This window comes from Mesocricetus auratus, unplaced genomic scaffold (genome assembly GCF_017639785.1).
Source record: "Mesocricetus auratus isolate SY011 unplaced genomic scaffold, BCM_Maur_2.0 Super-Scaffold_100011, whole genome shotgun sequence".
NCBI lineage: Eukaryota > Metazoa > Chordata > Mammalia > Rodentia > Cricetidae > Mesocricetus > Mesocricetus auratus.
The window spans coordinates 5,838,555-5,910,643 of NW_024429195.1; the positions used below are offsets into that span (position 1 = coordinate 5,838,555).

Sequence of the window (72,089 nt, forward strand, 5' to 3'; positions counted from 1 at the left end):
ATGAACGTCTGAGGGTTAAGTGCTGACAAAGAGAATGTTACTATTATGTTAGGATTCCAAAAGTTCATAGTCTTAACTGTAATTGATAGAGTTCTGATGAGCTATTAACCCAACTATGAGGGAGTACAAAACACTGTACCATACCACTACACAGTCATAACTTCAAGATCAAGATCTAAAATTCTCTCTGGTTGTTTTCTAACTATAGACTTCAAAGGTGCTTTTCATTGTGCTAAAAAAATATCCATCACAGTTTTCTGGATGGAGGAAAGACTTTTAATGCTTTCAACCAAAGTCATTTCTGGCATGGGTATACTGCTGTTTCTACAGTGTGGATTTCAGTACAGATTGCAAACAGTGGAAATGCTAATGTGTCTGAAACTTACGTTTTCACAAGCTCAAAGAATTCTTGTAATCTCAGGGAGTCAACTCAGATTTACCTGAACAGGTCAGATCACTCCGGGTAAGTACCATCCTACTCTTCCCTGGTTTTGCAATCTACCTGTCTCAATTACCAGGACCTAAGGAATTTTTCCCCCAAACTTAACCTTGTCCTCTGCTCTGTCAGAGACACAGGATGATTCTACACAGTCTGGACACAGTGAAACAACTGGCTAACCCCGGATATGGCCAGCTCCCCCAAAGATGGTCAATGCCCCAGGGTCAGCAGGAAGTAGTCTTGAGAAAGGAGGGATGTTAGCATCCAGGCATGCCTTGGCCACACCCCTTGGGGCACATGGAAAGCAGTACCCTGACTCTGTGTGCAGGGAGAAAAGGTTCCTTTGAGAGACAAGCTCTGCCCACTCCCTGTCTCTTCCTGCTCTTCCTCTGAAGAGGCAGCTCTTTTCCTGTTTCTTCTTCTTCTTCTTCTTCTTCTTCTTCTTCTTCTTCTTCTTCTTCTTCTTCTTCTTCTTCTTCTTCTTCTTCTTCTTCTTCTTCTTCTTCTTCTTCTTCTCTCTCTCTCTCTCTCTCTCTCTCTCTCTCTCTCTGTGTGTGTGTGTGTGTGTGTGTGTGTGTGCGTCTCCTCTCTCCCTTCCTTTCCTCCCATAAAACTTCAAGGCTCTGTCTTTGTCCCTCAACATCCATGGGATCTGCCAAGGTCCCCCTCACATCAGTGGTGTGTGTGTGTGTGTGTGTGTGTGTGTGTGTGTGTGTGTGTGATATGTGCATGGTGTATCACAACACAGAAGTCAGAGGAAGAGGAACATATCTGAGGTTGCTTCTCTCCTTCCACCATGGGATCCAGGAGCTGAACTTAAGGCCACCAGAGCTTCTACAACAAGTAGAACCATATTGCTGGCTCATTACACCATGCTTTGTTAAGTCTCCCCCCCACCCCACTCCCAACAAAAGGCTGAGGGGTGCTTATTTAAACCATCAAAGCAGACCTGGCCTTCAGGTTCTTCCAGCATCCCTCAGTCCCTACCTGTTATAAGGTAGGGCTGCTATACCCCACCCTCTACCCCAAACTTTCTAGCCCAGGGGCTGGGCTGCCCTTCCCCCAGGGGATTTTCACTCTATAACCCAGGCATTTTGGTTGTCTGTCCCTTTTTCACTCTTGGCTGCTGCATCTGGTTCCTTCCCCCCTCCCCCTATCCCTATCAGGGTCAGGGACATGTCCACCCTGGATTCTCCCAAACGTCCCTGCCTGGGACTATGCTTTCCCTTCTATCTGTCCACAGTAAACCTTCTCTTCCACACAATAATACCTAGGAACTGTTATGCCCTTCCTTTTTATTCCTTCTTCTTTTCATTTAAGATGTTCAAGAAGAAGATGGTTTTTTTTTGTTTGTTTTTTAAGAGATGTCAAGGGGCACATTAGAAAATTTCAGGAAATTGTCAGAGCAACTGTACACGACTGCAAGTCCAGATTAACTGTTCATTACAGAAGCACTAGACTTGGATGGCATAGAATAATCTTGTGTGTGTGTGTGTGTGTGTGTGTGTCTGTGTGCATATATATACAAGTATATATATGCATATGTGCTAATAGAAACACACTTTTATATTTTGTCTAGGTAAAATGGAAAGAAATAACATTAGGAGAAAGTAAGGCAGTAGATGGGCGTGGAGATGGAGCTGATGTGTACGGTTTTATGGGAAAAGTCTAGAGTGGCACCCTGAACCAGGAAAAGAAAGGGTCTCCATGACTCTGGTGCCCAGTGTATTAGAACAGAGATTAACTGATGTTTGGGCCCATAGAAGCCCCATGACAATGTAGAAACTGCTTTGTAGGCAGGGTCCACTCATCCATCCCTGTTCTGAGTCTTCCAGAGGCAAAGGCAAACATACACCACCCTCACTTTCATGCTGGGGGAAGCGGCTGCCTTTTACAGCGCTAGCTGCCCACAGAATGGGTGGGCAACCAGAGGCAGGCCCTGTTCCATCAAGAAGAAAAGCTAGTAAGTAACAAATATTTTTAAAATCTGCAAATCCACTCAGCTAATGCAAAAGCCTACACTGGAAATGTGTATCCTTGAGTTTACTTTCTCTTTTAACATATTATCTGAATTCTCCCACAATCCTAAATATGCTTTTCATATTCAAAAGCACAGATTTATTTCTTGTATCAATCTATTTCTTCCCCATGGAGCAATCCGAGATTTAATGAATGTTCTTGTTTAAAATGCAGACATTCCTGGAGGGCACTGTGAGAAGGTGTCTGTGGGTTATAAAATGTGGCTGAGGAAAATGAATTACTGTGACACCGGCGAACGTGAAGGTGACGTCAAAATGTAAGGAGGGCGCAGGAGGACAACCCGCTTGACAACACTGAGGTCCTCTGTAGCAGATGTGTTGAGGGAAATTTTAAGCCTGTTCCTGGGTTGTGTTTCTTTTGGGTCTTAACCAGGAAAAGTGTTAAGTCCTGTGACCGTCTGGATAATGCTAGTTCTTCTGGAGAATTCTATGCTCCTAAACTACCACAGAATACTTTATTAATTCCATGGGAAATGTATGATTGCCTCTTTTCTGTTCCTTTGTCTGAGTCAGAGAAGAGGGATTAGATGCTCAGAAACGACCCTTTTCGGGGGGGGGGGAGGCAGGGGTGGTTGCTGCTCCCCTGCCACACTGACTCAGAAGGACAAAAGTCACAGTGAGAGATGAACGAGGTGTCGCCTGGCATCGAAGTCCTTTCATGGATTGAGGAGCGCCGTAAACCCAGAAAGAGACACAACCAGAGTCCGACATCTGAAGATGGTTTCTGGATTCAGAGGTATCTGAAGCATTTCTGAAAAAGCATGAAGGACACATACTCCATCCCAAGAGAGACTGTATATGATTATAACATTACTGCCAACACCTTACCCCTACCTATATTGAAGTAGAATCAGCCCCTGGTGAAAAATTGGCTACCAACTGCATTTAACCAGTTTAGTAAGCTCAAGGAAAACATCACCTATGTTCCATACTAAGTCTAAGGAGACCGGTTAATAAACTAGTCAGTCCAACGGACATATTTTTCAACCATCTGTTGTGGTTAGAGACTGGAATTTGATGCTTGGGTGGAGTGGTTTCACTATCTAATTTTAACCACGCATGTGGGAAAACTTGCCTCAATCCTACTGCCTGTAATATGGGTCGAGCGGTTCATTAGAATGAAATCAGGTAGTTGTAAGATTATGGGAAAATGGGTTTAAAATTAAACATACACACATATGCCTGGAAATGTACTCATATCCATTATAACGAAAGTATTTGCATTGTGTTCAATTATCTGTCTCTGTATATGTGTATCACCTTCTGGTATCTTTTATGACCAAATGATTTTGAAAACAATCATGCAGATAAAGGATCACTGAAAAAAGCATTTCTCACTGCACTGCAAGTTTCAGACTTTCCAAGCCCAAGCACACATTTCGTAAGCTCAGCACTAATTTCACTATTAACCATTTCTTTTCGTGGGTAGGTGTATATGCATGTATCTGTGTGTGTGTGTGTGTGTGTGTGTGTGTGTGTTCACATGGATGCACATGAACGTGGAGGCTATAGGTCAACATGGGGTGCTGTCTTAGGGTTCCTATTCCTATGGAAACAGACCGTGGTGTGGCTTTACATTTTCGGAGGTTTAGTTCATGATCATAACAGTGTGTGACTTTGTTGTGTGCAGGCAGACATGGCACTGGAGAAGGAGCTGAGACAGAGTTCTTCATTTTGACCCAAAGGCAACAGATCTGAGTGTCACACTGAGTGAAGCTTGCACAAAGGACCTCAAAGCCCACCCTGCTCTCTCCAGCAAGTCCACGCCCACTTCAACCAAGCCACACCTCCTAATAATTCGATTCCCTGTGAGCTTATGAGGGCTAATTACATTCGAGCTACCACAGGTGCCTTCTGTACTTACTCCAGGAGCTCACTGATTCAACTGGACTGGCTCACTAGAAAAATCTTGGAGATCCCGCTGTTGGTGTCTCTCCAGACTGTGGTTATAGGTAGAAGCCGTGAGGTTCCATTTTTACATCGGTACTAGAGATCTGAACCCAGATTCTTCTGCTTGCCTGACAAGGACTTCACCCTCTGGGCCTTCCCCCAACCATCTTAGGCCCTCGTCCCTGGCCTCTTGCCATTTCTTCTACAAGAGCATTACTTTCTAATATGACAAAGAGACACCAGTGTTCCAAAAAAAATCATAAGAGAGTAGCAAGTCGATTTTAAGGAACAAAGATGAAATCATGAGAGATCACACATACACAGGCTTAATCATTAAGAGCTTGAAATCTCAGAACTTCTCAATGTCAACATGGATGACTTCAAGGAGAATGCAGCTACCCACCAGGTTTTCGCATTTGTGTCTGTTGTCCGAAAGATGTGTAGGGCTTTTCACATCCTGTGCCAAGAAAGACCATTTTTAGGAGTTTTTCTCTTAAAAGATTTACACCTGCCACAGACCACATATGTTTCTATAATGAAGGTAGTTAAAGTTTAAATTTTAAAGAAGTGGCATGAGCTTACCTGAGTCTTAAAGACTTCCCCTTCTACTGCATCTAAGTCTTAGGTTTCTCGGAAGAAATCAATGAAAATTTATGCTGAATTCAAAATATCTTCTCTCCCGAAGGTACGTGTTTAGCTAAATGTTGCCTGCCATATGTACCTGCAGCTGTTTTTGTATAGAATTTGAAAAGCCTCCTTGAACCAAGAACCCGGGTTGTTAAAAATTCTTTGTACCCTTTCCATACAGACATACAGCTTCTTACATAAACACATTTTTTCCTCATCTTGGAATGATTCATAAAGCCTCTAATCCCATGGTGTAATAGGACACTGCTCACTTATGCATCCCAGGCATGAGTAATTCCACAATCCAGGAGGGAAAGAGATAAATGTATTAAAGTGATTCTGCCAAACAAATTTCAAGGAGAGAGAGAGGATAAAAATGGAAGTGAATTCAGCAGTTGAAGACTTTTGTCATTGTGAAGCAAGGTGTATTAGCTCTGCCTGTCAGAGCCCTTAATACATAAGTCTGCACAAGTCGTTCCGGCAACCACCCTGCTGAAATCCTTCCTTGTGTGCATGTAGGAGGAGTCTTCAACTGCATTTCCACTAACTATGAAGTGAGAATTGCATACTAATCGGTTCACAGTGACCGATGGGCCAGAGAAGCTGTGAGGAATCCCGTTTATCCTTTAACTCAGGGTCGGTTCTTTTCAGGGGCACAGTGGTCGGCAGCTCCTAAGATTTGAAGGTTGTCATTTGTAGCTGTTTGTTGAACCCCTGCTGTCTGGGAGGCAGACTGTAGCCAGGTGTATGCTGGGCTGGGACACCACATGAGACAGATATTATTTTTTTAGAAGCAGAACTACGTAGTTAAGGAATGTCCTTTGTCCTGAATGAGAAAAGCTAAAGACAGACAGAGGTTGGCAGAGGCAGACTGAATAATTACATGAGGCTTCCAGGGTAAACAAAGGAATTGAGCCCTAAAAGGCAGTCTAGATAAAAACAGAGATGGAAAAGGATAATGAGATTTAGACATGATCTCATGAAGGAGGAACAATATCTTAGATGGCCAAAGACTGCAGTACTTAGGGCCAGTTTGCAGAACAATAGGGCTGGGTCTAGTTAATAAAGGCAGTGGGAGTGTCATGACAAGATACTTAGACTGAAGCATTTCCTTCCAAACCTTCTCAAAATAAGACATATATCATACTAACTCAATGCTATGTTCGTAGACTTCTGTCTCATGTTGCTTTGTTTTGGGCATTTTTGGGCTTACTTGTCTTTTACCAGTAGATTACCGTTTCCTATTCTGTATTTCTATGCTAGTTTGTGTGCGTGTGTGTGTGTGTGTGTGTGTATTTAACATTTATGCAAAGACTATTGCTATAAACAAGATATAAATAGCCTCATTCTCGTACTCACTGTAAGTGGATATGAGGAGGAAGTATAGGATGATCAGCCTACAATCCACAGCCCCAGAGAGGCTAGATAACGAGGAGGGCCCAAAGAGGAATGCATGTTTATCTATGGGAAGGGGAAACACATCTTCTGGGTAAAATGAGTACAGGAGATGGGTTAGAGGTGGGATGGAGGTGGGGGGGTAATGAGAGAGATGTCTTGATGGGAGGATCATTTTGGGCTTAGGGAGAAGCCTGTTGCCAGGGAAACCCTCAGGAATCCACAACGATGACCTCAGCCAAGACTCCTAGCAATAGTGGAAAAGGTGCCTGAACTAACCATCTACTGTCATCAGATTTGTAGCTACCTTAATTGTCATCAAAGATACTCCATAAGGAACTGATCTGTGAGTATAGCAGTATATCATTGGGGGTCATTTTATTAACACTTTTCTTTCTGTAGACCACTAGTGTTTGGTTTTTACCCTAGGTCTCTGGGCTGTCTAGTCTCTGGTTCTTGGTTACCCAAACAGTGCTGTGCATGGTTCTCTCTCATGGAGTGGTCCTTAAATCAAATCAGACATTGATTCCTACAAGTTTTGTGCCACCATTGCCCTAGCATACATTGCAGGCAGGGAAGACTGTAGGTGAGAGGTTCAGTGGCTGGATTTGTGTCTAAGTGTCTCTCTCAGTAGACATCAGAGTACCATTCTGCAGCAAAGAGACTAGACAATGTGGGTGAAGGAAGACTCCATGTAGGCACCAGCTTGGCTTCCCTGTGTTCAATGAGTTGTGTGGTCATTGTCCTTGGCAATGGGGCCTCTCTGTCAGTTTGCAGAGAGCATCCTTTTGTCTTAGCAACAGACTTTGGTGTTTGGGAATTCTCGTGGAACCCTGCTGGCCCATATCTTAATTAAATGCAAACCAGCCCCTCCACTGGAAGCCTTGGCTGGTGGCAAGAGATAGCCAGACTTTCAAAGAAGAATTAACACCAATGCTCCTCAAATTATTCCACAAAATAGAAACAGAAGGAGCATTTCCCAGTTCAGTTTATGAGGCCACAGTTACCCTGACACCCTAATCACATACAGCTCAGCCAAGAAAAATAATTACAAGCCAATTTCCCTTATGAACACAGATGCAAAAATAACTCACTAAATCTAAGAACACATCAGAGTGATCATCCAACATGATCATATAGGCTTCATTCCAGAGATGTAGAGATGGTCCAATATATGAAAATCAAACAATGTAACCCAGCATATAAACAAACTGAAATTAAGGAAAGCCACACAATAATCTCATTAGATGAAGAAAAGGCCTTTAACAAAATCTACACCCCTCATTATAAAAGTCCTGCAGAGACTGCAGATACAAGAGACAAACATAAACATAATAAAGGCAATGTGTAGCAATCCTATATCCAACATCAAGTTAAATGGAGACTCAAAGCAACTCCTTTTTTCTATCTTAAACTCAAGTTCCACACCACCTTGTTGGTTTCCTCCAGACAAGATCTAATTTGTGAAAAGTTCTATAAAAGTTCAAATTAAATACCACATAAATGATACCTAGAAAATTTTAAACTAATATATATTTTAAGCTTTCAATTTATAATATAATTATATTCACTCTCCTGTAATATTCCTGGGCTCTATATTGCTACCTGCATGTTTATCATTTCAGGATTGGATAATCCTCAGCACTGGATAATCAATCTGGAGCAAAAATTCACAGCCAATCAAAATGCAGAAAATAAGAGATCATGTGATTCCCAGTTTCAACTAACACATGTTCAACACAAATGATGCATCTAAGGCTCATGGATCATTGTGAAAAGGGGCGGTAAAGTTGTAAGGGTAGAGGAATATGAAGTTTTCTATGAGACTGTGTTTCTTTAGAAATTCCATCTGGATTTTGTATGGCGATTCCTTCCCTCCTTAGGGAAAGATATTCCAATTAACATGTGATAATATAATCAAATCTTGGCAGCTTCTATTCTAAGAGGAATCATATTGAATAAGGCCAGATAACTCCCAACACTGATGTTGTATTAGGTTGTGAAGTTATGAGACCCAAAAGAATGGTTTGTTTTCCACAGTAAGGACTTTCTATTTAGTTCTTATAAAGTGATATTTGGATGTAACTAGGCTCTTGTTTAATTGTTGAGATAACTATTATTTCAGTCAATATATTATCCATTGATGTCAATTTTTATCTGTTGCACATTTGATTGGTGTATAACCTGTAGTCCTTAATAAAACTGTTGGTTGAGGTAAGACTCAGAAGTATACCCGCACAAAACTTTTTATCCAAACTTTCATGTTAAGGAAAGCCTTTATAAGTTACCCACAATGTACATATTAAGCAAAATCATCCTCAGTAAACACATAGTGCAATTGTGAACATAAAAATAAAACACAGGAAAATTCATTCTTGAAGGAAAATTAGTCTGAAATTCTATGGAGTTCATATAGTATCTCCCTTCAGTATAAAGTTGTAGATTATAACAACTGTTCACAGAAAGAAAGCTAAGTAAATCAATCAAAAAATCTACCATATTAAATACATGTATGCATTACATACACACATGCAGGTAAAATACTCAAACACACACTGAACTCTCTTCATTTGGCTCTTACAATCTTTCCAATCCTCTTCTACATTATTCCCTGAGACACCGCTCTAGCTACATCTTTTGGGACTGAGTTCCAATTCTACATTTTGATTCCTTGTGGTATATTCTGTAATAGTCTCTTCCTTTTGCAAATTTTCTTGATGAAGGTTGTTTAGATGAAGTTAGGGATTATGCTGGTTTAGTAAAGTGGTTTGTACATTTCCACCTAACATCCATGAAGATCCATGATTTCACTAGTCCTGGGTAGTTGTCTAGATTTCCGGTAAAAGACATGGTTTCCTTCTTGTTGGAGAACTATTGGTTACAGCCAACTCATGCCACTACTGCACCCTTAGAGTGATCCTGCTGGAAAGTCAGAAGCTATACCAGTAAAGTCCCACCGGTATGACTGTCTAAACATGAGCTGAACAAGGACAACAACAATATAAATGCTAATGCTGACGGGGAAAGCTGAGGAGGCCTCAAACCTACACAGAGAATTACAGGAGCATTGACAACCAGAGAAAATCTTCCCCAGGGAAGAGCACACAAGTTGGTTACTCAATACCGAACATTCAGGCCCCGAAAACACATCCGAGAAGCGTACATATCGAGCAGGTTGCATCTAGGAACAACAATTAATGAAAACAGATGCCATGGATTTGAAATAGAGCAAGGAAGGAGTGTATGGGAAGAATTTGAGGGAGAAAAAGAAAGTTGGAAATGATGTAATATTATTACAAACTAGCAAAAAAGAAAAGGAATAATTAAGAACTCTAAACAAATTTAAAACTACGTAAATAATCATATTTTAGAAGAACTTTAGAATCACAGAATTATGGCAAATGCTTTAGTTCCCTGAATTCATTTTCAAAATTTAGCCACTCGTTTGGCTATGCCGCCTTTGAGTTCAAGAACTGTTTGTGTACTTTAGGCAGAGATATTTTATCAGACACGTGGTCTGTGGACATTTTTGTCAGAGCTGTAACTTATCTTTACTCTTTAGAGCTGTGTTTGTCATCTTCCCTGGGATCCAGGACCCATTCAGAATACAAATTGCACATGAAAGTCATGATTCCTCAGGCACCTCTGGTTTTAAGTTTCTTAGACCTTCTGTGTTCTAGATAACCTTACAGGACTGCACGCTGATGGCCACAATAAGTGTGTTGGTAATTTTTTAGGAGTAACCTGAGTCAAAAGCCATTCTCACGCACATTTTAAAGCACATGTACTATTAATAACAACATGACTTGTTCTTGATGCTAGGTTTCATCAATGGGCTTGAGGACTACCATGTTTTCCTACTATGTCATCACTCCGTAAAAATCCCTGTACATTACCTAGCTCCACCATTCTTCTCCCAACACCAACTGAAATCCTGACAAGCACTAATCCGCTTTTTGTATAGTTTCCCTATTATCAGACTTTCCTGTGATTGGAATAATAATATGTAGCCTCTTTAGATTTTCCTATGAGTAATATGTATAGACAGAAATTCCTCTGAAACCATGAGCTACAATAAATATTTCATCAACTAAGATTCTTCCCTTTTGATGCATGTATCAAAATTAACTCATTTTATGAATGAACAATATTCCATTATATTTGCAATATATACACATATACTCATGTATCATACATAATATCACACACATACATATACATATGTATGTATATAATATATAGACATATATTGCATATGCCTATGACTGGAAGATTTTATTTCTTCACTCTCCTGTTGAGTGACATTGGGTTGCTCTTCTGTTTCAGCTGCTTGAGTGATGCTACTGTGAGCATAGCATGCACGCCTTAAATCATTTCTAGTCTTCAATTCCTTCTGCTGTCTTCGTAAAATGGTTTCCACAGTGAACCTCTTGTGTACTCTCTTCTGATCTCCAGCGATTCACAAAGTGTACAGTTTCCAAAATTCTCGTCAAAGAACAGCTACTGTTTAGTTGTTTTCTCCTAGTGGGTATATTAGCAACTTGTAGTTTTGATTGACACTTTCCTAAAGGCTCTGCACATCTATTTAAACATTTGCTGTGCTTTTGTATATTTCCTTTTCAAAATATACTATTTGAGTCTTTTGACTGGCATTTTTGTTGTTGTTGCTGAGTTTTAGGAGTTCTTTATACCTTCTGGATATTAATGTCATATATAATATACTATATAATTGGCAAATACTTATTGCAAAATCATTGCTATATTTAATAATCCTTAATCCTTTGGCAAATTCATAGAGGCAGATGTGTCTTAATACTTTACTTGAAGAACTGCAGAATTTTAGATCTTAAATTTTATGTTCTAGCTAAATTGCTTCCTTAAAAGGCATTTGCATTCAATAGTTTATGAGTGTTCATTTTCTCTCCAGTGTTACTAATACATCCTCACAAATATTTTGCTTATTCAATAAAGGGTCATGAAAATTCACATTTTTATGTATACTTTTATAACAGAGGTTAAACATCTTTTCATATATTTATTGGACATTTTTCTTTTTTTCATTTTTAAATTTCAATTAGAAACAAGCTTCTTTTACATGTCAATCCCAGTTCCCTCTCCCTCCCCCTCCTCCCTTGGCCCCCACTGATCCCCTATCCCAACCTCTTTCTCTTCCGCAGGGAGGGTGAGGCCTTCAAAGACAATCATATCATTTGGAGCAAAGCCTAGACCCGCCCCTCCCTGTATGTGGAGTGGGCTCCCAAAGTTCAATAGTGTACTAGGGATAAACACTGATCCACTACCAGAGGCCCCATAGATTAGCCAGACATCCTTCAGGTGGTCTGGACATTTTTCTTGTTCATTTGTTTATTTCCATTTGTGTTTCTAAAAATTGGTTCTTAAGACCTTCATCTCCGATTTATAAAATTTTAGTTATACTTATTAGTTATGTTACTGTTCAATTTATAATTTACATTTCCTTTTGAGGAACATTTTTCCAAAAGAGACATTTAATACTTTATAATGATTTCATGCTGAATATTTGTGATGACTGTGGGAATTTATATTCTCCTTAGGAATGCTTTCCTGAATCATAGTTTTGTAGTTATATGTTCCTGCTGTTCATTTGATATTTTTGTAGCTGTTGGTATATGGTTCTTAGTTTCTTCTAACTTTTAGGTTTCACCCAGTTGAAAAAATATATATATTGTGTGTGGCACTTATTGTTTTTTTACAAACTACTCATGATATTTGGCCATTATGTTTACACAGAAAACATTTTCATGGTCTTCTGCTATAATATATTTGGGTTCCAGACGAGACAAATTTATTGAATTTACAGACAAACCTGAACCTTTGGGGTTTACATTAAAGTCTCTGTCTCTGTCTCTGTCTCTGTCTCTCTCTCAGTTAAGGACTGAACCCAGGGTCCATGCTTGCTACGAAAGTACTCTGACAATGAACTAAATTACTAACCCCTCCACTAAATTATCTTAATTACTCACCTTATGATATTTTGTTTGCCAGTGGTTTTAACATTGTAATAATGCTACAAATGGGTTCTATATTGCCCTTGTGGGGAACATTAGCATGACTGATGAGCACGGCTTTTCAGTGGAAACTTGTATGATAGCAGTAGTTTTAATTTCCATCTGTCAATAGATGCTAAATTTGATGCCAAGAGTTTTCATCAGCAACATTTTCCACGTTTTTAAAAATTATTTAAAAAATTGAGAGTAAAATAAATTCAATGTTAGAATGGCTTTAATAATTGCTCCACCAGCATGCTAGTGGAAGGGTTAATAGTTTCCACACCGAGTCACGTGGGCTCATAATTGTGTGGTAAGCGAATCCATGGGAGGAGCAGCCTGCCCCAGGGAAATTCTGCCACTTCCAAAAAAAATACCAGATTTTCTCATGCTGGCACCAGTGCAGGTTAAATTGAGTCAGGTTTTCTGTGGTAAAGAACATTATGTAGCCTTCTTTATGTTCAAAAGATCTGTTGTATTTTTAATACAACGATATTATTTAATTTTCCTTAGAAATCCAGGAAGAATGAGTTTTGCGGATGGTGAGGTGAAGGAGACTATTTTAAAACAATTAGAAAATGTAATCAGCTATCACCCCAATATGCATGTTCTTCAGATTACACTGAACAGAACCCCAGGGAATCCGATGACAGATTCTTCTGAAATCTATTTTAGCTTGTTAGAGATTGCCAATAGATTCCCCTGCAGGGAAACTAGAGTGTGGTTTGCCTATCTGGAAACTGGAAGATGGTGTATTTTATTTTCTCCAGGGAAGACTTGCTTGCATGTTTTTCTCTAGAGTTGAGAACACAGATTTATGTTTTGAACACTTCCGGATTTATGCCAGCCTGTCTGCCTCATGCAAACTCTGAGTTACTTTACGGTTGAAAGTATCTGATTGAAACATCATGTGATGCACACAAAACCCAAACAGAAAGTGAATTAATATTTTAACAGATATTTTTAAAACAACTGATATTGGGAATGTTATTTAGATAGCTTTAACTGTGTGAGATTCTGAACAACTTTAAAGACACAGGCATCTCTTATCTCTATATAAAAATTTTAGATTTTACTTTTATTTTGGTGTGTGTGTGTATGTGTGTGTGTGTGTGTGTGTGAGTGTGTGTGTGTGGTGTGTCTGTGTATATATGTGAACATGAGTTTAATTGCTCATGGAGGACAGAAGGTGTCAGATCTCCTGGCGCTGGAGCTGTTGGAGGTTGTAAGCTCACTGACATGAATGCTGGAAACTGAATGGTCTTGGCTCCTCTGGGAGGAGCATGGAACCCAATCTCTCCAGCTCTTGAAATTTAGGAATATGAATAAAAATGTGATGGCTTCCTTATGATATTCACACATGTGCACTGGATTTCTCTGTCGGCCTTTTCATTTTTTTCTGGTTAGCCTTGTGTGTAGAATAATTTTCCAGCCTTTTTATTGCAGAAACTGTAATAACTTTTATGAATTGAATGTGTTGTCTTTAGGATTAGTTAATCGATAACCTGTCATTGTGCTTGGCAGTTAATGTTGAGTTTCTTTGACAGTAGTCACATATTTTTTTAAAAGTTGCTGATCTGTCTCCTTGATAGCACAGGACACACACAGGGCTTCACAGGGTAGAATTTCTCCTGTGATTCATGTGCGGATGTTCTATATCACATTGTACAGGCCAGGCTCCCCAGTTAGATAAAAGAAAAGCACTGTGTAAACTCATGCCTGTGTCCATTTACACTTTTGAATGAAGGCAACCAAGTTACCAGTAATTGTGTTGCCTCCAGGAACTTCATTTCTGAAAATTAGTCCCATAACCATCTAATATGACCAGTGAAGTTCTGGAGATGTCTCAGATTTGGCTTCAGCATCAGAGTCCTTCCTGTGTTTTAAGAATTTTCCAAATAGTTTCACATTTTCATACCCATTTTCTTATCCTAAAATGGGACTGTACACTGTTAATGGCACGAGAAAATTATCTGATGGCCCTCAGCACAGTCCTAACCTCTTCCGTCTAGACAATCTATTCCCTTGCCAGATTTTCTTACGGGATTTTGCAATGCTGGAGAATATGGTACATTACCAAACTTTATTGACGTCAGGTTTAGGGCAAAGCATGCTGGGGATCCGGGGTGCCTCTGCATGGGATGCAGAAGGGAGCAGAAAGACTAGCTCACTGCAGAGAGACAAGAGTTTGAGAAATTTTTAGACAGAAACCTTCACGAATTGGCAAGAGTCTTGAATAATTGCTGGGGCGTGTGCAAAACATGTAACCTGGCAGCAGAAGACTGAAAATTAGGCCCCATCTCTAGGCTAGTGCTTAACAAAATAACTTCATCAATTGGATTTGTGTTTTGCTTTTTTAATTCTGTAGGCTCGTGGCAAGAATAATTCACATTCTTTATACTTCACATGGTCATCTAAGGAGTCATACGTGTTAGTGTTTGAGGTAAGGCTGAAAGTTGATGGTTCCCCAATTGTCCATGGTTGTATTGTCTTGGCTTGAATCATTTAAGAATATGTCATATGCCAGAGGAGATAAAAGATAAAGACTGAAGTATTAAGAGTGATGTATAGTTTTCATGGGGAAAACCCTCAAGAAGTTATATAGATATTTTCAAGATGTAAAACCAGCTTGTATAGGTCATAGAAAATAGTTTCATAGTTTTTTATATAACACACAAAATAATTGTTAAGAAGAACCTTATTGGAGAACAAGAAAACAAACAGTAACCTGTAGCTTTATTATTGCTATTTCATGCTTACTATTATCTTAAATACAAAGCTAACTCTTAAACACAATTTCAAATTGTTTCAGAAACTTAAATAAAATTGGATTCTTTTTTTAGGTCTTTCAATCAAAGTCCTAATAAGGGCACAGACTCCAGAAGCTTTGGCTGTCCTGTGATTCCTCAGAAAATAAGCAAGCAGCTTCCCAGGACTTTATAGACTAATTTGGCCACTAGAAACCGAAAAGGCTTCATGGAGTTGAATGTGAAAAAGATGCCCCAACTAATACGGCAGCATGGGGAGCATGGGGTGGACACTCGTGTAGCTGCTCAGAGACGCTCTCCCTCTTTGAAGTACCGAATGACCAGAACCTAAAGCAATTGCTAAAGACTCTGAACGAAGAACAACGTCGGCACCTGGACAGGTCTGTGGAAGGAATGAGGTGCTTGCTTCAGGGGGAGGGTGCTGAGGAAGCCAGAGTACAGAAGTCAATACTCGAGGAAGGCCTGTGGAGCTTTCCAGAAAGCACTCACGTAAAAGCAGTTGGCTCTGGTTCTGTTTGCAGAGTGGCGATCGGCTCTTTCCGTTTTCAGTATGACCGGAATTCTAATCTTGCTATTGCATAATCCAAGTTCGAGTATTTTAATATACCCACGTAAAATTCATCTTTATTAGGCTTTAAGCTCTATCTGTGACACTGCCATGTGAAAGTACACTGCATTTGGGGTAGCAAGAAAACAAGAAAGACAATCTGAAATCTGCTGTGTGGTCCTAATATTGTTGACTCATTGATGTTTTGAGCATCGGCACACATCCGTATGAAATTTCACGTAAAGGCTGCCGTGGAAGCGTAATGTGCCACAGTGTGTTCGGACTTTTGTGCGATGGATGGAGTGGTTTACTATGACCAAACTTGAATTTTAGGCAAAAGGGGGAGCTTTATAGAGGAGACATTCGTGTCAAGGAAAATTCTTTCTGTAAATTGTTTCAGTTCTTCTGAGTATAAGCTTAGGTATCTCTCTATAAAAAATATGTCCACTGTTATTTTTTTCCATTTCACTAAAACAGAAATTTGTGTATCAGTTATTTGTCAATGATCATATTAGTTTGAAAGAAGAGAAGGTAATAGGCGTAAAACTAACCTGTCCTAATTAAAATTCAACATGTTGACACCAGATCAGAAAGCTGAAGATTCCATGGAGCAAAAAAAAATCACAAGCTTGTGGAATCATTGTTAATCCTGTCTTCTTGGGGCGTTTTCTGGACTCTGCTCTTCAGAACTCAGGTTAGGCATACACTTGTGTGTATAATACATTCACTTGGAAGAATGCAAGCTCTTCCAAGACAGACATCATATCAAGCTTTTTTACATTTCCAACTTACTGGACATGGTGTCTATATGTGATGGTGCTTAGTGTTAATTATCAAGTGGGCAGATCTAGAGTCACCTTGAGATGAGTCTCTGGGCAGCCTGTGGAGAATTGCCATTACCTTATTAGCTGTGGAAGGGCCCATGCTGGCTGGAAGGAGACCTCATAAAATAGAGAAGTAAGATGAGGGCTCTGATCATTGCTCTGTGCCTCGAGCTCCCAGCCATAACGGATTCCCAGCTATGATGGACCGTAATCTTGAACCTTGAGGCAAAGTGAACCCTTTCTCCCCTTAGTTGCTTTTGTTAAATATTTTATCTCAGAAATAGGAAACCAAGATACATTAATAATTATCTGTGAATGAATGAGAAACAGATATTAGGCAAAGTTTTAAACATTAATGCAATGATCCTTCATGACAGTAGACTTTAAATTGGAATGCAAAATACAAATGTGTACATATGCATATCTAAAACAAAAGTCAAGAAATAGTACAAAATAAGAAAAAGAATCTAGCTTATCCATACTACATGCTATTCTGTAATATTTTCTTTTTCTCATTTCTTTCGTTCACTAAATTAAAAAAAAACTAAATTAACTTTATAAATGGAACTATAAGATCCAGGTTAGAAGACTGACTTGTGAGATAAAGAAGAAAATAAGAATCAGATCATCTTTAGTTTGACTTGTATACAGAAAACTTAGCAAGCAATATTAATTCCAACCCTTCCAATGAATGACTTTGGAAATGCTGACATCACCACAAAGATTCCTGAGCATCAGTTTCTGGATATGGATTCAAAAGCAAGCTGAATATTCTGCAATGATGGTGAGTATTTAAAAGGGCAAGAACAAAGAGATAAGAACAGAGAGTAACTAGAAGAAATATAATGAGCTATAAGCATCATAGAGAGTTGGAGTGAAGACATCACATGTAGGTAATGATCAACTGAGGATTTAATTAAGACTTCAAGTGCTATATTCTCTGCACCTATCCACCTACTCATCTATCCACCTACTCATCTACCTACCTATCATATATTAGATGAAGCCACAGAGCCTCAGCCAGCAAAACATTTTTATTCTCTTTGAAAAGGAATATAGACAAGGGACACACGAGCACATTAGAATATCATGCTAAAAATCTGGTAATCTGGAAACAATTAAAAAACAAAGGTATTTGATTGCCTAGGTGACAAATACGGAATCAGGAGCTAGCCATTTGTGTTGCAAAGATATAAATCTGGGAGGTGTTGGCAGCTGTAATAAAATTAACATTTTTTAAATGTCCATATTTAGCTACATTCTTCTTTTACTAATTCCCCACCTCTCATTGGGCATTTCATCACTCCAATTTATCTCTTTAAAAATGATAAAACCATGGGAATTTGGGAGTGCTGCTCTCTTTGAAAACTGTTAATTTTATGTTCCTGCTTGATTTGACTATGATATATCCCCAGGAATCAGCGCTAAGACTTTCATTTGCATAATGGAGTTAGGTTAAATCTTAATAGCCACATAATACACCAGCAGGCAGGCAAACATGCTACACATCACGTGAACCAGATTGTTCTTGATGTAACTCTACAGTTCTCATGATATACTGTTACTGATAATCATCATATGGTCTTGGTTCAAATAAAATAGACTAGCAACAGTAGCAACATCAACAAAAAGAGTTCCCTAAGAAGCTAGGTACAAAACCAAGGAAATGTTTACAATATTATAAAAAAATGTTACTACATTTTTCACAATGAATAAATAAAATTTGGCCATTAGAATTCTCTTCCCCTGCTAAACTTACCTGCTTTCAAATCCAGCTGACACAATTCTAAGTGTTGTCTCTGATGGATACTTCATGAAGAAAGGCTAAATCCCACAAGACCCAGAGGCAAAGCACCACTCAATTTAGTTCTCTTCAGATTTCAGAACAAAAGTCGAGCACTGTTTTCTTGGCTTGTTTGCTTCCTTTGTATTCATCAATGAAGACAATTGAGAAGCTTTATAAGTAACGCTTTCTACAGTTGATTTATTTTACTATCGTGATTTTACATCAGATAGAAATGAAATGACTACTTATCTTTTTAAACTGAAGAGACATCAGTATGAATTGAGTAGCCAATGCAAACCAACCATCCATACCAATGGGACAATGCTGAGATGTTTAAGCGTTATTTACCAGGTAAGCGGCATGCCCTCACAGCTTCAGAGTGTATTCAGACACAACAGACATTAACTCAGATGCTTATAACATGGAACCTTATGCAAGACTTGATAATTACAAAGTAAATTTCAGAAACAGACTTTCGTCTGTTTCATGCATGCCCACAGACCCTTTGCCATTGGTGCAAACATAACAAGGTTAATGAGAAGATATATGACATGGCAAGTTCATGTAAAACCCGTAGGAGTTGAATAGGGAAGATATAACCAAGTTAGGGGGACAGATTTTGTGTGTGAGGAAGCCTCTATCATAGGTGATCCACAGAGTCAGCGCCAAGAATGATCTGTGTACCATGGTATAATGCTACAGTAGGCTTTGCTGGAGGAGCCAATGACTCAACATATTCTTAGTAGATGTCAAAGGAAGTCCTAATGAGAGTCATTTCCTTCTAGGTATTCACAGATTCAAATCTGCCTTAAAGTGTTCTCTGAACGTAAATACTAATAATGACAACTTGGGGAATAAATCCCAAGAAACCATAATGGGATACTTAGAATAACAATAATTTACTCCCACCGGGTAAAACACAGTTGGACATAAGTAAGCATTATTACTCCCATGCTACTTTTGTGAAAACATTCTACTTATTAGTAAAAACATCAAAAAATACTATTTTTTCCCACATGACAAATCTTACAAGGAACTAATTGGAACTGAGTTCCTTTCTCTGTTAGTTTTTCAAACCGAGTTTAAACAACGGAGAGAATGCAACACTAAATATCACAGATTCCAAGACCTTCCAGTGGCTTTATTCTGAAACGTTGAATAACAGAAGCCGAGCCGTAAGAAATGGAAACCCTCCAGAGCCTTGGAATTGGGGCATGACTTCTGGTTTCTTAGCGTAGTTATCACAGTAAGTTCACCTGCCCAACAGTGATCCCTTCTTAGCCCTGCAAAGGAAGTGTAATCACAAAGGTAACTGGACAAGACTGGAGAACACACACTGGAGAGGCAGTGCCAAACAGACATTACAAAGCAACAGGAAAGAGAGTAGGGACATTTCTTCATCCTCGACATTCGGAGATTGGCCCCTGCAACGGAAACATCAAGCAGAGTTTGGGAAGGCCAGTCGCGGCAATTAAAATAGAATGCAGACCTGGACCCGACTGAGCATGCTGGCCTTAGGTAAGTCCAGAAATGAGTGTTCCCAGGCCACCTAATCAGACCTCACGCCTAGCGAAGGTAGCTAGGACTAGGTGACAATGTTCCATTGCCTAGAGGGAGAAGGGCAGGCATCCCTGTCGGATTCCTTCAGAGTTTCTGATGTCTGCATTTTTCTAACCCCAGGACTATAATGTGAGTAACCACTCTGTGTGTTTCATCCCACAGGATATGCATGGCTAGTTCAGTTTTTGTTTCAAAACTTTTTTTTAAAAATCGTTCTTCTCAAGGTAATGTCTTTTCTCCACTTGCCTTAGTGTGAAAACAAATCTGTAAAATCCTTGTGGGAAGTGAGAGTCTTCTCCTTAGCTTACTTCTAGATTTAACCATTCTTTTCTCTTAACGTTATCACCAGCAGGCTAGAAGACTCCCCGGGATTATTGATGCAAAGCTGCAGGAACCTGGAACTCATCACAATACTTGGGCTCTGGCACTTTCCACGTTGTAAGTCATACGACTGAAGGCAGGGGTGGAGGAGGGCGGAGGGATGGGGGCGGGAGGGTTGGGGGGATCCAGACACTATGCGAACACGGTCCGCAGTGTCCCTAAGTGACTATTTTAGATCTCAGTCTGTCTTGAGTACAAAGCCGTACTCTCACGAGTCACAGTAAACGCGTCATCAAAAAGACCCTACCAGCCTTAATCCGAGAACCCTTTCCATACAGAGAACTACAGTGACTGCTGAGGCATGGGGAGAGGCCGCCGAGGATGCATAGGACCAGCCATGTCTCTGGATGCAACCCTAAATAGGTCATTAAAGGCTGTGGAAGCCTGTGGAATCAGGGTCCGTAAATATGTAAGAGCTGTAGAACGTCAGGTGATGAGCTACAACGTGTCATTCTCTAGACTTGAACATAATTATTTCAATTAGTTTTTAATACATATTTTATGAGTTTTTTTTGAGAACTTCATAGGATGTGTTTTGATCATGTTCACATCCCTCTTTGCACACTCCTCCCAGATTCATCGCCCCTTCCCTACCCAGGATTGAATGAAAATGGCCCCCATAGGCCCATAGGGAGTGGCACCACTAGGAGGCGTTGCCTTGGAGTGGGTGTGGCTTTGCTGGAAAAGTGTGTCACTGGAAGGGGGCTTTGGGGTCTCAAAATGCTCAAGCCCAGGCTCAGCTTCTTCATGCTACCTGCCGATTTGCATGTAGACCTCTCAGCTATCTCTCCAGCACCATGTGTACCTGTTTGCCTCCATGCTTTCTGCCTTGACAATAATGATCTAAACCTCTGAAATGTAAGACACCCACAGTTAAATGTTTCTTCTAAGAGTTGCTGCGGCTATGCTGCCTTTTCACAGCAATAGAAACCCCAACTGAGACAGTGACCTTTTGCTTTGAACACATCAACTCTAATTGTGCTACCCATGTATTCATAGATGTGACCTTCCATTAAGGTATTGATTTTTTAGGGTCTACATTTTTAGAGAATATTAATTCTCCCTGTCCAGCAGTTATCAAACGTCAATATCATCTTAGCTAGGTTGTGACTTTGTGTCCATGTCTCTCAAAACAAAACTAAACAAAATGAAACAACTGTATTTACCTGCATTAGGTCCACACAAGACCAGCACTACCAATGATAAAAAAGGCAAAGTCACTTGTGGGGCCCTATCAATTACCTCTAAACTGTCGTCTATTGATAGACTTTGGGAGAGTGGGAAACACTGTCTTTAATTGGGTGCTAATTATTGTCCATTTTCCTCAGAATTAAGGTAGACACTAATCTAAAGGGTAGGATTTTGAAAGTGACATTTCCACCACAAAGCAGGGAATCCTCTGTGTATTATAATGCAGAGTAAACAGAAACCAGTCCCTTTGACAAACCCCATGTACTACTATACCCAGCAAAAGTATCACTCATAACTAATGGAGATATTAAAAACACAGATTTCTTCAGTTTCTCCAACAGGCTGTGGCAATTGTGAAGGAATGCTTTTTTTCTAATTTCCAAAATAGATTACAAGATCAAGCTTAAATATTACCACATATATACACATACACATATTTGCGTGTGTGTGTGTGTGTGAGTGAGACTTACTAGGTATAAATTTATAGCATATGCTATCAATAGTAACTGTCATAATAGTGAAAGCTTCAGGCACATTGATTTGTCATTTTATATCAAGTAGGCCAATTAGCTGTCTGTTTTGTGATTTAGCATTATTAAGTTTATACATTTTAAGGTTGTTTTTATTTTTCAGTCAATGAAACATGCACTTTAAATTTTTTAAAATCAGTACAGCACAGCTGCAACACAGGAAGGCAGAAGAGTCAGTTCTGTCATGGGCTGTCAGAAAAGTGACTGGCAACTCACCTAGGTCCTCACATCCCTAAAGATGGTGCGGTAGCTAGCATTCCCACTTCAGTCTGCAAACATCAGAGAGACAAATAAGATAATTAAAGGGGCCTGATTGTGTGGGAGTGTGTGTGTGTGTGTGTGTGTGTGTGTGTGTGATCTCAGAAGCAGAAACATTCTAAAAAGTGAGCAAATTCAAAATCTGAATAATGAATACAAGTAAATCGTTTCTATATTGAAAGCATGTGGAAAATTTGAATGGGAGAAGGCTGGGAAAATCTGAGAGCACTAATCCTGCCAGAGGCAACACAGGGTGTGTCCATTTGTGACACTCAACTCTGGCAGCTTTGCGGTGAGTTGGCTGGAGGTTGCCCCTCCCCTACCAATCTTTGCAGAATGAATCTTCTCTGCTCTTTCAAACCAGCTGTGCTTTTTCTCCAACGGGAACGTAGGCTGGGGCCTGATGGTCCAAACGAGTTTGGTTTCAGTGAAAAGTCGATTGTTTGGAATTGGACACCAAGATGGAATGGCCCTGTGACGCCATCAGCAACAGGGTTACAGGGCTCAGCCTTATCCTTCAGTCTCCGTCAGATGCCATATGGAACAAACACAAGGGGCCCCGTAAAGACATCGTCGTGCCGTTGAAGTTGGACACAGTCTCCCTTGGATATAACGCCTTCATCTAAAATGCCCTCGGAGTGCTGGCTCCTTTCCCCAACACACTGTAGCTCACCTCCACCCTCTCCTCTACAGCAAGGCTTCCCCAATGTTCCCCTCACAGCTGCGTTCTTCTCCAACCACTTCCTTCTTTTGGAGCTATGAATTTATCCTTCAAAATACTTGTGTTGGTTGTCATTTTACACTTACCTGCAAGACTGATAAATGTCCCCCTTGCTCGCTGGGATGGGTAAGTTTAGCCAGGATTGACTGATTGTCATAGACATGATTAGTAAACAAAAAAAAATTTGAAAATTACCGGGAATTAAGCTAAGTTAAAAACTTCAGATAAATAAAGCAATTGCTCATATCTAGAAGTTGTTTTTTTTTATATAAAATTCAAAGCAACAGAACATGTTGCAAATTCAACAGTGTGTTGTATGGTTGAATCTTGAAGACTTTGTTAGAGTACCTATTGGAGAGACTACAGATAGGAAGCAAAGTACTATGAATTTTTTAGACAATTATCAATACGTGAGAATACGCAGTTATATGCTGAAGGTACATTGCCCCAAATATTTCCCTGAAGCAAATTTTAATCTTACTAATATTATTTCTAGTGAAATGGTAACATATCATATACATGCCATATAATTCACTAAGATAAAACAAAATAAAACTACTTATGGTTTGAGAGAGTTCAGTCCACGGTAATAGAAAAAGTATGGGGGCAGGATATTAAAGTTACTTGCTCACATCTGGATGTATCTCACTCATCCGGTTTTCTACTTTTCTCCCTTTCATTTGGAATGAGCCTCCAACGCACACCATGGTGCCACCCACGCACAGGCTAACCTTCATCGCTAGCATGGGCATGTAATTAAGCATAAGATTGACAATGGTTTATTAAAAGACTATACACATGGTACACAATCTTATTAAAATGAGCCTGGGAATTTGAGAGGTGCATTATTGGGGAATCCTTTCAGGTTTGAAAGATGATTGGAATTTGTAAAGTATATATTCTGGTGTGCTTTGTTTATGTGGTTACTTATACACTTAAAATGAAATACTAGGAGCTATGGCAATAGGTTGGACCTCAGATATGTCTCCTTACATACTCTGAGGTACAAACTGCTAGCAAGAAATATTCTGGTCATTAACAAGAAAGAGATTGCTCACAGATATGGGCCAGATCCTCCAAGGATAGGCTCTGTACGTAGTTGGCAAGTAAGATAGATGCCGGTAGCCCCTGGGGAGTGTAAATGAGTCTAGACAGGAAGAGACATTCTGGACAGGGTTTTGCACAAATGTCAGGGGATGAAACCTCTGTAAAAGGACTGGAACAGAAGCCAGGGATGGTTGGGAAGGCCAAGCCACATTTCTTCCAATAAGAAACAGAAGAGCTCATACCATCTAAGAGTGAACAGAGGAGCCTAATTCCTGGGGAATGGAGCTTGGAGAATAAGAATGAGCACTGTGAACATGTGTCTACAACTGGACAGATAAAAGGAAGGGTTTATTTTCACATCTTCCCGTGTGTGTCCTCACACTTAGCAGGAACGGCTCAAGAGAGCATCCCCTTCTCACAACACAGGCTTGTTTTCTTTTCTGCAATGCCTTAGGAGATGAACTGGGAGAACCTGATATTTATACACTGCTTTTTTTCTGTGAATATATCACTTCCACTATCCCTTTCCATAACATAATGGTTTGGGGACCAGGATTGCAATTGTTAATGCCAGAAGTGGGGAAGATCTTTAAATAAACAACAGATACAAAAAACCCTATAACTGATGGGGAAGTCCTGTGTATATGTCAATAAAGCACCGTTGGCCAATAGGGAAGCAAGATAGGTGAGACCAGGAGTCTAGGAGGATTCTGGGAAATGTAGTGAACTGAGCATCGCCATGTATTCCTGGGAAGAGGGGACACAAGTCTGCGTTCTCAGAGAGATATGTCCTTATAAAATATATATTGGTGATTATGGGTCAATAATTAAGTCAGAGCTAGCCAATGAGAAACAATAGCAAATGGCCAACAGCTTCATAATTAATATAGTGTCTTGTGTGTTATTTGGGGGCTAAAGTGGCAACGGGACCCAGGTGGGAATCCCATAACATATAACTTTAAAGATTTATTTTTAAAGATTTGTTATTTATTTGTTTTCAAAATTACATACACATATGTATATACATACATGCATGCATACATACATACATACATACATGTCTAAAATCTGTGTTTGTGTGCAGATATGTGCACATGAGTGGAGGTACCTGTGAAAGCCAGAAGTCTCAGATACTACTGGATCTGGAGTTACAGGTAGCTTTAAGCCACCTTTTGTGAGGGCTGGAATTCAAACTCAGGTCCTCTATAGGAGCATAACAAACTCATAACTGCTGAGTCATCTCTCTATTGAATTTTAAAATTTTGTGGTAAGACTTCTAAGGACCTAATGAGCCGACTTGAGTTTTCATTTGGTGAACTTAAGAACTAATAAAAAATTCAGTAAAAACATATAGCTGTATTGCCTACTGTAGATGACTCATTAATCATGTACCCAGGCAATCCGATCATGTGTAAGTAGGAGTGGGTTTGGGAGGAAGTGCTTGTTGAACTGTTGCTGCTACAGACAGCTGGACCCACACAGAGATTGACACTCCTGATTTTCCAACAAACAGAATTTTGTGTAAAAAGGTATTCAATGGGAGTAAGAACTAAAAAAAAAATCCAAAGATACGTAATTTTTCATAAAAATAGTCAATGGAACTAAATGGAACTAAAAATATTAGTGGATGAGCAGGATGAATGAATGGGTTGTGTAATGGGGAAATAATTTATTATATCCACAATCAATGGCTGAGGAAGAGAGATTGCACTTTCTCTTGGATAATTGATAGCAGATGATGCAAGGGTGATTTACTCATGGTTTGGAAACTTGCTTGGCATTACTGGGGAGTAATGTCTTTCATGTAGCATGCCGATGGCCTGGCTTAATTATCAGTGGCGGAGGGGACCGTGGGACTTAGCAGTTAACCACCACAGGGTCTTTTGCATTGTTTTCCAGGCTGCATCTCCTTGCACATGACAATATGATGTAACAGTGACAGTTTGTGTCTCAAGCGCTGGTACTGATGAGCACCAAATTAAACCTCTGCGTGATGTACTGCTGTACAAATAGCAAAACAATAGTCTACAGAAGAAAAGAATCTGGACAGTCACTACCTAGTCGTTTATCATACTTCTGAATGTGTGAATAAGAGCAAAAGGAAACACAAAAATTGTGTCTGTGCAGTGACACTGCTGGAAAGACTTGTTGCTTTGTTTGCAATTAGCCCCACGTTGCATCTGCTGCCCCAAATGAGTTGTATATTTATAAGGGCATTCCTGAGGAGTAATAAGAACACTTTACTGTATGTGGATAGATGCTCAGCCAAATATCATTGCGTTGTTGTAAGAGAGCCTTCGACAAAGGCCAGAAAGTGGGTTTTGTAGGAAAATAAAATTGCTCTGGCCTAAGAAAAGGTTTGCACTATGTCTCTCACTGCTGAGAAATAACTGATGGGGGGGATGTCCTTCTGTGTATATGTTTGTCTGATTGTTTGAAAAATAAAGCACTGTTGGCCAATAGGAAAGCAAGATAGGTGGGACTGGGAGTCGAGGAGGATTCTGGGAAATGTAGTCAAGAGTGGAAAGTCGTCATGTGGTCCCTGGAGGAGAGGACATATCAGGATGGTGTCCTCGGAGAGTAATTATGGGTTAGTAGTTAAGTCAGGGCTAGCCATTAGGAAACCATAGCAAACACCCAACAGCTTCATAATTAATATAGCGTCCTGCATGTTCATTTGGGACTGATGCAGCTCTGGGACCAGGCTGGCGGGAAGAATGTAAGTTACAGATGACTTTTAAATTTTTTTGCGTTCCTTTTTTCTTTTCCTTCTAAAATTTACTTATTTACATATTGAGTCTATGCACGCATCTGTGTATGTACATTCCACAGTGTAGGAGTCGGCTCTTCCCTTCTGCCATGTGACTTCCTGTAAATGAACTTATGTTGTCAGGCTTGGTGACAAGTACTGAGCCACTGAGCCATCTTCCTTCCTCGAGTGATAGGAGGACCTAGCTATTCATGGACTCCCTGGAGCACATCCGATATTATCACTAAAGACGTAATTTATGATAGCCTGTTGAGCCACATGACGTCAGCTAGACCCCGGAATGTGGGAAACTAAGGACTGAGTTCAGTGAGCCTATCAATCACCAACACATTGTGAAGTCCTCAGAAACATAATTTAAGCATGAGTGAGTCTCCTTGGGTTCCGAATGATCAGTTCACATTGTCATTCGTTTTTTGGGGGGGCCTGAGAAAACGAGACATTCTAAGAATAACTGGACTAGATTTCCACTAAGAACTGTTCTGGATGCTTGCCTATGTGTTTCCTCCTCTAGGCTCATTTTAATGAGGTTTTCCTTATAATAAACAGTAACCACAGCTCTAGTGAATTCTGTAAGTCCTTCAAGTGGTCTTTTAAGCCAGAGAGTGGCTTCTGTGACCTAGAAATTAAGCTGTTGTTAGAAGTCCTAGGCAAACTTGGTCTTAAATTAGCTCTATAGCAAACCTCACTGTGTTTCTGTGTGCTCAGAAATGAAGAAGTCGGGAAAAATATTATGAAAACACTCTGTGGATGTTTACGTTATTTAACTACCCCATAACCATTTGAGGAAGCCACAAAACAAGGCATACCAGACTTATTTAATAAAGGCTAATCTTTATATTATGAAGAACATTTGGGCAGAGACTTGTCTATACCACACAAGAATTTATGTACTGTAATGTGATGAGGGAAGTCCTTCTGTGTATATGTTGTCCTATTGGTTGATAAATAAAGTTCTGTTGGCCAATAGGGAAGCAACATAGGTGGGACTAGGAGTTGAGGAGGATTCTGGGAAATGCAATCAATAGTGGAGTGGAGTCGCCATGTGGTCCTGGGTGGAGAGGGCGCAAGTCTGGCATTCTCATTAAGACCATATATATATGGTCTTATTTAATGATATATATTAGTAATATTAGTAATTATGGGTTAATAATTAAGTCAGAGTTAAGAAACTGTAACAAACGGCCAACAACTCCACAATTAATATAGTGTCCTGCGAGTTCATTTGGACTGGCGCGGCTCAGGAACCAGCCTGGAGGAAAAGAATGTACGTTGCAGAAGTGAGACTTCTCAGAGTGGCAAGTTAAAAAGTGGCCCTCTTTTCTCCTTGTTTGTTGGGGTAATTGTTTATTTGTCTCAGATCTAGCTTCCTAGAACACAGGTATTCCACTCTCTCCATCATTTTGAGGAAATTTTACCAGGGATATTTTGACATTTTGACATTGATTTTACACACACACACACACACATGCGCACGCGTGTGCGCGCACGCACACACACACACACACACGAGCGCGCGCACACACACGCATATGCTCAATTCATATTGTCACCCATTTTTTTTGGCTGGGAAAGTGATTATATATGTGTGTATATATATGTATATATATATGTGACTGTGTGTGTGAATCAATAGGATGTACAAATAGGTTATATCTATCTATATCTATATCTATCTATCTGTCTATCCTCTTGGTTAAAAAGAAAAATATAAAACAAAATTGATAGAAAGTAAAAGGATTATCTTTGAAAATCTGAGATTTCAAACACCCAGTGGAAGTGTCTAGTTTGTAAACGTCAACAGAAGTCTTTGGCTGAAAAGAGAGAGCAAAATAAAGGAAAAGCCTGGGTGCTATCCTCTGCCAGTCTACTAAAATTCACAGCACATGGCTTTGTTTGTGGCTCACAACGGATTCGTTGTTTATGTATCTCCCTTTCTTAACGAAGCCCAACACAGCAGAGCACAGGTCTCCTGCTCTCAGCTACAGTTTTACTGCTCTTAGTCTTTGCACCAACTCACATTTCCTGATGACTTGAGTCCTCAAGTCATCGTCTCTCAAAACTCTGATACTGAGTCTATGGAATCTGACACCCTCTTACACATTTGATATATACTGGCATTGCTTTCTTTGCTTTGTGTAGATGAATGCCGGCTTGCTGAGGCTCAGGAGGTTTTTCTCATCTTTAAGGTTTGCCATAATGTCTCAGGGGAGGATTCACAGCTTCTGCTTAGAGTCTTATGGCTTCCTCTTTCTCTTTGAATCATCTGACACAAGCCTGTTTGTTTGTCTTTGTGCATAACATATTTTAATTAATTAATTGGTTGGTTTTACATTACCAACCACAGCTTCCCCTCCCTCCTCTTCTCCCATCCCTCCTCCCCCCACCTCCCTTCTACCCCCATCCATCCATTCCTCCTCTGTCTAAGACCTCCCTTGGAAGTCAACAAGGCATATCAAGTTGAGGCAAGACCAAGAGGCTGGGCGAGGCATCCCACCATTGGGAATAGTTCCAAAGATCCAGCTCAGGCATCAGGGACTGGTCATGGCCCCACTGCTAGGGGCCCCACAAAAGACCAGGCAACACAACTCTCACCCTGATACAGAGGACTTAGGTTGGTCACACACCAGCTCCCTGGCTGTCAGTCTAGAGTACATGACTACATTCATGGATGATAACAGGTATTCAAACACTGCTTTGCATGTTAAACCCAACGTGTCCCTGTAGACCTTCAAGGCAATGTACGGAACGCATCACACTCATGTCATCTGCTTCCTCTTTGTCATGTGACGGATTGCAATTTCTAAGGATGGGATTCCGCCTTTTTTTTTTTTTCCTCACAGGGCTGTGCACTCTCCGGTTTCCACATGCATGTTAAGAGTTCCTTACCGGTAACTTCGGTGAAATTCAATGTTTATTCCCATTGATAAGTGGCATCGTTTTTAGCCACTGGCACCGTCTCCTTGAGAGACAGTTAAAACAAACAAGCAATCTGCTTAATTCTTGTTTAGCCTTCTATTGACCGATAAGCTCCATTACTTCTTTTTTTTAATTGTTGAGCTTTCTATGAAGCGTAACAATTTCCTCTAAGAATGCAGGGATAAGGAAACAGGCTCACGGAACTCTTTTGATTATACTTCAGACCCTTCACTAGGCAAGCTCAATTATCAGTCCTGCTAGCACATTTCCTCTTAGAGAAATCTTAAATAACTACCGTTGGGCAGGCCTTTGAGAATATAGGACATAAGAAACTAATTTGATTCTATTTGACAGGAACCAAGAATCTACCAATAAACAAATTGTGGCTTTGACTGAGCCTATGACAATTTTACATCTGGTAATAATGTCACCAGTTTAAGCTTACGCCATGTGCACTACTCTAGTTGCTATAGATAATAAGTACTCTGTGCATGGTAAAACAAAAGTATGAGGTAGGTGGGTGCTGTAATCATCTCCACTTTACAGGTAAAAAGATGGAGAATCAGAGGCTGAGCAGTTTGCCTTGCTTAACACATGTAGTATGATATGGAAGCAGGATTTTGACCTTGGATGCAGATAATGTGTCAGACCTATGAATGCATTACCACATAGTCATCTCTCTGGTCTACCTCTGACTTCATCTGCAGTAGACATGGTCCATTTCCAAAACACCTCCTGCTTCTAGCCATAAATTTGAATATTTATAATTGTCAACTTGAGAAATTTAATGCTTGCATCTTTATCCTCAGTGAGATGAGAAGATTCTCTTTCTGCTGTTTGAGGGCTCGTTCAGCTCTTGTATAGGGAAGCTCAGAAATGGCAGATCTTTAATACCTTCAGAGGAACTTTCTGGAGTGTGGTTATAAATACTTTAGTCTCTCATATCTTAGGGAGATAATCTGAGTAATGCTCTAACACGTTTCCCCAAGTGAGATGGAGAGCCTGCTACTTGCAGACACGTCACCCCTTAGTATACTCTGGTCTCTCTTTTTTCTTTTTCTTCATACCCTCTTTTTATCTATAATTATTTAAATCTCCTGTGAAAAAAGTACTTACCTTTTATGACGTTTCATTATTAATGGGGAGAAATGAATGAAAATCTACTCACCCTAGATACAAAGCCATTACTAGACTAAAGCAGCAATGACATCAAAGTCCAACTTGGTAAACTGATGAATTTTATTGGGGTTCCTTACAGAAATATACATGAGGAATTACTTATAGGAGCTGAAATACCTCAAAGACAGCTGTAGTTTGGAAAGTGTTTTTTTCTGGCAGCTCAGGTGGCCTGAGCCTCTTCCAGGCAGTCTCTCCACAAACTTTTCTGCTTATGTAAGGTTGGGGAGTGAGTGTCCAAGTGAATCTAATCAGTTTCAGGGACTGCTTGAGACGACCGAGTTGTTTGTTTCCCAAGTTTAACAAGCTTTCCTACAGGATGGGATGTTTTACTTCCCTTTATAACATTCTGTGTCTTAATAGGTCTCCCTTCAAGATGAAATGCTTCATCTTGGAGGAAATTGCTCTATGGTATTCTTTCACATCTTGGGTTTATTTCCAAGTGGGGAAACTAGAAGAGATGTCGTGCAGTTGTGTTCTATATTGCCTCTCTGGAATCTAACTTTCTTAATTTATTTGCTCTCTGCTCATGAAGGTTTTCCATCCTTATGCATAAGAAAATATTTATTTGGTTAAGGGTAGGCTTAGATGCTATTAACAATCCAGAACTATGAGTCTCAAGTGAAATGTGCATTTTTGTCTCTTGTATAACATTACGAAAGCAAGTGCTCATGACAATGTGGCACTTTCTTAAAGATATATTTCAGGTGCACACATATGCTTTATTTCAATGATCACCAACCCCATAAACTTCATGTCTATGTTGTTCCATAGAGGGAAAGAGTGGTTTCGATGGCATGAAACATGGTGAGAGAGCTGAGTATAGCTGCAAGAGGAGTCGAGAAATATAATTTCTATTTGAGTAGGCATTGCCCTGCTGACATCCATGAAAGCAGACACTGAGAAAAATTAAAAGGTGGATGAAAATAACATCCTTTTCCATGTATCTATTTATTTCTTTTTGTATATAATTATATAGATCATGTTTGGAAGCAGATATTGATTGATCTGTTTTGAGTTGGTTATCCAAACTAGACTATAAGTGACAGTGGAGAGTATGAGTAACTGGTTTATTTAATGAATGATCTGTCATATTTTCAAATACTGTGGTCAGTAATAATACCAAATGCACATGTCCACAACAATTTGAGCTTTAGAAATATGAGTAAATTCAACTACTTTCATATTTTCAATGATGATTATTGTCTAGTAGGTAAATTAATGATGTTAAGAAGAGTTTAATTCCAAGTAATTGTTTTCTCTCTCCCCATAGGATATTGTAATATATATCTATATTTAGCTTTTATAATACTTTTGTATATGAAGAGTTGTGCATAATTTATAGTGTTCTAACCTCTATTATTTGTCAAGAATAAACATAAGCTGATAACTACTACTCCTATGTTTGGCTGTTCTGTAGCTCCTGGCAATAAAGTAGGCACAGCTGCAAAGGAGAAAAAGATGTTACATTTTCTGAGACTGTTGTAAAAAAAATACTACCACAAACTCAGTAACTAAAACAACACGGGAATTTAGTCTCTCCATCTGGAGGCTAGAAGTTTGGAGTCTTTGTGGCCATTTTTTCTCTGGGACACCAAAGGACCATCTGTTCCTTGCCTCTTCAGCTTCTGGTGACTGTCTTCACGTTTCTGGGCTTGGGGGCTGCTTTCAGATCACACTCTCCTTTCTGTATTTGTGTCTTCGCTGTGTGCATCAAACACATCTCTGCTTTTCTCTCATACTGACACTTGTGCTATTTCTATGGTCCACCAAGATGACGCATGATCATCTGCTTATTTTGGCATATTTAATTTCCATACCTGAATAGGCCTTCATTTCCAAATATCATAATGGTTATTCTTTCCAGAGATTCCATGTGAATATCTGTTAGAGAAGATTTTCTTTTTAATCCACACTGCATCCTCTGTATTAACATTCGTTTCACATGGAGAATTCACTCCCCCCACTGTAACATCTACAAAGTCTCAGCATGTTATAATATTAACTCAATTTAAGATCTCATGCAAGTATCATTCACTCAATCAGAAAATAATTATTTCTCTTTGTGATTCATCCTAGATCAAAATTTCTCACCATCTCCTAACCTTTAAAACTATAAAAATAGTCTCATTAAAATATACGATGGAGTTCCATAGCTCAGGGGTTAGAGCACTGGTCTTGTAAAATATATAATGGGAAGATAGACATAGATTTCCAAACATTTTAAAATGCCAAAAGGAAGAAAATAACATTAGGCTGCTCCACTGCAAATTTTTGCTGGGAGGTAAGGGAGACAAGAAAGAGTTTCTTAGGGAGAGGTTGTAGATTTTTGATGGCCAGTGAAGATACTAATGACCTATTTTGGTGATGGAAAGCCCAAGACCTCATCTAACTGGTAACTTTTGAGGCAGAAAAGAGGGAGCAGTAATTTTGGGGAACAAACTTTCCCCAGCCAAACAAAAGTGAGAACTTACGAATCCTGAACAGTGGGGAAATATTCAGAGGCCTGAGAAGTTCTGAAGAACTGTGATTAGGCACAGCGTGCTCCTCAGGGGAGAAAAGAAAGGGGTAAGGCTTGCCACCCAGTATCAAGTTCTTACATGTCCACGCCGAATGCCTTGGATGTTCGTTGAAAGTTCATTAACTATAATAGCCTCATGATTTGTTTGGCAGGGGAGAGAGTGTTCAGAGACAGAGCTTGGAGTATAATATGGAGAAAAGACAGTACTCAATACATGCTGGTAGGAGGCGATTGTTAATTAAACCAGAGCTTCACGCAGTAGAAATGTTACCAGCTCAGCTGAAAGAAAGAAGACTTAGAGGCCTGGAATGAAATCAGAATGTTAACCCCAGTTACTAGTAGCTTAAGACATCCCCCCAGGCTTTCAGGATTTCCTTGGCTGTCCTTCTGCCTCACTTGACTCTTCCTACCGGAAATAGGTGTTTGGAGGCATAAAGTGAACTCCAAAAGCCTATTTACCTTCCTCATTTTTTTTTCTAAAACTCTGAGAAACTCTAAGACACATACACACCTGGGGTGCACGGACACCCACACTTGCATTTACACGCACACACACACAAGCACACACATGTACACACACGTGCACGCACACAAATATATAGGTGCCTATACATGCACATGCTTTTACACATACACATGAACTCATGTTGGCACACACATGCACATGCACACACAGGCTTGCAATGAACATGCATGAAAAATGAACATACACATGTGCACACACCTACATGCACATATCCATGTGTTCACACACACACATACACACACAAATACACTCAAAGGGTGCATGCACACACGGATAGTTGCATCATTAAAAGTGTTTTTACAAAAATCGGACCAAGGGTCTTAGTTCCAAATTCCTTTAGTTCAGATTTAATGCTATCCAGGACCCCCGTGTCACAATCGTAGTTCAGATCTTTGCTAGTGGCGAGGAGGCATTCATGTGTGTTAGTAAGGAGCAGCAACAGGAGGGGAGTCCAAAATAAAAAAGGACGTCTTAAATATAACAAAGGCGTCTAAAATATGAGAGGCCAAAAGGGAGGCAGGCTCGATGTCGGTTTTCCTTCAACCCCCTTGTGTTCGCACATGGCAAGAACAGAACGTCATGGGGTGGACTGTCTCTCTGTGGGACTTGTCAACAGTATGTCGTGCCCGCCTCGACCAGCAAGGAAGACACAACGCGCAGACTCTTCTTTAGGCAGTTTATTCAGGAAGCCTTGAATAATCTTCTTCTCCCAGGTAGCGCCAATCCACAGCTTAAAAGCCCTGGGCGGCCAACCCCAGTATGCCACGTGGAACATGCAGATAGGTCCACGTATGCGGAAGCAAGCCTGATATCCAGCCTTAACCAAATACAGGTGTTGTTTATGATAGAGAGCACCTGCTATAGGGCTAGCAGAAGGCGGAAGCCAGCACCATCTTAAGGGTGCAGAACTTCGCAGCTCTCTACATGAGTAGATTTGAGACCCATAGGAGTCTGATCCAAATGAGAACCAAGGCAGACACAGCTTGGCTTTCTACTGAGCCTGTGAAAGCCAAAGGCAGACAGAGGCCTCTTGTGGAGGAGACGAGGCTGACAGAACAGAAAGGTAAGGACGGGACATGGAGACACCAGGAGAAGGTGACTGTTGGGGGCCAAACAGAAGGTTGATACTGACAATGAAAAGTGGAGATGACCTAAAAAAATCTTCACCATACTTTTAGGTTTATAATTCGAGTCCTGCTGCAGTCAAAGTTGTCGTGAAGCGGTCTGTGGTCTGCGGTCTGCGTGGCGGGCATTCCTGCAAAGACACCTTGGAACGCTGCATAGGATTAATACAGGTAGACTTGGGCTGATGTAGTAATTAGACTTTCTGTATCTCCTCAGTTTCAGGAAAGATGGCAGGTATGCTCCCTCTACATTTCGCCTTCTTAAAGCATTTGAGAGAAAGTTACTAGCGTGCAGCCCCACCCTAACATGCACCGTTTGCTGCTGAGCAAGCCGTCTTTAATACTTCTGTGACGGGAACAGGACTGGGGACCAGGGCTTGCTATGCTGTGACCTGCTGGTCACAGCCTTCTGCTGGCAGTTTAGTTCAGCCCTTCACTCTGATGCAATCCCCATATCCCGCTCAGATTTCCTAGCGGTCTGATGACACCGCGTCCAGAGAACGTATCAGCAGAATGTCTCTGCACTCTGTGGTTGCGTTCTTTACCTTCCAGGAGCTTCCCTAGCCTTTGGCGGCACGTTTGTTTTGGGTAATTCCTACGATTGCGCGTTTGTCTAATTCTTTCTCACGGCTGGTTTCTGACTGAATTTGGCTAAATTTGAGGGATATGATTGACGTGACTGTGTTGTATGACATCAGCTGTGCTGTCTGAACTCTTGTACTAATGCAGTTATAAAGCACACACACGTTTTGTGGCCTTGTGTATATCACTTACCATAACAATTCTGAGACATATCCACTGTGGCATGCAATATTAACACGTCAGTGTTTTCATTGCTAAGGAAATGTGTGACACAAGACAATATTGCCCTTTATTGATGCTCTGCTGATGGATATATGAGTTCTGTCTAGTTTTAGGGTGTTCAAATGAAGCTCCCATGAACATGTTATATGTCCTTTACTGGACATATAAATTTCTTGGGTAAATATATGGGAGCTAAAGGCATATGTCCTACTAACGATATCTGCTGAACTCATTGTTAACATAACCAAGTCATTTCATGTTTCTCTGAGAGGTGTGGAAGAGTTCTGAATGTGCTACACATTTTCTGGTACTTGAATATGGGAGACATTCGAAATGGAAGCCATTCCCGCAGGGTTTACTGAGTGCCTCTCCTTGTAGTTTCACTAAGCAATCTCATTAAGTAGCTTTGTGTTTTTGCAGATGAAAAGTGTGTGTTTCTGACTCCTTTGCCTGCCCTTGGGACTCTTCTTATTGGGTTGCCTCGTCCAGCCTTGAAATGAGGGTTTGTGCCTAGTCTTCTTGTATTTTGTAATGTTTGGTTGATATCCCCTGGAGGCTTGCTCTTTTCTCAAGGAAAACAGAAGGGCAGTGAATTTAGGGGAGAGGGGAGATGGGGGAGCTGAGAGGAGAGGAGGGAGGGGAAACTGTGGTCAGGGTGAATTGCATGAGAAAAGAATCTATTTTCAATGAAAAAATTATGATTTTTTTGGCCAATTTATATTGCTCTTAATTCGTTCTAAGATATTCATTCTCCGCTTGCAATATGAATTTTTTATGAAGTCTATCTTTTCAAAGATACTTTAGAGGACCATAATTATTTTTTAACTAATTTTCAAAATTTATTTGTTGTTGGGCTAATGGGAAGTGGCTGAGACCCTGATATTTGCTTAACTCTGGAAGTATGTTTCATGCAGTGCTCCCAGCCCCATGAGTATTTGTGTCCTGGCTTCTTAAATGTCCGGAGGGAGACCTTGCTTTGTGGTGTGACTCTGTGGTAAGTTTCATGCTCCTGAAAAGCCTGGGCAACCTTTCATTTATTATTTGTGTATGTGTATGGTCATACATGTGCCCCACCCTCACATGGAGGGCAGAGGACAGCTGGCAGGAGTCCATTCTCTCCTTCTGTGATGTGCTTTCCTAGGAATCTAACTCGGGTCATCTGGCGGGCAAGTTCCTTTTACCTGATGAGCCATCTTTCTGGCTCCAGATTACCATGGTTTGAATTGAATACAACCTTGCCTAAATGCGCTGAGATTACCCTAGGTTCCCTTGCAGTGATTCTGTAAACTTTGTGCCTACGGTCTCTATGTTGTGCAGTAGTTTTCTCCAGATGCCGACATTCCATCCTGCATAGAAACCCTTAAACCAGAGGGTAAATCACTCAGAACAGCTATAGGAAGTCTTAGACACTGTCAGATGCTCTAGGCCTCTCTTTCCCTTTTGTTTCAGTAGACAACAATAACAAAAAGGACCAGTGAGATTCATTCTAGGACACTCCAAACAGCAAGGAAGATTCTGAGAGCAGATCAGCTGCCTGGGGGAAGCAGAAACCAGGAGAGTTGCCCAGAAGAGGTTAGGCCCCCTGGGAAAAATGCTGTCCAACCTGTTGAGCTGCCTGCAGGCTGTGCAGCGTGCTCCGGATGTATCGCTTTTGTGAACTGTCACTCATGCTGGGGTGGACTTTGGTGATTCAACTGTCTGAGTAATTTCTGCTTCTGGAAGTAACCCCTCTTTCATATTCTTGGGAGTAAACCCAATAAAACTCATTGGTTCACTGAACTGAACTTTCGGAGTGTCCTTGCTTTGGTCTGTCAGGGGTTCCCTATACAGAATAAGTAGAGAGAGAGAGAGAGAGTGTGTGTGTGTGTGTGTGTGTGTGTGTGTGTGTATATTTTGTGTCTCACCAGAAAAATGTCTGTCATACAACATTATGTGATTCCTTTACATTTATATCGTATAACACACACACACACACACACACACACACACACACACACACACACCATGAAGGTTTGATTTTGAGAACTTTTTCCCAGATACAGTTACTTGAAACACTAACCGACCTTCGACATGTATTTTCTGTTTTCTAAAGTTGCACAGTACTCATTTACAATAAGAAAACTGTGTTGTATTATCTTAAATGCATCTAGTTGTTTATTCAATGCCTCTTCATGGGACCAGCCAGTTGTTACTGTAGCCACTTCTCTTTGAATTAGAACTCTTTCCACCTTGCTAGACCTATGTTCAGGCTTGATATGTTTTGCTCTTCTCATGGAGGAACAACATATTACCCATCACATGAAGCAGTACAAGGCAGAGCTAGCCTGGGCACAAGGCTCTATCTCCCACACCTTTGTAGAGACATGCTTTATCCTCATTTCTTTGGAATTTGATTGTTTTTAGAAAAAAACTGGAGGAAGAGGAGGAGGAAGGAAATAAGAAGAACAATGATACAGAATAAAAGTAATAATATTTTGTTTTATCCTAAATAATATTTGAAACATGGTTGAACTCTACTGTTTGTATTGTAGAAAATTATTATCGGGGCACGAGAGGCCTTACATCCATTTAAAATATACATAATAAGGGCTTTAGTGACTTGTGACTCTGATGGTTAGTAATAATTATTAACTTGACAGAAGGTAGAATCATCTGAGAAACCCCCGAGGATGTCTATGAGGGAGGAGAGACCCCTGAGGATGTCCATGAGAGACCTGAGGATGTCCATGAGGGAGGAGAGACCCCAGAGGATGTCTATGAGGGAGGAGAGACACCTGAGGATGTCTATGAGGGAGGAGAGACCCCTGAGGATGTCTATGAGAGAGGAGAGACCCCAGAGGATGTCTATGAGAGAGGAGAGACCCCAGAGGATGTCTATGAGGGAGGAGAGACCCCTGAGGATGTCCATGAGGGAGGAGAGACCCCTGAGGATGTCCATGAGGGAGAAGAGACCCCTGAGGATGTCTATGAGGGAGGAGAGACCCCTGAGGATGTCTATGAGGGAGTCTCTTTATTACACTGACTGAAGTGGGAAGGCCCAGGTGGGATCTTGGCCTGCACTGACATGCGGAAGGATCTTGGACTGTATAAAAGTGGAGAAAGCTAGCTGAGGACTACCATACGTGATTTCCCTCGTCTTTGCTTCTGACTGCACACATAATGTGACAAGCTCCCTCAAGCTCCTGCCACTGTGACCTTTCTTGCATGAAGGATTACAACTTGGAAATATGAGCTAAATAAATCCGTTCTTTCTCTTTCTCTCTTTTCCCTCTCCAACCAATCCATTTAGTTATGCTTAAAGAAGTCACTGAGAAACACAACTCTAGAAAAGCAAGGCTACAGACAGCATCTTCATGTTGCATAACAGAACGGACCCTATAGGAAACACAGTAATAATAATAATGGTTGGGTCTAGCTGTGGAAATATGAGATCCATGCATACAAATTTCATTAACCTAAAGACAAAGGGAGATAAAAAGCCAAGGGGAAAAACTCCAAATTGTTGTGGGATATTTGTGAAGTGTGTGAAGATGTATTGTAATTGGTGTAACAAAACGCTGAATGACCAATAGCTTAGCAGAAGAGTAAAGGTTAGACAGAGAGAGAACTCTGGGAAGAAGAAAGCCCAGCCAGACAGGGAGAAAGCCAGATGAACTGCATGGAGATGAAATAATGAGCTTCACGGCAGAACACGGATCAATAGAAATGGGTTAATGCAAGAAGTTATTAGAGCTAGTTGAGACAAGTCTGAACTAAAGGCCAAGCTTTCATAATTAGTCTCTGCGTTGTTACTTGTGAGCTGCTGGCCAAAAGGAAACTCTGATTACACCAAACACTTCAGAAGGGGTTGGGTGGCGTGAGGGGAGGGCAGCAACAACCCAGAGCCCTTCAATAAACCAACGGAAAAACCTGGAAGATGACTTAGTCAGGGAAAGTCAGGCCTTAGCAGTCATCAGTTGCAGGCAACAGTCCTTGAGGCTGGTTGTACCTCCAAGCCACTCCCCCCTCCTTCAGTGTGCGGCTGTCCTGCTGTGACTCGGAAGGAGGGCTCCAGTGGGTGTGATCTCCTGACCTAAACAAATCCAACAGCCAGAGGAGGACTGATGGCTTCTTTTGCTGGAATATGTTATCACAGCAAAGGAAAAGAAACTAAAACGGAAGTTGATATCTAGAAGTGAGGCCGTTGCTGTCCTATTCTGATCTGAAAGTTTTGGTGGTTGTTTTCTTGGAGGAACGGGAAGAGTTTTGAAGCTTTGGGCTGGAAAAGCCATTAGTGTGTGATGCAGAATGTAATGGGCTCTTCTGATGGGAACTTGGAAGACAGTGTTGCTGAGAGAAATGTGGACAGTGCAGGTACAGCTCCTGGGGGTTCAGAGGAGAAAAAGGATTATATCTGTAACTGGGTTAGGGTCGTTATGCGTCATTTTCATGAGGGATCTGGCTTCCTTCTGCCTTGTCCTGAGAACTTGGTTAGGGCTGAGTTTAAAGATAAAGGACTAATTTGTTTTGTAATGGGAAGCTGTGCCAGTGAGCTTAAAGGTTCCGACAAGCAGAGCAGACAACAAAAAGCTGTAACTGTTAGTGAGATTAACACCGTCAAAGACAAGCCCGGTGCTCTGCAGTAGACAACAGGAAAGGAAGTGTTTCTTTAGAGGGAGTTTGGGGAAGTTGACAGAGCTCCGGTCCAAGCAGGATAAAGTCATTGAGCTGGCAGAAGAGCTGGACAGCATTGTTCACACGGTAGTGGCTTCAAAAACCTCAACGATGAAGGACTGAGGTGGCCATGGGGAATGGGCAATGGCAGTCACCACGTGGCAGGGCTGGGATTGCTGTGAAGAGGCTCTAAGAGGCTTTGAAGCAGAGTTGGGACGGTGCAGTCTAAGCTGCAACAGCAAGATGACTGGAGTATTCAAGATGCCAGGGCCACGTGTTACGTAGTAAAGACAGGTAGAGCCCAGACACTACGTGTGATGAAGGCAGTTTAACAGAAGGGCCAGACCCAGGAAATTCCATTATGAAGCCCAGATGTGATGGGAGATGTAGTTCTGTAACCTGTCTCTTATTGGTTGTTGAATAAAGCACTGTTGGCCAATAGGGAAGCAAGATAGGTGGGACTAGGAGTCAAGGAGGATTCTGGGAAAGAGAGGCAGAGTCAGACATGATGTAGCTGCCATAGGAGTAAGAGGCCCAGACCCTTTTCTCCGGTGAGAGAAATACTTATATTGACAATTATGGATTAAATACTTAAGTCAGAGATAGCCAGTAAGAAACCAAGCAAACGGCCAACAGCTTTATAATTAATATAGCATCCTGTGTGTTATTTGGGGGTTCAGACAGCGTGACATGGCCCAAGTGACTGGCAAGGAAGATTACACTCTACACAGATGGATACTGGAAATGGGGTGGTAAAGGGGTGTTTTTTTCTTTTCCTTTTCTTACTGGATTTTGGCTTTACTGTGGTTTGACTATTCCTAGATTTTTACCTTTGTGAATAGGGATGTTTACTCTGTGTCACGAAATATTGGAAGCACAGAACTTGTTTGTGATGTTATAGAAACTCACAGTTGAGGGCCTTTGGGTTTTATCCGTTAGTTTGTTTCTTTTTGGTTTCTACCTATTTGGTTTTTCAGGACAGGGTTTCTCTGTGTAACAGGCCTAGCTGTCCTGGAACTCACTTTGTAAACAAGGCTGGCCCAGAACTCAAAGGAATCCACCTGCCCCTGTCTCTAAGTGCTAGGATTAAAGGCATGTGCCACCACAACCTGGCTGGGGCTTTGAGTTTTTAAGTGTTGTAACTGTTAATGACTATGTGGACTTTCAAACTTGAGTTGTGTTTTATATGATGAGAGGAACATGATATTATGGATGAGGGAAGGAGGACTATGGCTTAAGAATGATGTCTTTGGGTGTCAACTGCTAAGTACAGTGTTGTGATGGGTAGTGACAACTGTAAACTTGAAAACACCTAGAACTGTAGGAGATGGGCTTCTGAGCATGCCCGTGTGAGAGTGATTGTACTGAACACATTGATTTATGTGGGAATGTTTGCCTTAACTGTATCAGAGGATCCTGGACTGTTTAAGAAAGAGAGCATGCTGTAGTTACCACTGGGCTTTAGTTTTGACTGCAAACCAAATGGGACTAGTTCCCTCAAGAACCCATTGCCTTGATTTCCCTGCCTAGAGTCACTGTGATCAGCAATTGCGAGATCAATAAATTCTTTTTCCTTTCTATTGCCTTTGTCAGGGTGATTTATCAAAGCAATGAGAAAGTAGTATTATCCACCCCGTATATTTAAATTCTACAGAAGCTGAATCTCCCCCGGCTATTACTATATTATTATAATTATAATATTAATATTATTATATTGCTTATTCTCTCCTAACAGGCTTACTATCTTCATTGAGACCATAATTTTGAAACCATGAATCAAGATTCAAGATGGAGAGAAAGTGCTAGGAGCAACATCTGATAGTTAAAGTCGAAGGGTGGCTTTTCCCATAAATCCTTAGCAAGCGTCAGCCTCTGAGGCCCTTCTGAGTGAAGCAGAATGGCTTTTGTAAATGTTTGGACAAGGAGCTACATCAGCAGCGAAGGCGTCTCTGTGAGAGGAGGTTGATAACTGAACACATTGCATGTGTATTTGAATAAACCCAAGTATCTGAAGGCAGAAATGATCTGGACTATTTTAGCGGAAACATAGCTTCTGTCAGGTCAGGAATTACTTCTTGCTAAGGTGTATATGCATGGGTTCTGAAGAGGTTTAAATTCTAGGATAGCAACTAAAAGGGAACTAAAAAGAATCACACCATAAAAATTTTATTTTTGTCATTTTCATGTTTACTGTCATAGAGACACAATGGAAATTACCATTAAGTTATTTTAGCAATTTCCAAAGGTCCTGAGGAATAATTTTATTTATTCTGGGCTCTGGAATATAACTTCCAGTTTGTAAACAATGTTATAAATTCTTTAAGCCAAAAATTATAGAATCCTGAGTGAAGACCAATAAGTATGCAAATAGAGACATTAAGTGTAAGTAAATGAGACATTAAATGTAAATTGTTGCACTTCAACAAATACTTCAATACTCAAATAATTTACGTTCCCTTCCACTGAAATTCCCAAGTGTGAAGGCTTGCTTAATTTTGCAAAGGTAGACTCATGGTACATAAAATTTTCTTCAAAAATGACTTCAGCTATGGAAAATGAAGGTTTCATTTCTGTGATAGTACTGTAAGCCTCAGGGCTTTATGCATGATCAGAAAACATTCTGCTACTGAGGTTCACTCCCAGACCTAACCATTGATTCTTAATAATATGAGTGTGAAAGTCTGCACACACAAGATTAAAAAGCAGCAGATTATTTTTACAACCCTCCATACATTTATTATTCAGTCATTTATTTACTGATGATATGCAGGTCATATGTATTAATTAGAATTTTTAATTTTCATAGTTTATAGTATATAGTTGTGAAATAGGCATTTGAAGAGTCATCAATAATTCTCAGAGGAGAATTTACTTACATTCAGTTCATGACTTTGTCACAGTTATTCCATTGACCATGAGCACACCAGGAACTGGACACGACTAGTCACTGAGCACATTTGTTGTACTGACTCACTTTTAAAACTTTAAAAAAATATATTTTCGGGAGAGGAGTTTTAGATGCTAAATTTTTTCACGTTTTTTCTTGTTTAAAACCCTATCAAATCATTTCATTATAGTGTTATTTAATATGTAAATCAGGCTGTAATTCATAAAATAAATGCGCTATATGATTTTTTAGAAGAATATTAGTTATGAAAGATCAATCATGAAATTCTTAAGGCTGGATGATTAAAATATATTTGTTGTAAAGTACTTTTGAATGTGTACTATTAACAAGGTTCTAGAGAAGCATTAATAAAAGGAAAATCTTTTAGTACTCACTTTCTATCAGCTCAACTATTATATTACCTCAGAGTTTAATGTCCCTGAACCCCAAATTTCTTAACATTTAAAAAGAAAACCATATCCCAAAGTTGATTTTATTTTTACTTTTTATGTGGAAGTAGACAGCATGGTTCCCAAGATTTCTATACAAAGCATTGTTTCATCCCTTCCTTTTCTTATTGAAAATAATACATTCTGATCACAGTTTTCCTTCTATTATTCTCTCTCAAGTCCTCTCCATCTCCCCACTCATCCAACTTGACGCCTTCTTTCTCTGTCTCTCGATAGAGTCAAATGATGGAGATTTTAGCTTGCTTTCTGCCTCTCACCTTACATGCCCATGACTGTAGTCTCTGTGCTTTAGTTTCCCCCATTTCCAAATGGATATACTAATGAATTCTCATCAGTGATTACTTAGTTGTGCTGGAGAGATTGCTCAGCGGTTAAGAGCATTTGCCGTTTTTGCAGAACTAGTACTAGTATTCGGTGGCTCACAACCTCCTGTAACATTGGCTCCTGGGAGATCTGGTGCCTTAAGTCTCCACAGGCACTGCATCCATGTTCACAGAACCCCCTGAAACACATACGCACAATTAAAACATGTTTTATAGCTTTTCTTCCTTTATGTGTTAACTTCCCATGCACTTATCAAAAAGGATAAAGATAACTATTATGCAGTGCTGGAAAGTCTCTAATAATTGAGGCTCACAGGCATACAATTTAGAGTAGTTGAAAATACAACAGCAAAACAACACAGTAGTGATGGTTAGTCGATGGCGCATGTTGGCACCATGTTACCAATATGACATGCTTTAAGTGTATCTGGAGAGAGGGATAAGGAGAGAGGGTTAGAGGGAGGGAGGGAGGGAGGGAGGGAGAGAGAGAGAGAGAGAGAGAGAGAGAGAGAGAGAGAGAGAGAGAGAGAGAGAGAGAGAGAGAGAGAGAGCTCTTTCCTGGGTGGCACACTAGTAAATTGTTAATGCCTAGGGAGGGTTCTTTTTTTTTTAACTTTTTATTTATTCTTCACATCACGCATCTTGATCCCATTCATTTTACATCCGTTCTTTTGTATTCGTCCTCTGCCCTCACAACCTCCCTCCACAAAATACCATGAAATAAAATAAAATATAGCAACATGAAATTTAAGAGAAAAAGGAAAAAATAAAACAGGAAAAGCATCATCGTAGAAGCTGCAGTGTAACACAGTGAGTCACACGGTAAACACGTTTATTCATATGTCTTTACGTGCAAGTTTTCATTTGCAAATTGTTCTGGTCCGAGGCCTCCAGTTTCTGCTACACTGTCAATGCTGGGTTCTTTCACTGGGACTCCTCTTGGATGTCCTCTGTTGTACTCTGTCAGCTTCAGGTCTAACCCTTCAGGCTCTCCAGCAGATCATAGATGGGGTGGGATGCTGGAGTGGGCCAACTCATAACTCTGCTTCTGGGCCTGGGCATTTGCAGGGTTGGTTAGCCTTCCAGGCAGCTTTCCCTTGCCCTCACCACCAGGGTGCGCTCTACAGCACTGCTCTGGCTAGCTCACTCCTTGCGGCAATGAACAAGGGCCAGGGCCAGGTCTTCTGCTTTCATGCCCACAGGGTCAGCTCTTCCAAACCTATACCATCAAGGTCAGCTCTGCTGTGCTGCCCAAGGGAGGTGCCGGGTTAGGGAGAAGTCTTCAGCAATATGTCAACGGATGTCATTTAGAGAGAATACAAAGAGAGAGGACAGGCAGGCACATGTTTCTAATGAGACAAAAAGAGACAGTAGAACTAGAAAAACACACCATCTCTATCGCCTACATTAAAATACGTCATTCCAAAGAGGAAAATGACTGGAAAGCCTTGGGAATTCTTGAAGGAAACGAAAGGAAGACAGCAGAGACAGAGGCACATGACAAAAAGAAAAGCCTTCAGAACACCCTTGCCAGTCCCTCGTAGGAGGAGGGAGACAAGGGGATACCCAAGTGGAAAGAACTCCATCTTGTTACACCGTGAAACCCAGAGGGCAGCAGTGTGGCCCCATCTAAGGAGAGAGCCTACTATTAAAAGAGATTTTGTTTGGGACTGGGTAAATTACTGGGTAAATCATTGGCCTTGCTTACTCTTTTGTTCACTGGTCCATTCAGCAAACATTGAGTTTGTAGGTTAAACAGAGCATTTCACAGACGGATGGGGAAGTCCTGTGTATATGTCAATAAAGCACTGTTGGCCAACAGGGAAGCAAGATAGGTGGGACTAGGAGTTGAGGAGGATTCTGGGAAAGAGAGACACAGGAGTCATGATGTAGCCGCCACAGAAATAAGAGCTCCAGACCCTTTTCTCTGGTAAGAGAAATACTTAGATTAACAACTATTGGTTAAATACTTAAGTCAGAGCTAGCCAGTAAGAAACAAGCAAATGGCCAACAGCTTCATAATTAGTATAGCTCCTGTGTGTTCATTTGGGATTGATGCGGCTGTGGAACCAGGCTGGCGGGAAGGCTGTGCTCTACAACAGACGCTTTTCTGAAAGTTGGTTCCCCCACGAGAGAGTTGTCTTTTGCACTTTCTAGGGTGAGTTGTGCTTTCTGACACGGTGCTCTGCTGTGTTTTCATGGTGTATGGGCATCAGAACAAGGCCTGACACATGATCTGACTCCACATGCTAGTGACCAAGGTGGTAGAAGAGGCCACGGTATTTTGGTGCAGCCACCATCAAGATCTCCCTTGACACAGCATCTCACTAAATGGTCTGAACCAGAGTGTCTGCCCTTATTGAGGATCTTTACAGAGACTCATGCCCAGTGCCGGTTAATGTCAGTGTTCATGGATGATACAGCAAATCCGTATTTACTTGTGAAACAAAATTGTGGTTTGCCGTTTTTGCTGAAAAAGTTGCCGAACATGTTTATGACTTATGAGCTATCTTTATCGCTTCTGCCCCAAAGCTTATTATGACTCTTGCCTTACTTTCCCCACAGTTAGAGGATGCTGGACTGCATGAATGGAGATGGGGAACTAGGTAGTAGCCTGCATTCATCACTGTCTGCTCCAGATTGTGAACATGATACTGGGTACTGTGACCCAGAGCAAACCCTTGGTCCTTTAAATTGCTCTTGCCAGGGCATCGTTTTTTATTTTTTCACAGCAACAGGAAAAGAAACTAAGACACTATTATATCTTGATACAATTCCACCAGAAAGAATTCCTTGACAAGCACCTAGAATGGTATGTCTGATGCTCTCCTACAGTGTGCTAATATAAAATTGTTCCTTGTGCTTCATTATTGAAAACAAGCATTTCATACTCAGTTTTCCACTGAATGAGCCTTTGTAAAGTGACTTGATAGAGCATCTAACCAGTCCTAGGATGCCTTTCAGTGTCTGGGTTCCAAGGTAGTGTATCAAGAAGGAAAACTAGAAAATCAAGAAATTTGTTGGGATGTGGAAAAAAACAACTTCCTTTAAAAGAAGAAGGAGAGAAAAAACCCCACAGTCTCTGGTTCTGTAACCAATTATAGAATGTTCTGAGCTCTTTGAAGTCAGCCTAATTTACGGCTAAAAGTATCGCGGTTACTTCAGTTTGTAGTTAATTCATTTAAAAACTTTGGGTTCCCTCGGAGATTTACATTGTATCCATAAATGGCATAAAATACACTCTCTTAGAAGAGTTATTGCCCTTGGCCTCTGACTGTTAGCTTTTTAAAACGAGACTTAAAACTGGGAAAGAAATGTGTTTAATAAAACAAACAAACAAAAACCATCAATGGGATTTCGACAGAATCTGAGGAGGAAAAAAGAAAAAAAGAACGGAATAAGAACTTGCTTATTTTTTTCATTGGCATATTTACTTCCTGCAATACACATGATTTTACTTGCTTGGGAAGGATTTCACATGGGACACAGGCCTTCCATAGTGTAGACACAGTTCAGTCGCTTAGTGACAGAGACATCATCTGAGCAGTGTGTCGTTATGCAAATTCATGCTGCAGATGTCATCACTGTGTGTTCTGCAGTTTCACACAACTAGCAGCACAGTAGGTATGCTCACACAACATCGCAAACGCATGTGAGTATTGCATTGTACTAGAATACCATTTCAGCTACCATGTCCATACAACAGGAGTTCGTTAGTTCTAGCATGATCTTTCTAGGGGAAATTCTGTTGAAGTTGAGACCCAAGGCCTTAGACAATTCTTTACACACACTGTACCACACTAAGTTACATCCTCAGTCCTCATTTCCATTATAATCTTACTGAGTCACGTCTGTCTATACAGTTGTGGTTTGCCACCAGCCAAACCGTCAGTATGCGGTATACATAATTTGACTGTAAAGTGGTTAGAAAAATACGGCCTGAAAGGAGGCTGAGGTTCTAAAACATTTCAAGCAGTCTAAGATATATCTTATGTCTCATTATTGGTTAACAATTATTTTCACTTTTGCTGCAAGGTGCTGAACTGTGGGATAGAGTTTTGAACAAGTGCAATTACTTCTTTGTACTTAAGCATAAGGCTGCCCCCTGTCCTACAGACTTCTGTGAAGTTTCAGTGTAGTAGGTAAGTGTGCCGGCTGAAGACTGGTCAATCTGGATGGCCACGGACTCACCCTCACAGTGAATGCATGGTATAAGTACCTTATTGTCTCTTCAGGTAAAAGGTGGTTAAACTAGCCGTAGCACATGGTTTAAAGATTACCTTCAATAGCACGTAAGAAAACTTTGTTCCTGCTTCTGGCATCATTCCAAGTCCCCTACATATCGATAACGTCTTGCGGCACAAGTTGTCATTATTTGCTCAACATTATTTGCTCATTATTGCTCAGTGTCACGATGAGCAAAATGCAAAGTGTCCTCTTGGTGCTTCTATATGCAAATTAAATGAGGGTAATATCTGCGAATCGTATCTTCACATGATTTCAGCTTATTCCTATTTTTAACCAGCTCAGCAATCTTGCTTTCAGCTTACACAGCTGACTGTGCCTGCTATCACAGTCATATTGTTTTGCAAATGTCTCTTTTTCTGAGGACGTGACCTGTTTTCCTCGGGTTTCCTCAATAGTAGACGTCACCATGACCCAGACTATACCATCTTTAGTAATGGACTACTTGGGAAGCTTCCAGTCTCTCTGTTGATCATTTAGTGGAGTTTTCCCATCCTTTCTGGGTAGCTCCACGTTGAAACATCACTGAGTGTGCCTACGATGTGTTTAAAGCTGGAGCCAGAGTACTTTTTTTCACCCCTCTCCTCTCTCAGCCTTCCTTGCCTACACTCCTTTCTCTGGGCGGTAACCCTGCCGTGTGCTTGGCTTTCTGATGCCACCTTGCAGACATTCTCAATCTTCCATTTGTCTGTCTGACTGTGCCTTTCAGGTGCAATTCAGTTCCGCTGATGACCAGCGTACTTTCCCGGAACAGTATCGTCTCTTACACGATCTTTTCAGACTAACGGCAAGGTGATTGTTACTCCCCCTATGATATCTTCGGGGTTTAATCCACTAAAATATTCTCGGAGCAAATGCGGTGCCCATGTGGCTTCTGGCTTTCAAGTTCTTGGACAACCATTGAGGCCATTGGTGTCTGCTCTGCCCTCAGCCGTGACTGGTTTCTATGCTTTGTCTTTCTGCGAAGATCCACAGAAGCAATCAGGGTCTGCTCTAGATGCTCTCGCTCTCCTTCTGAGATGCCGCACACCAGACCTTTTCCTTTGCAAAAAGGGGCTGCTACAACATAAAAATACCTCTGGCGTAACTGAATAGTATAACTAAGACTTTTTTAAATGAGAAATTGCTGCACGTAGGACAATCACTATTGCTGTGGCTTTTCAGCTTGAGCCATTCCCTGCCTCAACTAAAAAAAGCAGCGTCATGATTTGTTTAAAAGCTGCTTGATTCTTAACAAGATGGGCTGAGAATTTAAAAATGACTTCACTTGTGGAAATAATATTCAAAGTTTCTGACAAGACGTGGTAAGTAGTATTTAAGATTGTTATTCTTTTACAAGGTCTGGAGTAGCTTAGAAAGTGAATATGTTGAACAAAATGAATTGTATTTATTGTTTAATTAAATAAAAACATTAAACACTAAGAAAACAGAATAAAACTCTAGTAACCCATATAATCTAAACATATAAATTATTTCTCCAGTTCCCCTGACTTCTCTGTCCCGAGATGGCTCCCTCTTTGACCAAAATATATCTCAAAATATATCTTAACATTCCATTCTTATATAACTGTTTCCCTGGTCAAGAATACACCCTTCCCTAAAACCTGAGCTTTCCACTTGACATTTCATTCCATTAGTCCAGGAAAAAAAAGATTTTCTACCATTCAGATTCAGCAATTAATTGCCACTGTCCAGAATCATTAATATATCTAGGGTCAACAAAATTCAATTTCCTTCACGTAAACATCCTTAGATGTAAGTTACAGAATGTCAGAATCAAATCAAATGTTACTTATGCTCAATTTGAAAGCATCAAGATCTAAGGTGGAAACGATGAGGAAGCAGATGCACACTTTGCTTTTAATGTGCTGTGAAACTTAGTTGAGCTGATAGAAAATCCTATGCAATGGAGGAGAGACGATGTGTGTATTGAAGTGGCACCGGAGAACTTTTTGATGACACAGTAACATTTATGTTGTGTTTGGAACAGTAGAGAACTTACATAATTAGTACAGTAGATATAGTGCCTAAGACCCACATTTCCCAAGGAAGCTTACGACGATTGTTATTTTATTTATTTGTTTATATATTTATTAATTTTTGGGTTTTCGAGACAGAGTCTCTCTGTTAACATCTCTAGCTGTCCTGGAACTTGCTCTGTACATCAGGCTGTCCTCATAGGGATTCTTCCTGCCTCTGCCTCCAGAGTGCTGGGGTTAAAGGTGTGCACCACCACACCTGACTTTTAATTCTTTTATATTTTTTATTATCAGAAAAATTAAGGAAGCAATAATGAATAGAGAGCCCAGTTACAATAAGGAATTTGTATAAGCAGTTCTGAAATACGACTTAACACTGCAGTGGATGAAAGTATCCCTTCAGAGAAAGTGGTCAGGGCACAGCAAGGTCATACACTGGAAGCAGGCTATGGCAAATATTGTTAGGGACAGATGGAGAAAGCGATCAATGGGCAAAGCTTGTGTTGGGGAAGCTGTGTGCAGGCGTGGCACATGTTGGTCAAAGAGAAGTAAAGCAAGATGTAAATCAGCATATGGGGTGGAGCCCCAGTATTTCCATAGCTAGCAAAGGCCATTAAATATGGATATAACATGGTAGGACATTTGTAATTTAGCAAGGATTTTTCCCCCAACTTTCAGTATTGTGCCAGACAGTGTTGTCTTCACCATAAAGATAAAGGCACCCTTTTGCACAGAACTAATGTAGTAATGGGTTCAACATACAAGCTATTAGATCAATGATAATTTCCCAAAGTCATAGAGACTTTGGGGACAGCAAGCAGAGCCACGGGTAGAATTAACACAGCATACTTTGCGGATGAGGTGAATGGCCAATAATGAAAGGGGGGGTGAGCACAGGAGACAGAAGAGAAAGTTCATAAGCTGGCAAGCTTGAACTCTCAATTAGGGCCCTATTGGCCTTAGCAAGACAGTCAGGGGCCAGCTGGAGTGGTTGTCCTTAATTCTGGAACATACTACATCCTGACCATTGTTTACTTTTTTCACCATTTGCTTTCTGTTTCACACAAACTTGTTATATATATGTATATGTATGTGATATATGTAATATAAATTATATATTATATAAAGGTGCAAACTATGTGTGTGTGTGTGTTTGTAAAGCACTTTGAATTCTTTCTGTAATAAGGACGGCATGATTGAAATTCTCTTTAATCTTCACTATAATCAACAATGAGTTGAAATTATGAAAGATACTCTGTCAGTAGTTTTCTTTTTTTAGGCCTTCTAAGGGGTGTGTTGAGTCAGTTTCTTGGCACATGACAGCTCTAACTGCTAACCATAATTCTTGCTCATTATACTGTTACTTGATGTTAATTTTTGCAATTACTATTTAATGTATTGTAAAACTTTTATTTTTGAGTAATATCTAACAAAAATTGTATGAATAATTAATAGCATTATGTTCTGTGTCTTACTAAAGTAAGAATTCAATTGTGTCTCATGAGTCTTGAATAGTTTAGTATGATACAGCCAGCTGGACATTGCTTTATATGCATGAAATTCCAGCATTTGGGAGGTGGAGACAGGAGGATTATTTAGAACACTATGTGTTGCTTAGAAAGTTCCAGGTCAGCCTGGGAAACACAGAATGACTATCTACAAAATAAATACAAAATCCAAGGTATTTTCCTATGTAATAATAATATCAGAAGCATTGAGGAAATTGATGTTTATAACAATACTACTGGCTAATTCTAATTCCATTCAAATTTAGTTCATATGTTACATACAGTTATTTATTAAAGAAATACCTAGTATTTGATCACATATGGCATTTTGCCAGGCTTCTCTAACATTTGAGAACCATGGCAGCCCTATATTTATTGAAGATTTTAGGAGTGAGTTTTTGATAAAATATTTCTTCACAGTATTCACTTCTTGCTTTGTCACAGTTGGGTTTATGTTGTGCAACTGGAGAATAAATATCACACAGTAAATGTATTCTGTCTTCTTCAAGTAGAAATCAGTATTGATGATATAAATTTTGGTAATATCCAGTTGTTCATTCTTCTTGTAATTAATGTTTCCAGGGGTAGGGATACTTTGAATTTAAGCAGATAAATATTCCTCACCAAACTTTTAATTTACTCATTTACTTGTATTGACACATATGAAGAAAGATTTTAATTAATGGATTATAGTCCATTCTTGTATTATTTTTTTTGGATGTAAAATTCCATATCTGGTCAATTGGTTCCCTTAAGGTACTTTTTCTGTGTTTTCTTGGTATTGTCCCATTATTTTCTGGATATTTTTTTCAATATATGTTTCATTTAAATTAGAAACAAACATGTTTCACATTTAATCCCAGCTCCCTCTCCCACCACTCCTCCCTTGTCCCTCCACCAGCCCCACAACCCCCCACCCAATCCCCACAGCATTCCCCAGGGAGGGTGAGGTCCTCCTTGGGGGATCTCCAGAGTCTGTCAATTCATCCAGGGCAGGACCTAGGCCCTCCCACAAGAGTCTAGGCTGAGAGAGGTTCCCTCCATGTGGAATGCGATCCCAAAGTTAATTTGTATACCATGGTGAACACTGATCTACTACCCAAGGCCCCAGAGATTGCTGAGGCCTCCTCACTGACACTACATTCATGGAGTCTGGATCAATTCCCTGCTGGCCTCTCAGTTGTCAGTCTGGGGTTCAAGAACTCGCCCTTGTTCAGTCAGCTGTCTTTGTGGGTTTCATCAGCAGGGTCTTGACCCCTTTGCTCATCACTCCTCCATCTCTGTCCCTGGGTTCCAGGAGTGCAGTTCAGTGTTTAGCTGTGTGTGTTTGCCTCTGCTTCCATCACTCACTGGATGAAGGTTCTAGGATGGCATATAAGGTAGTTATCAATCTTATCATCAGGGAGGGGCTATTAAGGCAGTCTCTCCACTACTGCTTAGTTTTCTGGTTGGTGTTATCCTTGTAGATCTCTGGAGATCTCACTAGTGTCAGCTCTCTCCTCAAGCCTATAATGACTCCATCTATTATGGTATCTCTCATACTGCTCTCCTCTGTTCTTACCCCGACTCAACCTTCCTGCTTCCCCATGCCTTCTTCTCCCCTCCTCTTCTCCCCCTCTCTTTTTCCTGGCTCCACCTCCCCTCCCCCGATGTTCCCAATCTGCTCAGGAGATATTGCCTCATTCCACCTCTCTGGGGTATCATGCATGTATATCTTGGGAACCTCCCTGTTTCCCAGACTCACTGGCACTGGGATTGTAGGCTGTCACTCCCCTGATCCATGTCTAAAATCCATATATGAGTGAGTACATACCACGTTTGTCTTTTTGTGACTTCACTCAGGATGGTTTCCTGCAAATTTAAAGATTCCATTTTTTTCCTGCTTAGTATTACTCCATTGTGTAAATGTACCATATTTTCTCTAGCCACTCTTCAGTTGAGGGGCATCTAGGTTGCTTCCAGGATTTAGCTTTTACAAATAATGCTGCTATGAACAATCCTTGTTGTATGAATGGGCATCTTTTGGGTATATGCCTAAGAGTGGAATTGTTGGGTCTTGTGGTAGACTAAGTCCCATTTTCCTGAGGAATCTCCATACTGATTTCCAAAGTGGCTGTACAAGTTTGCACTCCCACCAGCCATGCACGAGTGTTCCCCTTTCTCCACATCCTCTTCAGCATAAACTGTCATTGGTGTTTTTGATTTTAGCCATTCTGACAGGAGTAAGATGATATATCAGAGTTGTTTTGATTTGCATTTCCCTAATGGCAAAGAATGTTGATCACTTTTTTAAGTGTCTCTCAGCCATTTTAAACTCCTCTATTGAGAATTCTCTATTTAGTTCAGTCACCCACTTTTTAATTGGATCCTTTGGTGTTTTGGAGACTTGCTTCTTGAGTTCTTTGTAAGTTTTGGAGATCAGCCCTCTGTCAGATGTGGGTTTAGTGAATATCTTTTCCCATTCTGTGGGTTGCCTTTTTGTCTTGCTGACTGTGTCCTTTGCCTTACAGAAGCTTCTCAGTTTTAGGAGGTCCCCTTTATTAATTGTTGATCTCAGTGTTTGTGCTACTGCTGTTATGTTCAGGAAGCTGTCTCCTTTACCAATTTGTTCAAGGGTACCTCCCATTTTCTCTTCTAACAGGTTCAGTTTGGCTGGATTTATGTTGAGGTCTTTGATCCATTTGGACTTCTGGTAGTTGTAGGCAAGTCTAGTGCTCTGGTAGTTCTCCACTTCCTGGTCTAGTCCTGTGGGTGGAGCAGGAGACTAGGGCCCTGGGGTTTGTTGGCTCCTGCTGCAGGGATGGAAGCAGCAGTCTTTTCTGGATATTTTATCTGTTTTGACTAACAAAATATTCTGGGCTCATCTTGGAATTTCTCTAAATCAACTTTGGATTTCTGCTTGTGCAAATCAAGATTACAGATGCTCTTGATTTTGGGGATAACTCATTCCAGGGCTCTTAAGGGGAGATCTCTAAGGAACATAGAAGGCACACACACATGGTCCTCCTTTCCCTCCTCCTCTTCCTCTCCCCTCCTCCTCCTCTGTCAGTCAGTCCATCTGTCCATCTCTCCCTTCTCTGTCCCCCTCTTTTTTTCTCTTTCTCCTTCTCTTCTTCTTTAAGTTGAGAAAAGGTCTTGCTATGTAGATGTAATCAGGTGGCTTCAGTCTTGTGACTTCAATCTTGTGGTCCTCAGCATTCTGAGTGCTGGGATTACAGGGAGTTATCAACCAGCACTTTGGGGTTTGGATGAATGCCTTTCACCTAAAAGTTGTGGCATAAATAATAATTGCAAATATTTTAATATTAAATAGCAACATGGTGAGTAAGAATTATGGTTAGCAGTTAGAGATGTCATGTGCCAAGAAACTAACTCAACACACCCCTAAAAAAAAAAGAGAATCAGAGGACCATAGAACAAATGCTCATTGCTTGGCATCTTTATATCAGCAATAAGTATGTTTAGAATGCCCTAGAGAGACCTAATTCTCCATGTGGAACTAAAATAGTTGGATAGATAGATAGATAGATAGATAGATGGGAAATGAATAAGTAAAATGTTCTATAATTTTCTTTCTAAAAATATAGTATAGTGATCTTAATCAACTATATTTTAAACTTTAAGCACAGCACACCAAGCCTATATAGCCTGTGTGTGTGTGTGTGTGTGTGTGTGTGTGTGTGTGTGTGTGTGTGTAACCATGGAGTGGTCACTATTTAGGATGGTCTTACTTCATATTTCACTCCTAGGAGTGAATCTTGGGCCATCTGCACATAAATCATGCAGACTGAGAACAACGAGAGGAGAGCAAACTCCAGGAGATTCTGCCGCCAGTAATTCAAATATTAAAAAGCAATAAAATGAAGCGTTCTTATAAGTAGAGATAGAAATTCTGAAAAAATCATTGCAAGCATTTATTTTGTTTTGCTCTTCATAATTTTAATATGGAAATAGCATCGACCACATCACTTCCTAGTTAATTTGAAAGCAATTATACAGAATCTCATTGCGGAAAGTACTCAGCCTCATTTGAGAAGATGGATCCGCTCCTGCTTGGGAGACTTGAAATCTGAAGGTCTGCTTGGTTAAGGTGTGGTCTGTGGAGTGAATGAGAGATGCACCATATGCTCGTACATTTCGACACTTGGTCCCCGGCTGGCAGCGCTATTCCAGAAGGCTGTAGAATTCCGAGGAGGTAGAGTCTCACTAGAGGAATTGGGAAAGGGCAAGCCTTGAGGTCTTGGAGCCCAGCTTCACTGTCTGGCCAGTCTGTTTCTTGACTGTGGATGAAATGTTGACAGCAATCTTGGGCTTCTGCCCTCGTGGCTTTGCTGGTTTAGACTGTTCCCCCAGGAACTTTAAGCCAATATCAACCTATCTTTCCTTAAGTTGCTTTATATTGTGCAGTTGGTCGCAGCAAAGAGAAAAGTAACTAATAAAGTATTTATATATATAATGTATATACATATACATGTGTGTATACATATGAATAATAACCCCTAGGTACCCCACTGTGTCTGCAGTGAAGGGTAGGGTTATCTACAACAATTAGTTATATATATATATATTTTTTTCTTCCTAATACTCTCACATAAAATTTTGTGAAGGATTAGAAGAAAATGAAGCGCAGAAAAATTTTGTATTCCTGGGTCAGGAAACAGATTTTATAAGCCTAAGAGGCATGATCTGTGGTGGTTGAGGGCAAATACTGAGTCTCATACATATCTGGGAGCAAATTCTGCTGGATACAAAGCCATTTGTCTCCAAGCTATTTATTTTTTTCTGAGCATTACCTCACATAGAAAATAGTCCTACAACACCTAACTCACAGGGTTACTATGAACATGGAATGAGGAATCGTGGATAGCTCTCTGAGCTTATTACATGACATTTAAGTAATCATCTGCCATCTGTGGAACATTTTCTAAGTGTACCAAGTGATCTCCTCATTTTAATTATTTTGAGTCATTTGCCATAAAAATCTATAATTTGATGACAAACATGTTGCCAGACTTAGACATCAGCCCAGTAGTCATTAACAGATTAACTAATATGATCTTTGTTTCCTATGCCAAAGCATTGGCTCTGAGCATGAAATGTTATTTTCAAAGAAGAAATGAACAAGTATAGGAGAAGCACCACCAAGGAGCCTTAGTTTCTGAAGCAACCTTGGAATGCTTGGTAGAGAATACGTTAAAAATAAGTGTCACCAAGAGCATTTTCCGTTCCCCCCTCACAGGGTAGTCCTTTCTCTTCAAGAGGTTTGCGCTAATGGCCATCTCATTTCTACAGTATCAAGTAGACCTGTTGGCTTGATTGCCCATAGAATGCTGCCAGTAATGAATTTTGGCACTGTCACCGTAGTCTTAATCTTCCTTCCAAATCTTTTGTTGTATTTATTCTTGGGGTATAACATCAAGACAAACAACTTGTCACTCTTTGAGAAGCCCATGCCACCCAAATGTTCAAGAACAGGTGTTGTACCCCCAGCTGGGTTCCCCATTAGCAATGACCTCAATACGCCTGTGAATGCGTATTTCTGATGATTTCAGATAACTGTAGCTCCACCTGGCATAAGACTACAGCCACACACAAGACCACCAGTGAGGAGAACACAAATTGACCACCCTGTTAACCCACAGAATCATGACAAAAACGCAGCCTCAGGTCATTTGATCCTGGTGTGTTTTGTTGCGCAGCTGAAGGTAGCCAGATGGTGCAGTAGGGTACCATACTATACCAGAAACACTATCGACCAGGGCCTTGGAAGAAAGTAAGCGCAGTAGTTCTTTTCCTTTCAGTGACTGCTTCTCCTATAAGCCATCATATCCACACCCAGAACACAGTTTGTACATAGCCAATTTATTTGATTAATACTGACATCAGTATTTTAATAGAACTGTAGCTTCATATCATACATTAATAGGTCAAAGTTTGTGGGCTAGGCAGATAGCCCAGTCGGTAAAGTGATTGCCAAAGATCCAGTCAAATCCCAGAACCCATGTTAAAAAGGAATGGGCTTGACAGTACATACATGTAATCCCAGCCCCGGAAAGGCCTCTGATACAGGCAGGTTCTGCCCAGCTAGACTAGCCTACTTGGAGACTTCCAGACCAATGAGATTACCTTCTTAAAAATAAATGTAGCTAGCGCTTTGGAAAATATAGCTGAAGCTGTCCTTTGGCCTCTACAGGCATATACATGACATGTATGCACATCCTAATGTCATATGTTCCCACAGCCACCTGAAAAGCACATGCACACATACCCACAGCACCCATACAATCTATTACGACTTTAAAGCATTATTGAATTTTAAAATGTACAGTAACATTTCCATTTTAATTTCTTCAGGAGCATTGGAAGGTCGATCAAACTTTTTTCTTATACACAGGCCATCATTTTCGCCTATTTTCACTGATGTATGGATACTTAAAGGATAAAAAAGTGAGTTAGCCATGCAAAGTTTTAGTTTCCCTTCAAATGTCATTTAACTTGGATTTTGCCCTAACCGTCTAGTCTACATAAATCCCCTTCTTCCACCTTCCCAGCCCACAAGGATTCCCCTACCTCTGCTATTTTACAGTTGCTAGGTCAGTCTATTGGAAGTGTATTGCCCAGTGTATTTAGAAATATAGAATAGCCATGACGTTGGAGACGTCATTGAAAACCATTAGCAAGCGACCAATTAACGACTGAGGAAGACTGAAAGGAACGATCAGGCCGGGAGTTCTAAAAGAGAAGGATTTGAGCACCAAGGTACAGGTAAGGTATCAAAAGCGTAATTAAATACTCTCTCCAGAGAGGAGGGCAGACAAGGCCAACAGACGATGATAAAGGACTGCCCCTGGTATCTGAACTAGGCGTCTTGGTTTTCAACTCCCCTTCCCTTTTCCCATCTCTTGTGTTGTCTTCCTTCCTGGAGCAGGCGAAGGCTTTCTTAGAACACGTTCTTACCCATAATTCAGTTAGCCACCATTAGACGCACATCAAATGCAGAAATCCGTATAGGGGGCTAGGTACCCGCAATGCTGAGACATTTCCTAGGAGAAAGGGGACCAGAGACTTGGCATCTGCTCCTCACAGGCTCTGAATAGCATCTGGCCAGAGCCTCCACAGACGGACTTTGTTGTTTTGCCTAGATCCTGAGTTTTCTCTTAGCCAGACAGCACCTCACACCCAGTGACACACCCTCTTATTTACCTTCCTCAGGGTCACTGTGGGGGCGGGCTCTGAGGTCTCCTTTGCTCAAGGTTCCCTCAGTGGGACTTTGGGTTGGCTTCCTGTTAAACAGGAAGCGCTCTCAGTTCCAGCACCGCCTCTGCTTCCAAGCCGGCTGCCCGCACCCTGTCATGAACATGACTGAACCCCTGAGCCACCCCAATTAAATGGTTTCTTTATAAGAGTTGCTGTACAGAGTCACGGTATCTCTTCACAGCAATAGAAACCTGAATTAAGGCGAACCCTATTTTTTTTAACATAATACAATGTAACATTCATATAATAGCACGAATTTCCCAGTGCTTCACACAAAATTGCTCTCTTTTCTATGGATTTAATCACATTTGCAATTATAAGCTAAGTTTGGTTAACTATTAGATTACATTTTATTGCATTTTTATACTTCTGGTCTTATTCTGAAGATAAAAATCCCAATTAAAACCTTGTCTTGTATTTCTTAAATGAGATTTTTGGTTCCAATTTGCTGTTCCTTTATTTCATGCCACCCCCTATATTACATGTATTAATTACACCCCCATTGAGGAAGGAAAGTAGTTGGTCACTGAGATTATTGAGAAACAATTTATTTGATGGTGGTTTTCATTGGCAAGTTAGTGGGAGACACATAAGGAACTCGGGGTTTGCAAGCTAAAAAGGCCTTGACAAAATAAGCGCAAGGTATTTGTTTACGCAAAGCAGCTAACAGCGAGGTATGGGGCGACGTGCATTCCTTTTGGGGAGTGGGTACTCAAAGGGATTCCCGAATTCGATTAAAAACCACTATGAAAGTGAACAGTACGGGGCTCATAGTGGAAAGTCCCACAACCACTTTTTGCGGCCTTCTTTTTTTGGGCAACTAAAACAATTTTCCATTCCGCCGTGTGCCACTCCTACCCTGTGTGGAGGAGACAGGCCAGCATTCTCCAGTGTCTGAGCTGAGGAAGCCGCAGACTGTCAGAGGGGACAGATGGGGGCCATCACAACTGTTGCTTGTGGGAGACTGTCAGAGAGGGAATGGAGCCTGGAAAGGTTCTGCTACTAAAACAGGGTCTGTAGGAATTCAGGAAGATGAAGGGGAGGAATTTAACACAAGAACTGTCACTGTACTCTCAACAGCCATTTCTGAGGGTGACACCCCTAGAGAGGCCTGAGAAGGGAGGAGTCGTGTGGCTCACCGGGAGAGAAGTGCCTTTAAGACACGCCCATAATTCTTTTCCCACTACTGCTATGGCTACCACCACCAATACGACCTAGGTTGCCGCGGTCTGGATACAGTATTCAAACAAGCTTAGCGGTTCGTTTCTTTCCTTTTCTGGAGTCCGCATAAAGGTGCACTCAGTACCTGGCACGGAGGGAGCAGCATTGAGTAATGAGCATCATTCTCTCTTTAACCCCATAATGGAGAAGACATCTGCCCCTTAGATAGGAAGACCGGATGAGAAGTCTCTTGCTCACGGAGGAGCTGCATGGTGTCACTCCCGGATTTCCCTCCTGGGGACAAACAATACTAACCAAGAGTACGTCCCTGTGTGTGCAGACATCAAAAGGCAGGGAGAAGTCTCATAAAGGGAGCAAGCTACCTCTCCCACGTGGACATCCAAGGGAAAAGGTGATCGTCCAAGTTAGAGGGTGTTTGGAGCAGCTGGCGGCATTCAGCAGAGATGAACATGGGAGCAATTTCACTGTCCGCAAGCATCCCTGACCTTCTCATATTTGACTGAAGCTCACTGAGGAAAAACCCATAGGTTTAAAGTGACTGCTATTAAGCATGAATGCCAATTGAATTTTAAAATGTGGCAATCATGGACCTCTTACCTGGCTGTGCATATATAAAGGTGTGAGGTAGATTCTTTGATGTTTTTAGACTCCCAACATGTCTCTCTACTGGTGATCAATATAGCATGAAAATGGTAGCATGCTAGCTTTTTGTAGGTTGATTTGGTACGTTTCATCTTTCCCTACCTATAGATCCCGGTGGTCAACAAGTTGGGTCTTCAATTAAACTACAATAGGAATTGTTCCACAGAAATCTGCTCACTTGTTGTTTTGTGGCTGGTGCCTAAGATAATTTTTGGAAGAAATGGTTGTATTAAACTTGTAGGGATTTACTCAGAGCCAGTAGATTGCGAATGACACAATAATTAAGAGACTTATTTCCCTGTTCAAAAGTTATTTTAGCAGCTCTGTGAATTGGCACTGAAGTTACTGCTAAATGCATGCCGTTGTTGCATCTCTTTTATTTTGTTTTTGTTCTACTTGCAAACACAGAGTGAATGAATGACTGCCAATATTCCTTTCAAAACTATACTGGTTGCTTAGTTGCATTTTTAAGTTATCTATAGGTATTATAGTTTAACAAAAATTGATGAAATTGTTTATAGAGAACTTATTGCATAGATAATTGTGTGTTTTTTATTTATAAAGTAGGTGCTACACACTTTGATTTTAATTTCATTCATAAAATTTTCATTAGTACATGTTCATTATGCCAATGTGTTTCATTACATGATTTTCCTACATCCATATCATGCACTTTGATCATATTTCACCTCTACTTCTATTTCTCCATGTACTTCCTCTTCCAAAATAGCCACCTTTATAGTTTCATGTGCTATTATTATTTAAAATCTAGACCCAACAGATGAGAAAAAAATTCAGTATTTGTCTTCCCGACTTTGGCTTGTTTTGTCAACACAATGATCTCCATGTCTACCCATTTCCAAAGATAGCAAAGTTCTGTTCTTCCCTTTGGTAGATCAACAACTCCACAGAGCGTTCTTCATCACTTATTATTTGTCCATTCATCTGTTGGCTGGCCACTAAGCTAATCTCACGACTTGGCTGTTTACAGAGAAGCCATGTAGTAAGCATAAGTGCCCACATATCTACATTAGCAAAATGTGTGTATGTGCTGATTTTAAAAAGCTGCATGAGTCTCAAATTAGACCACTTGGTATTATAGCTCTTTTTTTTGTTTTTTGATTTTTACGAGACAGGGTTTCTCTGTATTGCTTTGGATCCTGTCCTGGAACTCTCTGTAGATGTAGTCCAGGCTGGCCTCGAACTCACAGAGATCCGCCTGCCTCTGCCTCCGAGTGCTGGGATTAAAGGCGTGCGCCACCACCGCCCGGCGGTATTATAGCTCTTTAGGGTTACAGGAATTTATTTTTTTCACATCCTTTTCACACTCTTTGGAAGAATGTTGATCTTAAGAGAGAACAACCAAAAGCCCTCTTCAAAGTGAAACTTTCTATAGATGGACTTTAAAGCAAGGCGAAAGGATTTGAAAAAGTAACAGGCTGTTATGAAGCTTATGAGCCACTGGGCAACCACACTGCTCTGTTCTGCATCCATTCATTTTTAAGGTAAGAAACTGTGTTACCGCTGAAGAGAAATGAAAGATGAAGCAATACATAAATGATTCTAAGTGACTTCTAACCACAAAATTGTCTCCTTTCTCCTCCCCTCCCTCCCCTCCCCTCACAGAAAAGTGAGGAAGGAAGCCCTCTCCCAAAAATGAAATTTTAATCTCTACATCCATAGATTTCTAGTCTCAAGAACCGTGAGAGAACATATTTCTACTACTAAACCCTATGGCAGCCAAAGTAGGTGAATACAAGATACTGTAGTTTAAAATACCATAAATTGCTCTTTTTCAGGCTCAGGACAATGGAAGCCTACATCTCGGTAGGGTAGGATCTATGCTGGAATCTGTTCCTTGGACATCTAGCTTCAGGGTCTCTGGAAGCATCTGCTACATGCAGGATATCTAGCCTCTGGGCAATGTTGGAATCCTTAGCTCTCCTCAGCGGGCACTCAGTCACACCACTCCAGTCACCGCCTCCGTTATCATATGACCCCTCACCGTCTGTGCTTTCTCTCTTTATAAGGACATTAGTCATTAGGGCCAAACTTACCAGTGTGAGCTCATTTTAGTTTGTTATATTTGTTATTCCTTTCCCAAATAAAGTCGTGTGTGTGTGTGTGTGTGTCTGTGTGTGTGTCTCTGTCTCTGTGTGTGTCTGTGTGTGATTGTGTGTGTGTATCTGTGTGTGTGTGTGTGTCTGTGTGTCTCTGTGTGTGTGCGTTCTTATATGTGTAGTTACGAGTACATTCATGTGGCGGCCAGCAGTTTGCATTAGGTGTTTTTTGTTCATTTTCCATCTTGTTTTTATATTGCCGAGAATTTCAAACATGTATACAATGTTTTTTATCAAGTCCACATCGCCATTCTCTCCCCTCCAACTCCTATTATGCTCGCGATATTCTCTCCCTATGCTGTATTTCTTCCTTGTGTGTTTGTGTGTGTGTTTGCTTTTGACTCACCGAGTCTGTAAGTGCTATCAGTATTTGCATAGGGCGTGCACTGGGACGTGGGTAGCCTCTTGGACTCTCCTGAATAAAAGTGACTCTCCTATCCCCGGAAGCCAATGAAATCACAGAGTTGCGACTACATGAAATCAAGCTAGACGAAATCCCAGCGTGGCTAGGGGAGGAGTTCATGGAGTCGTACCTTGCGTTTTTGAGACAGAGTCTCTCACTGAAGCTGGCATTCACATGTGTCTTAAACCGACTGGCCAAACCGGCAGATCCTCTTCTGTTTCCACTGAACCATTTCTGCACCCTGAGGTCACATTGTTAAGATTCTTGAGGGCCGGGCTTATGACTTCAACATAGCTTATAAAATATTATGTTATCAAATCACTGAAAAAATGGTATTATATTGGGGAGGATTTTCCCTTCCATCATTTCACTTCCCTGGTTCCCATTAACAACAAGAATATTTTATAGGGGAAAATTTAAATATCCTAATTTGATGATGATGATGCTTCCCGTAATAATCTAGTAATTCATCAACACATTAGCAATGTACAACTGTATAATCACTTAAAATTTATTCACTCATTTTTCTAATTTATATTCACCAAAACGATTTGTTACTACCATTGCCGACTCTATCTTCAGCTAATTATCCCAAGCTTAGCATCACTCCATTGTGCTGAAACTACCTGTTTAAACAAATCACAAAGTGTGACAGAGCACAGAGCACAGAGGCAAATATTTTTAGCTTCTTCCATTTAAAGTCATTCTGGTATTTACAAATTCAGACAGAGGACAGGTCGCTTCAAGTGGTCACAATGCTCACAGGAACCTTCCAAAGCCAAATCCAGGGTACAGCTCTGAAGTTTCCCTTCTTCAGAGGTGTGAAATTCACCCCCCTTCTTAAGCTGCAGCTTCAGAAGTGATGGTTTGTGTTTTTTTATTTTCTTTTCTTCTCCAAAAATGACTACTTGTTCTGATATTGCTTCTCATTTGAGGTATTTGGGGAGATTTGAGTTAAATATTCAACATGTTAAAATGATTTTGTTTGTAGATTAGATCTGAGGCATCTTTCTTATAGGAGGGGATTTCTTGCCTTGACCGGTAGACCTTGCAAAAGAAAAACGACACCCACGTCCAGGGGTGGGGGTGGGCACAGACCCTTGACTGGAGAAGCTTCCTTTTGCAGTGGGTACAGTCAGGAAAGAAACGCAGAACTGGTTAAAGTGTTGAGGGTGAGAGACAAGTTGATCACCTCTAAAGAGAGCATCAGTATCAACTCCCACTGTACCAGCAAGGCCCAGGGATCATCACAGAAGAGGAGTCAGAAAGAGTGTAAGAGCTGGAGAAGGGGAAGGGGTCCTGCTGGATACTGTCTTCCTGACAAGACATGGCCATTGTGCTTGTGAAACCATCACGGCTGTGGTCACCTGCATGAGAACTGCACAAAACTGGACCAGATGAAATTGGAGCACAGTTGGAGTAGAAGAGCTTCAAGACTCACCACTTACTGAGGATTTACTGTCAGTGAATAGTTGCTGGAGGAGGGAGAATTATTAATTTTAGAAGATGTGGCCCTTGGTATGTTTCTCACTCTATAGTGTGTGGTCGCACGCTCTTGGGGAAACCTTTCCACACGTTTTTACTTAGAAAAAAAAGAGACATGAAATTAGGAGGGAGATATGGGAACACGAGACAAGTTAGAGGGAAATTGAAGGAGTAGTTATTATATTCATGTATGAAATTCTCAAAAATTAAAAAAATTAAAAAAATAAATGTATAGAACAGGCTTCAGAGGATTTATGTAAACATGTAACATGTATGTGATAAGCACATATAACACGTATGTGTTGTTCCAAGGAATGATTGTTGTCTTGTTCCTATTCTTTCATTTCCCTACTTTCTTTGGTACAGTACCGTTGAAAACCGAGTTTCAATGAAAACTTATGATTCAGGGCTTTATTGGTGGAGGTGTGCGCAAAGGCCAGGAGTGCCGAATGAGAAGGAGTGAAAGGGGATGGATAGGAGCCTACACGTCCGGTTCCCCAATTAACGACACTCACATCTTCAGCAACTATAAGTGAGAGGGCTAGAGTGAGAATAGGAGTGAAGCAGGAGCAGGAACTGCTTGTCTGACACTGGGGCCAGGGACTCACATTGCTGGGTAGATTCCATGTAGCCCACAGAGAAGCTACGGTCTCCACAGTGCGACCGATCCAGATGTTAAGGACCGGGATTTTCTCTTTCTGTTCAAGAAGAGCCAGTTCTGCGGGGCAGTTGGCAGTAAACATTGTATGGGCCAGATATAGGTGCATACAATTTGGCTTCTCTGACCAAATTCAAAGGCAGGTATTTACATTGCATAAAGTTGGAGTCAGGTAAAAGAAACTGTCAGCCAGTACAACACAGCAGCACGATAAAGCTTATCGCTGTGGCTATTCTTACTGAGAAACAATCACCATGTTCGCTGGCATTCATAGGGGAAAGAAGGAAGCATGGGTAAGTGAACGCTGCTTCTGCAAGGGAAGAGGGTTAGGCAGGTTCCAGTGCTTCTTCATGGAGAGACTGAGCTGAGAGTGTGAGCAGATTGAAGCAGCTGGAGGTTGAAGGTCATAGTACCAGACAGAATGGGACAACACAAAGAGAAATCTCCAGAAATCTGTGAATGTTAATACTCCATGACTGTGCAGATGAGTAATAATGCATACATTCAAGGAAGTAACAATCTGACATGTTAGAAATGAACAGGTCTCCTGTGCGAGAACGAGAGAAGTGCTTAACACCACTGGCCGGATTAGAACACCTCATGAATCAATGGGAGTGCAGAGGAAACTTTGCGAAAGCATGTAAGAGAAAACAGTCACCATAAGCCAACGTGAATCCATACACAAATGAATGAACCTTCATCTCAGCACCACATGGAACTGTCGCCAAAATCAACCACATGCTCCACAACATAGCAAACCTCAACAGATACAAAAGTAAGTTGGAATAGCCCCCTATATCACCATGGTTAACACTTAGAATTCAACAACAACAGAAGCTGAGGAAACCCTACAAACTCAAGGAAATTGAACAATGCGCACCTGCACCATTCCTGGGTCAAGGAAGAAATAAAGAAAGAAATCAAAGACTTCCTAGAATTCAATGATAATGAAGACACAACATATCCATACTTATGGGACACTATGAAAGCAGTGCTAAGAGGAAAGTTCATAGCACTAGGTGCCCACATGAACAAACTGGAGAACAGCCACACTAGAGAATTAAGAGCACAATTGAAAGCTCTAGAACAAAAAGAAGCAAACTCACCCTGGAGGAGTAGATGCCAGGAAATAATCAAATTGAGAGCTGAAATCAATAAAGCCAAAAAAAGAAAACAATACAAAGAATCAATATAACAAAGAGTTGGTTCTTTGAGAAAATCAATAAGATACACAAACCTTTATCCAAACTAACCAAAAAAGTCAGAGAGAGAACATGCAAATTAACAAAACCAGAAATGACAAGGGGGACGTAACAACTGACAGTGAGAAAATCCAGAGAATCATCAGGTCATACTTTGAAAACCTGTACTCCACAAAATTCAAAAATTTAAAGAAAATGGACAATTTTCTGGATAAACGTCACTTGCCAAAACTAAATCAAGAACAGATAAGTAATTTAAACAGACCAATAATTCCTAAGGAAATAGAAGCATTCATCAAAAGTCTCCCAAACAAACAAAGTCCAGGGTCAGATGGCTTCAGTGCAAAATTCTGCCAGAAATTAAAAGAGTAGCTTTTACCAGTACTCATCAAATTGTTCCACACAATAGAAACAGAAGGGTCATTGCCAAACTCATTCTACAAGGCTACAATTATCTTGATACCCAAGCCACACAAAGGCACAACTGAGAAAGAGAACTACATGAACACTGATGCAAAAATACTCAATAAAATACTAGCAAATAGAATCCAGGAACACATCAGAAAAATCCTCCACCATGGTCAAGTAGGATTCATCCCAGGGATGCAGAGATGATGGTTCAACATATGAAAATCTATCAATATAGTCCACCATATAAACAAACTGCAAAAGAAAAACCACACGATCATCTCACTAGATGCTGAAAAAGCCTTTGACAAAATCCAACACCACTTCAAGATAAAGGTCTAGGAGAGATCAGGGATAACAGGAACATATCTAAACATAATAAAAGCCATATACAGCAAACCAACATACACTATCAAAGTAAATGGAGAGAAACTCAATGTGATTCCTCTAAAATCAGGAACAAGACAAGGCTGTTCACTCTTTCCATATCTCTTCAATATTGTACTTGAAGTTCTTGCTGAAGCAATAAGACAACAAAAGGAGATCAAGGGGATACAAATTGGAAAGGAAAAAGTCAAACTTTCACTATTTGCAGATGATACGATAGTTTACATAAGTGACCCAAAAAAACCTCCTCTACCAGGGAACTCCTACACTTTCAGCAAAGTGGTAGGATACAAGATTAACTAAAAAAGATAAGTAGCCCTACTATGTACAGACAATAGATGATCTGAGAAAGAAATCAGAGAAACATCACCCTTTACAATTGCCACAAACAACATAAAATATCTTGGGGTAATGCTAACCAAACAAGTGAAAGACCTGTATAGCAAGAACTTTTGAGTCTTTAAAGAAAGAAATTAAAGAAGATACCAGAAAATAGAAACATTTCCCATGCTCTTAGATAGGATCCACATAGTAAAAAGGGCAATATTGCCAAAAGCAACATACAAATTCAATGAAATCCCCCCATCAAAATCCCAACACAATTCTTCATAGATCTTTAAAAAGCAATATTCAACTTTATTTAGAAAAACAAAAAAAACCCAGGATAGCCAAAACAGCCCTGTACACCCTGTACAATAAAGGAACTTTCAGAGGTATCACCATCCCTGACTTACTTCAAGCTCTATTATAGAGCTATATTCCTGGAAACAGCTTGTTATTGGCACAAAAAATAGGTGAACCAATGGAATCAAATCAAATACCCTGATATTAACCCACACAACTATGAACACCTAATTTTTTTTACAAAGAAGTTAAAATTATACAATGGAAAAAAGAAAGCATCTTCAACAAATGGTGCTGGCATAACTTGATGTTGGCATGTAGATGATTGCAGATAGATCCATATCTATCACCATGCACAAAACTTAAGTTCAAATTGATCAAAGACATAAACATAAATCCAGCCACACTGAACCTCTTAGAAGAGAAAGTAGGAGGCTCCCTTGAACAAATTGGCACAGGAAACTGCTTCCTGAACATAACACCAGTAGCACAGAAACTGAGATCTCCTGAAACTGGGAAGCTTCTGTAAGGCAAAGGACACAGTCAAGAAGACAGAACAGCAGCCCACAGAATGGGAAAAGATATTCACCAACCCCATATCTGACAGAGGGCTGATCTCCAAAATATACAAAGAACATAAGAAGCTAGTCACCAAAACACCAAATAATCCAATTAAAAAGCGGAGAACAAAACTAAATAGAGAATTCTCAATAGAGGAATCTAAAATGACTGAAAAACACATAAGAAAATTAGCCATCAGGGAAATGAAAATCACAACAACTCTGAGATAACATCTTGCACCTGTCAGAATTGCTAAAATCAAAAACACCAATGACAGTTAATGCTGGAGAGGATGTGGAGAGAGGGGAACACTCGTCCACTGCTGGTGGGAGTGCACTTGTACAGCCACTTTGGAAATCAGTGTGGAGATTCCTCAGGAAAATGGGAATCAGCCTACCTCAAAACTCAGCAATTCTACTCTTAGGCATATTCCTAAAGTATGCACATTAATATAACAAGGACATCTATTCAACTATGTTCATAGCAGCAATATTTGCAATAGCCAGAACCTGGAAGCAACCTAGATGCCCCTCAACTGAAGAATGGATAAAGGAAACATGGTACATTTACACAATGGAGTACTACTTAGCGGGAAAAAATGGAATTATGAAATATACAGGCAAATGGATGGAACTAGAAGAAAGCATCCTGAGTGAGGCAACCCAGTCACAAAAAGACAAACATGGTGTGTACTCTCTCATATATGGATTTTAAACATAGAGCAGGGAATTGCTAGCCTACAATCCACACCGCCAGAGAAGGTAGGAAACAAGAAGGGCCCTAAGAGAGACAGACATGGTCCCCCAGACAAGGGGAAAGGGACAAGGTCTCCTGAGCAAATTGGAGCATGCAGGTAGGTGGGAGGGAGTTAGGAGAAGGGAGAAGAGGAGGGGGGAGGAAGACATATAAATAAAAATGTAAACAATAAATTAAATTTACTTTAATTCCAAAAAAGAGAAAGAAATACAAGAAATGTTAACAGAAACCCATCAAATGGAAGGAAAATAGTACCTCTATGCTTCATTTAAACTACTCAGAATAACAACTGCATGGTAAAGGATTTAATTTTATTTTTCAATATTTCAAACATTGAAAATACATACTTGGATATATGAACGCAATGACAATGTGCCATAGGATTTGTGAGATGAAGGTCTGCATGAAAAAAATGTTAAAATGTTCCTGTATTATAGACCAACAATATAAAAGCAGCACAACTTGGAATTAGGTGGCCATGTTGTGCAGATATCTTTCATCTTTCAGGGATAAGAGAAAAAAACAAAAGATAAATTTAATGAACTTATATTACAAGAAAGAGAAAAAGAAAATAAAGAACACGTGAAAAAAACTAAAAAGCAAATGTCAACATGGTAAATAAAATATAACCATAAAGATAATTACATTAAATGTAAATGACCTAAAATGTTGAGTAAAAGTTGGTTATCAAATTTGATTGACAGGCAATCCTAACTATAGGAAGCATATTTCAATAATAAAGACATGCTTATATTAGAAAAAATGATATAGCCATCTGGAGATGCTGTAGCATAGCATGGCATATGCAAGGTCCTGGATATAATAATGCCTGGCACCCAAACAAACAAACAAACAAACAAACAAACAATCAAACCATCTGGCATTGGTACTCATTTAGATAAAGATTTCTCTAATGGTGCTAAACATAATAACTTTGTATTACTACTACCAGGTATTAATATGTTTGCTTCATAATGACATAGGTATTAACTGACAAAAAATCATAGCTAGCTGATAAAATCTAGAAAGAACGACATGATTATTAAATGAAATGAAATTAAGAAACATACAGGATATTAAAACAAGTATTCAAGTCTGTTTCTTTACTCCAGCAATAAATATTCAGAAAACTGAATCACGCAAATTGTATGTTTATAATAACACAAAACATAGTGTCAAAGATAATTAACTAAAGGTATCCAAGATTTAAAGCCAACTCTATAAAACTTTGCTAAATGAAAGTAAGAGCCACATACATGGAAAGGAGTCATATCGAAGCGTTGAATAATATTCTCTTTACTGTCTTCTTCGTTCACTCTTTTCCCTCCTCCCTTCCTTAATTTTCATTGCAATTCAGATAACAATTGCAGTGACCTTTTGAAAAATTAAAATGAGGGCCAGAGAGATGGCTCAGCGTGCAGATATTCTTGTCTCTTAAGCATTGCAATCTAAGTGTGATTCCTACAAAGTACGTAAAGGTGGAAGGAGAGAATGGATTCCACAAAATTGTTTTCTGACCTCCGCAAGCCTGCCTTGGCCCTCATTCCTCCTCGCTTATTCACACACACAATAAATAAACACATACTAAATACTCATTTTAATATTTAATGTTAAGTAAATGGGGAAAAAAAGCCACAACAGCCCAACAGACCTTTTTTTTTTTTTTTTTTTTTTTTTTTTTGGTTTTTACAAGACAGGGTTTCTCTGTATTGTTTCAGAGGCTATTGGTCCAGCCTGGCCTCGAACTCACAGAGATCCGCCTGCCTCTGCCTCTCGAGTGCTGGGATTAAAGGCATGCGCTACCACCGCCCGGCCCCAACAGACTTTTCAGAACCAATATTGAGCCTTAACTTTGCTTGGTTTTAAGACATATGAATTTGTTAATAACAAAAATGTTTTCAAATAAATATAATGAGATGAAATAAAAAAATGAGGAACAGTGCACATAATGACTATTGACTTTGACAAGAGGTAATTCATACTGTGTAGCTTTCTTCTTATAAATCTAAATTCATGAAAATTGAGGGTCAACATGGAATTCTCCCACAATAGCAAGTGAGCCAAACAAAAGAGAGAGGTATTTACTTGTTACTTTGCATCATATAAAATTTGCAAACAATGTATCAGAGTCCACAGTACCAAATGGCTAAATTATAGAACTAAAGGTACACATAAGAGAAAATATCTGGGACTTGATGTAGAAGTATTAGATATGGAGTCAAATTATGTTCCATAGGTGAACCAGTCTTCAAAATTAAAAAACAATCAAGGACATGTTTAAGAGGGTATAGAAATGAACCACAAAGAATGAAATCATTCCTCATTCGGAAACTAAGACTTATTAAGGATTCTCAAAAATAACAATTATATTTAAAAATGAATATGATGATCAAAATATTGGAAGCAATGGGAAATACATGTTAAGAAAATTCTCATATTAGCCTATAGCAAAATTAAGAGTAAACCTGTGAGT

At 40.3% G+C, this 72,089-nt stretch overlaps 2 long non-coding RNA genes across 3 annotated transcripts; both read left to right on the top strand.

Moving 5' to 3' along the window:
• The first annotated feature begins 1,006 nt into the window (after positions 1-1,006).
• On the top strand, positions 1,007-23,228 carry LOC110342380. The gene is made up of 9 exons (XR_005880306.1): positions 1,007-2,402; positions 2,633-3,214; positions 3,786-5,053; positions 14,785-14,859; positions 15,260-15,564; positions 16,317-16,425; positions 17,130-17,339; positions 20,251-20,339; positions 20,561-23,228. It is a non-coding gene; the product is annotated as an uncharacterized LOC110342380 (long non-coding RNA).
• An 11,180-nt stretch (positions 23,229-34,408) lies between these two features.
• On the top strand, positions 34,409-37,645 carry LOC110342411. 2 transcript variants are annotated; one of them, XR_002384473.2, is made up of 5 exons: positions 34,409-35,001; positions 35,117-35,233; positions 36,287-36,368; positions 36,781-36,860; positions 37,316-37,645. It is a non-coding gene; the product is annotated as an uncharacterized LOC110342411 (long non-coding RNA). The 2 variants fall into 2 exon arrangements; XR_002384474.2 differs by having other exon boundaries at positions 37,319-37,645.
• Positions 37,646-72,089: the final 34,444 nt, after the last annotated feature.